This window comes from Puma concolor, chromosome C2, assembly GCF_028749965.1.
Source record: "Puma concolor isolate L17-30 chromosome C2, mPumCon1.1.hap2, whole genome shotgun sequence".
In the NCBI taxonomy this organism is placed as follows: domain Eukaryota; kingdom Metazoa; phylum Chordata; class Mammalia; order Carnivora; family Felidae; genus Puma; species Puma concolor.
This window is the reverse complement of record NC_141675.1, coordinates 145,643,876-145,715,964: the sequence shown is the minus strand read 5'-3', so window position 1 is coordinate 145,715,964 and position 72,089 is coordinate 145,643,876. Positions and strand designations below refer to the sequence as shown.

Here is a 72,089-nt window from a genome sequence, read left to right as displayed (position 1 = left end):
ATTCTCTCCCTCCCTCTCTCTCTGCCCTTCCCTGTCTCGCGTTCTGTCTCAAAATAAATAAATAAACATTTAAAAAGAAAAACAAGCAAACGAAAACTCTCAAATTCAGATATGACATAAATATTGAAATTATCAGACAGGAAATTAAAGTAATTCTCATTATTACTTTCAGAGCTCCAGTGGAAAAGTAGGCAACATTCAAGAACATATGGCTAATATAAGCAGAGATAGAGTTTGAAGAAAGAATAAAAAATGCTAGAAATCACAAACACTGTAACAAAAATGAAGAATGTCTTTGACCATTTCAACAGTAGACTGGACAAGGTCAAGCAAAGAATCCGTGAACTTGAAGATAGGTCAATAGAAACTTCCCAAACTGAAGTGCAAAGAGAAAAGAGAATGGAAAAAATAAATAAATAAATAACAGAGCTTGTAAGATCTGTGGGAAAATTTCAAAAGGTATGGCAGACTTTTGGCATGATTGGCATAATTAGAATACCAAAGGGAGAAGAAAGAAAGAAACGGAAAAAGAGATAATTCAGTTAATAATGGTTGAGAACTTGCAAATTTTAATGACAAACAGCAAACCACTGATTTTGGAAGCCAAACCCCAAGCAGCATTAAAACCAAAATGAAGCAAACAGAACATTATACCCCGTCACATCATAATCAATCTACAGGAAAACAAATCTTGGAAAAAAAGCCAGAGAAAAAACAACTTATTGAGAGGAAGTAAGATAAGAACTGTAGTGGACTTCTTGTCAGAAATCACCTAGGCAAGAGAGAGTGGAGTGAAATACTTAACACGTTGAAAGAAAAAAAAACAACACTAACCTAGAATCCTATATCCAATGAAATTATCCTTTAAAAGTGAAGGAGAGTAAAGATTTTTTCAGACAAACAAAACCTGGGGGATTCATTGCCAGCAGAAGTCCCCTGCAAAAAATTGTTGAAAGAAGTTCTTTGGGGAGAAGAAAAATTACATGTCAGAAACTCTGCTCCATATGAAGAAAGAAAGAAGAGTGGAGAAGAAATAAGCATATAAAATAACCTTTTTCATTTTTCCCATTGTTAATTGATCTGAAAAAAAACATATGCAGTGGTATGGCTACCTAGCTATTGTTATTTTCATCGTTTAGATCATTAAACGAGTCTTTTGCTATTTGGGGAGGAGGGTAGGTAGTAGGGAAGATAGTTCCTCTGAGATGATTGAGAAAATCTACTTAAATACTGTGCCTGCATGGCTCAGTCAGTTACGCTTCCGATTTCGGCTTAGGTCATGATCTCGTGGTTTGTGAGTTCCAGCCCCGTGTTGGGCTCTGTACTGCCAGCTCAGAGCCTGAAGCCTGCTTCAGATTCTGTGTCTCTCTCTCTCACTCTGTCCCTCCCCTGCTCATGCTCTGTCTCTGTCTCTGTCTCTGTCTCTCTCTCAAAAATAAATAGAAAGAGAGAAAGAAACAGAAAAAGAGATAATTGAAGTAATAATGGTTGAGAACTTGCAAATTTTAATGACAAACAGCAAACCACTGATTTAGGAAGCTCAAACCTAAGCTTAAATTAAACAATTTAAGAGTTGGTTCAGATTTACAAGTCAGTCAATATTTCATTGTATCATTTGATTAATATGTTAGAAGCACCCGGAAGTTATTTCAGTGGGCACCATTGTTTCGTACATATGTAAAGAATTCCTATCATGTGCCAAGTTCTCTTCTGGGTGCTGGGACGAGAGTGATAAACATGACCATGATAAACATGATACTATTGCTTCCCTTCTGGAGCTTACACTCAATCTGGGGGAGGGACAGAAATAGATTGTAAAGAGTGATCAGGAATAGGATGATGTTAGAGTGAACAAAGTGGTATAAAGGAAGTGAAAAGGGTATTTATAAACAGGGGGATATAGCTATTTCCAACATAGAGGCATTTGTCTTTTAAAAAATTACATATGCATTATAACTAATTGGATTAGAAAGAGAGTGCCTTGTGATGAACTGAGGGAGGTATGTTTCAGGCATGGAAGGCAAGATCAAAGACACACATTTGTGGAGTATTAGGAACAGAAGGAGGTGAGTAAGGCTGCGGGACGGCCAGTGAATCAAAGGCAGCACCAGAATTTGCCAATATATTCAATATATTAGACACTCTTGCTGATAACAGGGTCATCAACTCCATCAGGTGTAGCGAAACAAGATGTGTTTAACAAGCTTTGGTTGTTGGCCAAAAGTAAAGTGAACACAACCAGATGGGTGGCCAATTCACCTATATTAGCAATGAATCATAGCATCTTTTCGGGACAGTAAGACTCAGAGTGGTGCTTATCACATAAAAACAAGAACAAGAAGATCTTTAAAAAGAATTTTAAACTATAATTTTTAGCATTTGTTAGTCAGTCATTAACCTGGCGTTTTACTGGAGTAACCCTAGGTTCTAACCTAAGATTTTGTAAGGTAAAAGATGCTGAGGAAGAGGAGCAGAGGGCTGGTTAAGAATTTGTGCTGTATGGAATGTGTCAGCGACCATGCGGGAATAAGTGACAATATTCTTCTCCAGATGTTTTAACACCATATCTTCCTCTTATTCATATGTTTACTGAACTGGCTGAATGCAACTATGTACAACAAGGTTTGAGCTTTCAGATAGATCCGTCAGAGTTATTTTGTCACAGAACAATCCATCATGTGTGGGTAACTCTCAAAATGGTGGAAATGAGAAGCATAGTGAGCTTGAGATCGGAGGGGCACCATATGGAAGCGCCCTTCTTAGCCAGGTAAGAAAGTGTAATTACCTTTCTCCTACAGTGTCCAATACCTTCCAACACCCTTGGCTGTTGTGGTTCATAACCTTCAGTACAAAGCTACTCGAGTACGACCTTATAAACATCTTGCTCACTTTCTGAAGGTCAACATTCACAAAAAACATATACATCAAGATGTTACGGTAACCCTAATTTTAAGCTTCAAAAATTTTTCAAAGGAAATATTCTTAATTCTGTAACTTCTCTGACATATTTACCATGGCAACACTTAAATATTGTTATGAGCTTATATAAAGGTCCTAGGACTTTTCTTCTCTCAACTATTTTGATATTTGTGCTCCTTTTTATCAATTGCATTACCTTTTATTGTATGGGACGTTGCTCAGCATATTTTAATATACTTTCTTGGCCAAAAAAAACATGTGTCATTAATGAATATTCATTATTGCTAGTATGTTTGTCATGATCATTTTTGTATTTTTTTTATTGGGAAGACAGATGTTGAAAGTTTGGGCTGTGCACTGAAATGAAGGCAGGTTGTTCTTATCTCTGCCTACCTAATTTGTGCTGGGAAATATCTAACAAGGAAAACTAAAGATTTACTTACAAAATAAAACGTGAAGTTATTTATACTTTGGGCATCCAGCAATTGCCTTGATAAATACAGTTAATTAAGAAAAATCCTGTGGGTTAATGAAAGCACCCATGTCCTATGCATTCTCTGATAGTTTTATATTGTGGAACACAGCGACCTTTTCTAAGTGGGTGAGGTGCCCTTTATGTGACACCTGGGCCTTCAGGATCTTATGAGAAGGCAGTTTACTTAATTACATGAGGAACCTGCATGTTGTGTCAGTCATAAAACAAAACAAAACAAAAACACACACACAAACAACAACCCCCCCCCCCACCACCACCAACAAAAACTGTCAGTGAGAAGCTGTAGGATGAACTAACAGAAAATCTTCCCAGTTCATATTCCAACAAGGTGGACTTAAGAACAGCACTTTTGTAGATGGTGTTATGTCAAACTTGCCACTCTGATAAAGGTCCCTCACTTGAATCCAGAGAAACAATGCTACAAATTGGACATCTGATAGATAAATCTTTCAATCAGGTGTTAGAATTTTTCAGCATTAGAAAATTAATCCAAACATACTTTCTATAGCAATTTAATCACAATATTATTGAACTCTATGCCCCTTCAAAAATTGCATTTAATTCCACGTAGTAAATTCCTTAATGCCCTATGCTAAGTTAATATAAATGTGAAGTTAATAATAAGTGCTATATCATCATTTCATGCCTATGGCATTATATTATATTGCATTGCACTATATTGCAAAACAGCGTCGCGCCTTTTAAATTATACCTGTGAACGGAAGCAATATTAAAAACATTGTTCCTTGTTTTCTTAATCACAGCCCTGCTGACCAGCTCTGGCGCAATGCATTTGTCCAACTATTTAGCAAAATGTAACACGTCCTTTTTAAAACAGAAACCTTTACATTCAAATGATTCTAGAAAATGAGCCCAGGCAAAAATGTAAAGCAATAGAAATTCCAGTTATGGGAGGTCACACTTCCTTAGACACAAGTCTCTGTCATCATTTTTGATATGCATGTTGACTTCAATCAGCTGACTAGAGACATAATTGTAAAGTGTCCTCACTCAGAATGAGTACTGGATCATAGGTGTCTTAGCTTTGCATTTTCTCTACTGTTGTCTTATTTTCTTATCCAGAGGTAAAAGACACCATGATTCTTTAAAACAAATCTTAAAATGATAAATGTTATCCTTTGATTACTTGCCTCTTTGACAATTACTTAGAAGTTAAAGACAAGACTGTAAGGACTTCAATATAAGATGTACTTAGATGAGCAGACTAGGTTTTCTTCTGAACTCAAATCAGAGCTTTGCTGAAAATGTTAATTTTTTTTTTAATTTCTATGACCCAAGGAAATGGAGTTTACTCAATAAGGGATCATGTATAGAACCTTCAGAGGAGCAATTTAGCTTTGTTTAGACGCTTAAGGTCAATGGTTTCAGAGGTACATTGAGAGGACACACAAAAGCATTTTGCTGCCTCTCCGCATTTCTATTCTTTTTAATTCCATCTGCAAGCAAACCACTTGTGGTTGCTGATATAAATAGACCATTGTCAGATCTAACAACACAGTGGAAAAGAGAGAACACACAGGGAAATGTTATGTGGCCCACACGTAACACATTGCCTGTTCCTATTTGCGCCATCAGCAGTTGTATTGATGAACCTTCCTTCTCCATTAATACAGCAGCACTTTCCATTTTCTTTATGAAATTCTTATTGGTTGATAAATATCCAGTATTGTCAAGTCAGCATGCACTGCATCTCGGGAGATGATGATGGCCTGCAAGATATATCTATAATACAAATTTATGAATTGATTACAGAACTTTCTCGTCTGCAGGGTGAACAGAAGGCTATATTTTAAAGCATACTTGGCATCTTGTTTCTTGTAGAAGAACCCTATTCTCCATTACGCCATTTATTACTAGAAGGAAATAGCGCAGTAACACACAACATTTCTATTTCTTTTACAGTCATGTGGAAAGAGGGTGGAAAAGAAGAAAACAAAAAGGTGGGGAGAAGAGGTGAAAAGGGAAAGTGAGATCACCCAGGGGTGAATCTCAAACTGTTGCTGGAACTACAACAAAGATCTTTGTTTAAAATTGTATCTCCACGTGCATTCATTCAACATCATTTATTCAAGAAATATTTTTGAGTTGTTACCATAGACTGGGCATGGTTTATTTGCGTGGGTACCCATACTACTGGATCTTGTATGCCTCTAAACGAGCAGTTTCGTTACCATGTTCATGCTTCTGGAAGCAGAACTCTTAAAAAGCTTTAATCCAATGTGCTGTTCTATAACCTGTCCACCAAACATCAAAGCAATTTGATGTGTGGCGGATTGGGAGACATTTTCTGAAAAAGTTAAAAGTTGCAGAAAGTTCCATGAGAGCTTTCATCAACAATAAACTCTTTTAAATGGAAAAGAGTTTTCCTCTTAAACTCTGGAATGCAGTGGGTTTGTTTTTATTTTATGTAGGCATGGCTAATCAGAGACTTTGAGCATTGGTGAATGACAAAGGGATTTTCTTATCCAGCGGCTCCTTAACCAGGCTTTGTAGAGGTATCTGCAAAGTAAATCAGGTTCTTGGGGCCACTTATGACTCTGAATACAATCCTCTAAGTGATAGGTCCAGGAATCTACTTTATTTTTTCCCCCTAAAAACTCATCATGTTTTTCAAAGCAAAGTTGGGTGTGGCAATAAATAATCAATCTAAACTGCTCTTTCTAAATGCTTATTTTCTTCTGGGTTCTTAAGAGAATAAGAGAATCTCATCTTGAGAAATGTGTTTAACAAATGATGTTAAAAATGACAACCAAGATCCAAACACTAGAAAGCTAAACAATCAATACTAATATACCAAAATAGGAAAACCTCACCAGTCATCTAAAAATGTAAATTAGACCATTTACCATTTGGTAAATCTGATGCTCATCCACTGTGTTAGAAATGTGGATTTGGAAACATATCAAAAGCCTTTAAAATATAAGGGGGGCGCGGGGAGCACCTGGGTGGCACAGTTGACTAAGCATTCAACTTCTGCTCAGGTCATGATCTCTTGGTTTGTGGGTTCGAGCCACAAAACAGGCTCCATGCTGCTGGTGTAGAGCCTGCTTGAGATTCTCTCTCTCCCTCTCTCTCTCCCTGTCCCTTCTGCATGATCTCTCTCTTTCAAAATAAATAAATCAATTTATATAAATATATACATATATACGTATATATATAGTGATTTGGGTAGGTTAGAAAGTATTTTAAGAAATAATAAACTAAGGGATACCTGGGTGGCTCAGTCAGTTAAGTGTCCAACTTCGGCTCAGGTCATGATCTCATGGTTCGTGGGTTCTAGCCCTGCGTTGGGCTCTGTGCTAACAGCTCAGAGCCTGGAGCCTGCTTCAGATGCTGTGCCTCTCTTTCTCTGCCCCTCCACCACTTGTGCTCTTTCTGTCTCTCAAAAATAAATGATAAAATAATGAAAAAGAAAAAATAATAAACTAAACAGAAATAAAGCAGAAATGTGGGCAGCCTCCAAACAAATCCTCGTGAATTCACTGGTTGCCATGGTGATCTATGGAAACATTTGCAGTTTGTCAGGCCTTTCAAAGCCACTTCACCTCAGGTAGAGAGTGTTCTAATTATTTCGAATGTTACATGCCAGTATTTTTTTTGATGGGGGAACTTACATGTGGCTATAATCTGGATGTAATTTTAGAATAAATGCAATATTTTATCTTGAAGAGTTTTGTTTATAAAATTCCACCACATTGTGTGTACTTTTCTCATTTTGCTGACAACCAGAATTGTGAACCCTTTAAAGATGAGTAGTCATTCTTGTTTTGTGAGCCACCAGCCTATTCTTTGATATATAGTCTTACCACTTATGGATACAAATACTTACGTTCTCCCTTCTTATACTAGATTCTGGGGAAGGAATTCCCTTTCCACTAGTTATGCCCTTGCACTTGGCTGGGAGTAATAAGAATGATGGTAAATATGTTGGGACAAGAATATTTGAAAAATGCAAGTAAAACTTGTTGACAAGGTTGAAAGGTATTTTCATTTGTGTCTGGACAACTATCCTTGTAATGCTGTCAGGTAAAAGAATTCAGCAAGAGAGAAGTGCCAGGTAGCTCTGAGGACATACAGAAAATGTACCCAAAAGGAAACGATCACATTTGAGAGAGTCTCTATAACTCTTCTGAAACTCATTCAGATAACTTCAAGTCTTTCAACAACTTCTGCTCTGGAAACGGTAGCCCCTACCCTTTGGGAAGCCATCACTATATTACTTTTTTTTTGTTTCTAAATCTGTTGTCTTCTGTTCTAGAAGAGTGATCTGTGGAAGGGGCCTCAGATTAATCAGCAGTTGCCAACTTAGCTTCTGGACTACCGTCAAGAGCACTGTGGTGAGCCCACCAGCTGCCAACCAGCCAACTGTGAGCCCAGCAACTGTGAAAGCTCTTGATGTCCTTCTCCCCGTCATGTGTCCTTGAGAACATTGACTTTGTTTCTGCTACTTTCTGTGTCTCCAGAAACTCACTTGGTTTCTGCTACTTTCTGTGTCTCCAGTTCAGGCCATCCATCCTGTTGGATGAGGTCATCAAGATGATGTGACTGCTAGTTGACCACAAGCTGGATGGGGGCAATTGGAGGCTCCCCTCCCCGCCCCTGTCTTTTGAATGTACATTTCATATGACTTCATATCCAGAAGCTGCCCTAAGGATACAGCCTTGAGACAGAAATGTGATGTTGAGGCTGTCTGGACTGGGTATGTAACTGAACCCAGTTAAGGCTTCTAGATAAATTTTTAAGAGTTAGTGGGCAGGTGCAGAGAATCTATACGTCTTGCAGCAGGCCAGAACAAGCCTTACACAAAAGTTCTTCTGTTTATCAAATCTGCTACCTGACAATCTGGAGTCACCTGTTTCTTTCTTTAGCCTCTCCCTGCCCTTTGCTTTTGGGGGTCAGTTTAAAATTTTACCCAGGAAGCTCCCATGAAGGCTGGGAACCAACAACTGGTGAGCTAGCCAGGAGACAGAAGACATGGGCCTTGGGAAAGAGGCGTCAGTGAAAGATCTCTATGTGAGAAGGGTGGCCTATATGCTACATGCTTGTGGACCACGGCATGAGTATGCGGACACCCTTAAGATGCCAGCTAGCTCACCCAGGCTGTGGGCTCCAAAGGAAAATTTTAAATGACTTTTATCCCAAAAGGCCTAGAAGAAAACTTGCATTCTTTGTTTCTCCTTCGAAGCTGTAAATCTTATCATGTCTTTGAAATGTAAACACCCCAGGTAACCACACACTGTCCATGGAGACCAATGAAAAGGAAGAGGGAAAGAGGCACTTATTTCGAAGTTGTAAGGAAATGTATTTTCTTTTGCCTTTGTTTCCCATATTACTTATTATTTTTTTTTTTTAATCCAAGTTAGTTAACATATAGTGTAATAATGGTTTCAGGAGTAGAATTTGGTGATTCATCATTTACATGTAACATTCAGTGCTCATCCCTACAAGTGCCCTCCTTGAAATCCCCCCACCCATCACCCCTCCAGAAACCCTCAGTTTGTTCTCTATATTTAAGGGTCTCTTATGATTTGCTTCCCTCTGTGTTTTTATCTTATTTGTCCTTCCCTTCCCCATGTTCATTTATTGTGTTTCTTAAATTCCACATATCAGTGAAACCGTATATTTGTCTTTCTTTGCCTGACTTATTTCACTTAGCATAATACACTGTAGTTCCATATATATATATATATATATATATATATATATATATATATATATATATATATCCCCCACATCTTCTTTATCCATTCACCAGTTGGTGGACATTTGGGATCTTTCCAAAATTTGCCTACTAGTGATAGTGCTGCTATCAAACATTGGGGTGCCTGTGGCCTTCCAATCAGCATTTTTGTAGTCTTTGGATAAATACATAGTAGTGCATTACCTTGATCCCAAAACCTGGCAAAGATCCCACTAAAAAGGGGAATTACAGGACCAATTTCCCTGATGAACACGGATGCAAAAATTCTCAACAAGACACTAGCAAGTTGAATCTAAAAGTACATTAAAAAATTGTTCACCAGGATCAAATGGGATTTATCCTGGGGCTGCAGGGGTGGTTCAATATCCACAAGTCAATCGAAGTGATACATCACTTTAACAAAGGAAAGGATAAGAACCACATGATCCTTTTAATAGATGCAGAAAAAGCATTTGACAAAAGACAGCATGTTTTCTCGATAAAAATTCTCAAGAAAGTAGGGCTAGAAGGAACATATCTCAACCTCATAAAGGCCATATACGAAAGACCCACCGTTAATATCATCTTCAATAGGGAAGAACTGAGAGGCTTCTCCATAAGGTCAGGATGTCCACTCTCACCACTGTTTTTCAACTTAGTACTGGAAGTTCTTGCTTCAGCAATCAGATAACAAAACGAATTAAAAGGCACACAAATTGGCAAGGAAGAAGTCTAACTTTCACTCTTTGCAGATAACAGCAAACTCTACATGGAAAACCCCAAAGACTCCACCAAAAAACTGCTAGAACTGATAAATGAATTCAGCAAGGTCACAGGATATAAAATCAATGTACAGAAATCAAGAAAGAAGCTTTTTAAATAGACTGCAATAGAGGTTCTCTTGACCAAAAAGTCTAGCCCACAATCTCCATAAGACCACAAATATCAGTAAATAGCTTTCGTCATGTGACTGGGCACCTGATTCTTGGCTGAAGTTTGGAATGCACACTGTGGACTTCCTGTTTGTATTTGTATGTTATGTGCATCTGGGCACATGTATTGCGCATATGTAATGTTTTTATACCTCTGAGCATATTGCCAAAATTGATTGGTAAAAGAGCTAGGGTTTTTGTATAACTACTAGGAATGATAAGGGTGAAAGAAAAGGACAGTATATGAAAAGTAGATAAGAAAAATGGAAGGTGATTTTGGGTAAGGAAAGAGGAAGGAGATACAGGTTTTTTGGTAAAGGGAAAAGGAAAGTAATTTTGTTCTGAAGTAAAATGGTTGTTCCAGAATGGATAAAGAAAATAAGACAAAAACTGAATGGATGTATAAAGTTGCGGAAGGTTTATGGAAAAGGAATATTGAGAAATGAATTTTATGTGTAGCCCAGCTAAGATTGGAATATACTTATTTAAGTTAAAAAGAAAAAAACAGTATGGGGGGAGTTAATATCAAAAGTATACTGGTACAAAATAGAATTAGGTTTTCTCTTTGGAAAAAGGGCCAAGTTTTCTAAATTATTGGCCTGCTGTTAACAGGAAATTTTAATCAAAAGTTTTTCTTTACCTTTAATATAATCTGCCTAGAAAACAAAGATTCTGTGTTTTGTCTTTATCTGGTCTCTGATTACAGAGTTCTTTCTATTAAAAGAGCTAAGTTTTTACATGTAACTTTTTGTACATGTTAAATTTCCTGGAAAACAAAAAAGAAGTGATGTTGAACTTCTTTTAGAGTATATTTATATAAAATTTCTAAAAATCTGATATGTCCTGGTATAATAGTATCAATTATAATTTCAAAACGTATGTCACAGAAATAACCAAATTCTCTTGTCAATTGCATTATAATGAACTGTCACCAGATCTTTAACCATGGTCATTTTTAAGGCTCTTGTCCTTTGCAGACATTTATTGTTTATTTATTTAATGTCTGTCCAACATTTATTGTTTTACTTTGAGGCTTTGGCAAAAGTGTTCCTGCAAAAGCATTTCATCTTCGAGGAGATTCACGGAAACGACTCTGACAGGTTCCTGATAGCTAAGATCAACTTGCCTTCACATGGGAGGGACAATAATGACTGCTGGTCGACCTGTGAGCCAGATCTGGGCAATTGGAGGCTCCTCACTCTCTCCCCTGTTCTTGGAATGTGCATTCTGCTTGCCTTCCTTGCTCCCAGAAGCTGCCCTAAGGACATCCTTGAGATAGAAATGTGGTGTTGAGACTATCTAGATAGTATAGGTGACTGAACTCAATTAAGGCCTCTATGTAAACTTAAGTTTCTGTGGGCGGGTGCAGAGAATCTACTCATCTTGTGATTGCTCAACACAAGCCTGGTAAGTAAGTTCTCCTGCTTATTAAACCTGATACCTACCAATCTGGAGTGTTGTGCCTCTTTCTTCAGTCTCTTCTTGTCCTCTCAGTATGGAGCCCGGTTTCAGATTACACCAGGGAAGCTCTTGAGGACACTGTGATCCAACAGATCAACATACACCAGATGCCCAAGGTCCCAATTAATAGTGGCTGCCCGCTGACCTACCTCTCCTGTGTCTTCTAGGTCTCCAACTATGTATCTGGTGGTGTCTTCCCTTTGATCTAAGACTTCTGTTGTTGGAATCATTGATTTGGTGCATAGCAGTGGCCACCCACTAACTTTATTGTCCAGTAACTTTAGACCTCTGACCTAGGTATCTGGTAATTTCTAAAGCTTGTGTCCCATCTGAAGCACCTGGCATCACTTATCTTCCAGGAAGTTTGGTTGAACAGAATCAATATTAGGACTGGGATTTCTTGCTAAAAATGTCTTTCCCTCTATCACTTATAAAAATTCTTCTGAAGATAGACAGATAAAAGAAAGAAAGAAATGTAGATAGAGAGAGAGATGATAGATTTTTTGTTTTGTTTTGTTTTGTTTGTTTGATTGGTTTTTGTTGTTCTTTTTGGTAGCAGTTGTTTCAAGACACTCCGGACATTACAATCTCTAACTCAGTTTTTGTTTGCATGTCTTCCAACACGTGAGAAAAGACTTGTTTTAACTCCTACTAAATGTGCTTTCTCAGGTAATGCAAATATGGATTTTGCTAAGATTCATTTCTTGATTATAGTGAATTTTTAATGTTTTTAATTAATGAGAGGGTTCTGTCGGCTCAATAAAGAATGGCAAATGCAAGCTGAGTGATTTTCCTGGCTTATTCATTGTTTTATTCAGTAAGTACTCATTGGTTTTCAAAGTTGTGACAGGTACTATGTTGTATCCTTTTCTTAGGATCCTTTTAGATGATGGTCCTCCTAAGTTTGTTTGTTTGCTTGTTTGTTTGTTTTTAACATTTACGAACTAATCTGATTAAAGTCACTCTCAAACCCTAATTCTGAGGCTCTCGTGGTCGTAAGACCAGAAGGGATTAAACTTCATTCAGTGGTACTTCATAGGCTCTCCGTGAGGAGGACAGTATTTGGGGTTTATTCTATTTGATGATAGTTCTCAAAGATGACAGGTAATTAAAGTTGTGTAATCTTGTTGATGAGTCTCCATGTGGCCACTGTGATTAAAAGCATTAAAATTGCTAAAGAAACATGGTGTGGTGTAGGTGTGAAAGAACCCCCAGTGGTTATTGAATAAAATGTACATGTAAATCCCTCAGAATAAATTAGTATGTGTTGATATTCTATCAACTCTTCAGCAACCGGGGAAAATATGCTCAAGTTATTTACAAAGCGGTATTTTAGAATTAATTAATTTTACCTGTTACTGAAGATTATTCATTTGGGGAGTTTAAATAGAAATACAATTTGACAGAGGAGTATATACCGTGCACAGACGGTCACATTTTTCTCAGTATTTCATTCACTAGTAGGGATATATTAGTCACATGTGTTGGTAGAGAGATGTCACAAGAGTCCCATTTAGACTTTCTGGCGATGCATTGGTATTCTATAATCAGTGAAAAAGCAAGGAATCATGTGTTTTTTGAAGTAATAGTTTCTAAAACTCATGAAGACATTGAAATACACCTGCCAGTGTTTCCATCTACTATCCATTCATCACAAATAGAGGCATGAATTGTCATGAATGTTAAATTCTTCTTTGCTCAGATACAGCCAGGTGGTATGTTGGGAGATTAATAACAAGGTTTCTCACCATGAGGCTCATTGTGAGAATATATATTATTCCTGAGAAATAATATATAAGTAAAGCTACAGTAAGTTTCCATTTTTATTAATGGAGAGAGAGTAATATGAGGGGTGGTCATCTAGGAAAGTATATCATCATCATTGTTTTTCAGGCTAAAATGGTGCTATTTAACATTCAAAAACAGTATATTAACATATATTTTTTGCTCTCTGACCACAATCAAAGGGGAAAAAAATCATCTTTATCTACGGCTTAGTTGTTCTTGAGGGAAATACTAAGAAACTGCCATGTCAGAGTTCGCAAGAGCTGGCTTAGAGACTCAGTTCAGCCTTTTAATAACTCTGTGACTTGGGCAAATTGACTACATTTTTTAATTTATCTTCTCATCAGGAAACAAACCTGCCTTCCTGCCTATGAAAGCTGCCACAAAAATTAAATAACGCAAATAGGAGAAAGGGCTTTATTTTGGTATCTGAATGGTACCGCAATGTAAGTTATTAAATGGTAGCTTATTTGACAAAAGAAATCCCAAAGCCTATGGCATAAACTGATAAAGATAGGAAATAAATAAATCTCTTTGATTTTTCAGGAGTAAAGAATTTAGCCCGAAGTTTGCATTTTAAATAAATCTTTTTATTTTAGAATCACTTTACAATTACAGGAAAGTGCTAAAGTTAATACAGCAAGTTCCATATATTCCACACCTAGTCTCTCAAGTAATAACAGCTTACATTGATGTTTACATTAGTCACAATGAACTGATATTGACTTATTATTATGAAGTTAAATGCATACTTTGTTCAGACCTCCCTATTTAAAAAAAAATTAATGTTTTTATTTATTTTTGACACACACAGAGAGAGACAGAGCATGAGTCGGGGAGGGGCAGAGAAAGAGAGAGACACAGAATTTAAAGCAGGCTCCAGGCTCCAGGCTCCAAGCTGTCAGCACAGAGCCAGTCGCGGGGCTCAAACTCACGGACTGTGAGATCATGACCTGAGCCGAAGTTGGATGCTCAACCATCTGAGCCACCCAGGGGCCCCGAGACCTCGCTATTTTTACCTAATGTTCTTTTTATGTTCCAGGATCCCATTCAAGATATCACAATATATTTAACTGTCATGTCTTCTTAGGCTACTCTGGGCTGTGACAGTTTCTCAGAATTTTGTTATTTTTGATAGCCTTGAAAGTTTTGAGGAGTTCTGATCAGGAATTCTGTAGAATGTTCTCAATTTGGATTTGCCTGACACTTTTCTCAGGATTAGACTGGGATTATAGGCTTTAAGGAGAAAGACCACAATGGTAAATTTCTGTATCAAGAGTACATACAATCAACCTGATTTATCATTATCGATGTGACTTGATCACTTGGCTGAAGTAGTGTTTGTCAGGATTCTCCATTCTAAAGTATTTCCTTTCCCCCCTGTCTAAACTGTGCTCTGGGGCTCTGGTGGCTTAGTCGGTGAAGCGTCGGACTCTTGGTTTCAGCTCAGGTTACCATCTCACGGTTCATGAGTTCGCACCCGGATGGGGCTCCTCACTGACAGTGCAAATCCTGCTTAGGATTCTCTCTCCCTCTCTCTCTCTGCCCTTCCTGCTTTCTCTGTCTCTCTGTCTCTCTCTCTCAAAATAAATAAATAAACTTAAAATAAATAAACTGCTCTTTGAAAGGAAGTCATTAGGGGTAGTCTATGCTTAAGAGGAAGCGATCCTCCGCTCTTTTAAGGGAAAAGCATGTACATATGTTATTTGGAATCTTTCTGCATTGGAGATTTGTCTATTCTCCCCTACTTATTATTCATACGATGACTTGTTTATGTCAGCATGGACACACGCCTGTGCATTTTGTACTTTGGGATATAATCTAATGTAATTTATTTTGTTGTTTGAATTGCTCTAGTGTTGGGCATGAAGATCTCTCTCAGTCGGTTTTGTGTCTCGTTGACATATCCTTGCAGTTGTTTAGTTTACTCTTGTTTTTGAGCACTTCTTACTTTCTGGAAAGAGAAGATGTTCCAGTTTCATCTTGCATGTTACCTGTGGGAATACACATCTATATTCTACCTAAGCATGGCGCATTTTAACCTTTCACATTCATTGGGCATTTGGTCTGAGTTAGGTGTTGTTTAGGTAGGACCCATCCAGGAATTTAAAAAAAAATTTAACCTTTATTTATTATTGAGAGATAGAGAGATACAGAGCACGACAGGGGAGGAGCAGAGAGAGGAGGAGACACAGAATCTGAGGCAGGCTCCAGGTCTGTCAGCACAGAGCTGTCAGCACAGAGCCCAACGCGGGGCTCGAACTCACACACTGTGAGATCATGACCTGAATTGAAGTCGGATACTTGGCCAACTGAGCCACCCAGGCACCCCCAGGAATTCTTAATAGTAAACTTATACTTACATCATAATTGCTTTTTTTTTTTTATTTAGATTTTTTTAATGTTTATTTATTTTTGAGAGAGACAGAGACAGAATGCTAATGGGTTAGGGGCAGACAGAGAGAAGGAGACACAGAAGCAGAAGCAGGCTCCAGGCTCTGAGCTGTCAGCACCCAGCCTGATGCAGGGCTTGAACTCACGAGCTGTGAGATCATGACCCCAGCCAAAGTCAGAGGCTTAACCAATTGAGCCACCAGGAGCCCTGTTTATTGGTTTTTGATGCTTGATGTGATATCATGTTTCACATATTGAATAGGAACCTTTGTTAAAAAGCAGGGAAATCTCTTAAGGACATAGGAAACCACACAATGCATATATAGAAATTATACAGTGGCAACATCATCCTGGACTGTATTAACAGGAAATTAAATATTTGTTATCTGAAAAATTATATTCCTTTCAGATTCTGCCTTCCAAGATACCCTGGGTAGAGTATTGCTTCTTATTTTACTTGGTGGGCGAGGGGGGAAGAAACTGAGACTAATGTATATGTGTGTGTGTGTGTGTGTGTGTGTGTGCGCGCGTGTGTATGTGTGTGTGTATTTTAAAGTGTTTAAAAATATTAAAAATTATATATGTATGTATGTATATGATTTAAAAAGTGGGGCTTGGGGCACCTGGGTGACTAAATTGGTTGGGCATCTGACTTTGGCTCAGGTGATGATCTCGCGGTTCATGAGCTTCAGTCCCACATCCAGCCAGCTGTTGTCAGCACAGAGCCTGCTTTGGATCCTTTGTCCGCTCTCTCTTTGCCCCTCTCCCCATCTCTCTCTGTCTCTCCCAAAGTAAATGAATAAACTTTAAAACCTTTTGGGGCGCCTGGGTGGCGCAGTCGGTTAAGCGTCCGACTTCAGCCAGGTCACGATCTCGCGGTCTGTGAGTTTGAGCCCCGCGTCAGGCTCTGGGCTGATGGCTCAGAGCCTGGAGCCTGTTTCCGATTCTGTGTCTCCCTCTCTCTCTGACCCTCCCCCATTCATGCTCTGTCTCTCTCTGTCCCAAAAATAAATAAAGGTTGAAAAAAAAAATTAAAAAAAAAAAACAAAAAAACCTTTTAAAAAATGTGGCCCAGAACAAAGCTCAATAATATTTATAAAAACACAAAAATATGCAACACACAGAAAGTTAAATAATAATATCTGGCATCCAAGAACAAATTACCAGACATGCAAAGAAACAGGAAAATATGACCTATAATAAAGGAGAAAAATAAGTCAATCCAAATTCACCCAGAAATGGTAGAATTATTAGACACGAACGTTAAAGCAGTTAGTATACCTGTATTCCATATGGTCAAGAAGCTAGAGGAAAGATTGCTCTTGTTAAATAGAGAAATGGAAGATATAAAAAAAAAAAACCCAAATGAAATTTACAGAGATGAAAACTATAATGACTGAGGTAGAAAATACAGTGAATGCCATTAGCAGAACATTGGACACTGTAGAAATAAAACAGTAATAAACTGTAAGACATAGCAATAGAAACTATCCAGAATGAAACAGAGAGAAAACACACTAAATAAGATGAACAAGCAAGATGATGTCTGAGTTCTTTCCCAGCTTTACAAATTCTGAAACATAGACAGAGCTACGAGAGAAGACAGAATTGCACCCTGCCATATTTGGCTGTAACTGACTAATTCTTGCCACTTCTGTGATTTACGAAAATCATGGGCCATCCTGCTCTTTCTACGAATTCCCTGGGGATTGTTATTCTGTTTACTGCTTCGGCTGCCACCAGTTTGCTCAACATCCGCCCAGAAGCTAAACACAGCCCGTCACTACTTTCCAAAATGAATTAATAATATTCCTGTGAAGAATGGTCCAATGGTGGGTCATTTAACAGTATATACATCACATCTCTTTCTCAAACCAGATCCTTGGCACCCATTTACTCATTCTGTTCTTATTTGGATGGATGGAGAACTCCAATATCTTATTTTTTCTTGAAAAGAAATTTAACCCTCTCCAAATCTTAAATAAATTCATCTTAGAAGGCAGTTGGATGGGCTAGAAATAGTAATTTGTTTTTTTTTTCCTGATATATTTGTGTGGCCTCAGAGAACAATAACATTTCTATTCTTTTGTTACTTGTGATATTTTATCCATGCAGAAACATGTAAATATAGTATGTTAGAGTTAAGTCAACATTGTTTAATTCACTAAATATGGACTTGTGTACCAACTGAATAACAAAATGTAATGATAAAAATAAATGTAATAATGTAAATAACGCTATTTACAATGAAACCAAATTAATTGTGTTCCGGGTATCTGATGGCAGGGATCTAACGATAGAGAATAATAACCCAGAATATTTTCTATCCAGGAATACAACAACACAGTTCAATTGTTGGTTATTGATAAATCTGAAGGATAAATCCACCCGATGGCATTAATCATTGAGACACTGGAACTTTTGCATGTATTTTGGAACTTAATTGGTTTGAGGCTCACATATCATTAGAGAACATCACTTTCCAGGATTAGAAAAGATATGTTTCCTGTGGTACCCTTTTGCTAGATTAAATCGTCAATTGTCTTATCTTAAAAAATTTTTTTCCGAACGTTATTTAAGAAGGACAGAGTTATGTTGTTAGTTACAACAGACACTTCCCGATCCAATAAAGAGAATGACTCACTTCATTTTAAGTTTATCAAAAGATCATAAAATGTGATTATAGTGCTACCGATATTATAGGGATTCCATATAAATGTCACTTTTGAATATGAGTACACGGAAGAAGATGTGTACTTGAAGCCATTGTGGAAGTTTTTTGATGTTGCAAACAGGGAGAACACTTGTTTAATTCCTAAATTCACATAAATGAGCCATGAGTTTACTTTTTAACATTTTTAAATGTGTTTTTATTTTTGAGAGCATGCACGCACAAGCAGGGGAGGGGCAGAGAGAGACAGAGAGAGACAGAGAGAGAGACAGAATCCGAAGCAGGCTCCAGGCTCTGAGCTGTCGGCGCAGAGCCTGATGAGGGGCTCAAACTTCACAAGCCCCAAGATCATGACCTGAGCAAAAGCCAGACACTTAACTGACTGAGCCACCCAGGCGCCCTGCCATGAGAGGTTTTTAGAGCATCTGGATTGTTCAGCTATTTGTGTATTCTTTTTTCAATTGTTATTTATTTTTAATTTATATCCAAATTAGTTAGCATATAGTACAACAACGATTTCAGGAGTAGATTCTTTACTGCCCCTTACCCATTTGGCCCATCCCCCCTCCCACAATCCCTCCAGTAACCCTCAGTTTGTTCTCCACATTTGAGTCTCTTATGTTTTGTCCCCTTCCCTGTTTTTATATTATTCTTGTATGTGTATTCTTAACTGAGGACTGCCCCCTCTCTTGGGGAAGGTTTGCCTCTTTCACAAACTGCAGTTGAAAAAGCAGTGTGCTTTGGGGCGCCTGAGTGGCTCAGTCGGTTAAGTGTCCGACTTCAGCTCAGGTCATGATCTAGCGGTTCCTGGGTTCGGGCCCCGCGTTGGGTTCTGTGCTGACAGCTCAGAGCCTGGAACCTGCTTCGGATTCTGTTTTTCTCTCTGTACCTCCCCTGCTCACACTCTGTCTCTCTCTCTCAAAAATAAATAAAGCTTACAAAATTAAAAAAATAAAATAAAATAAAAAGCAGGGTGTTAGCAACGTACAAGCTGAAGCTGGCTCAATCAAATGTACCTTGACCATGATTGCTGTGCCTCATGTCTCAGAGTGTCCACAAACCTATTTCACTCACATTGCGCTAGGTAGGCAATGGTCAGGGCCCTTCACATACGTTTTCTTTTCACTAAATCCTGAAATACACTAGCGAGATAGCGTAAAATGAATGCACCCATTTGTGTGTGAGGAAAGAAAAGCTCAGAAAAGTTACACGTGAGGCTATTGGAATTAGATACTGCCAGACTCATGAGTTCTGGTTATTCGCTCTGACTCCGTATGCTAGCTCTTACTGCTTCACCATTCAAAAAGATGATCCTCATAGTTTTGAGAATTAGGGGCGAGAACACAATTCTACAAATCTATTATTTTCTCACTTAGTATGTACCACCAAAACCATACGTCCGGAGACACAACGATATAAGTAGTCTCCCTAAATGAAACTCCTCAAGGAACTTGTAAAGTCCGTTTACCCAAATGATGTGGTCGAGATTGAGCTATATAGTTCAGTAACATTACTAAGCTAAAACGTTTTTCTTTTTGGCAGTCTAGTCTAGGAATTTCCACATTCTTGCCATATAGAAAGACATTCTGAGTCCAAATAATTGGACAAAGAAAATTTGGAAAACAATTCAACCATAAATTCGATTTTCTTTCCTAATTAAGTCATCATAAAATATAAATTATTTCAAAAGGTTTTATATGTGGAAGACACTCATGGAAAAATACTAATATGGAAACAGGTTATAAATGTAAATTCTCCTTTTACATGTGGAATAATATGCTGAAATTCACTTACATAAGCATCCAAGGATATATGAGCTCTCTATTTAAGTAGCATCTATCAAAATATAGGTGTGCTAACACCTTCAGTTTCACGATAATATAAGATGGAATGTACAAGATACAGTCTTATTTATTGGGTGCGGATCTTCGCAAAGATTGTCAAAGCTTTCCAGGTCACTATTCCTCACTGGGGAAGATACACTTGAATATGACATCACATTTCCAGAAGATGAATTAGATTTTAAGTTTAGGTAGCATCTCCAAAGAAGGTGAAATAAAGTTCAATTCCCAAATTGGGAATTTTCAAGATTTATCACTTCTAAAAATATATTAATATTGTTGAGTATTTACATACATATATTTTAGTTTTATGAAAAAAAAAGAGCCGTGAATGAATACTCCCCCACACCCCACTTTGAGAGTTGTTTAACAGAAACTTCAAGGACTTATCAAGACTTATAAACAAACATGATTCCTAAAGAAGCAGTTGACTCACTGGGAAAGAGATTGAGCCAGGGAGATAAGATTGAGTTTGGAATGATAGTTATCTGAAGGCTGGGATTCAGATAATATATACGTTATAGCTTAATGGGAGGGCTGCTTGGAAAACAACGAAAACATATTCTGATGAGATACCATAGAGATGGTTCCGAAACATGAGCAGGAGGATAGGCTATAGAGGGAGCCAACACCTAACAGCCGAGATGTATAAACTGTAGGTCCAGAAAGGAACAATCATACCAACAACTGGCTGTTCCAGAAACTAAGCTTCTCATTCTTTTGGGAAGTCCTGTCAAGTTTCTATGACTTCACCCAGAGATCACGGCTCCACTGAGGTAAGCGTGGACATGCTCTCTCTTCTTCTAGAAGCAGCCTGGGTGGCAACACACTCCATGACAAATTGCCACAAGCCCTGCAGCCAACCCATGAGCGGCCAACTGACCAGTGGTGAGAACAGTGCCTGTAGCTCTTCTGGCTGCTCTTTGTTTCTCAAGTGTTCAGATCCGATCGAGGAACTAGTTGTCTTCCAATCACATCCATGATTCCAGTTCTTGCCATCTAGCATCCTGTAGATACCCTTTGAGCTGTCATCTTCCAAGTTACCAATCCTATGACCATCAACCCTGGAGCTACCTGACCTATGGTCATCAACCCCTGAGCTAGCTGACCTATAGCCGTCCACTCCTGAGCTACCTTTCCTATAATCGTCAACCCCTGAACTACCTGTCTTATCAATGCCAACCTCTTAGCTACATGTCCAACTGCTATAGACCCATAAACTATATATACAGCAATTTTCAACCATACTCCTCTTCCTTGAGGGACTGGCAGTATCCTTATTAAATGTCATCAGGAATAGATGGAAACAACCTCCTGCTTGCTGTCTTTGAAAGATTATTTAGCTTCACATCAATGGGTATGGATCTCTTTTAATTCTATACTAAGTATCTTTTTTTTATTCAAAATATTTCTTTTATTATGGAAGCCAAATGCATAGATGTTCACTGAAACACAATGGATATTTTATAGCTCTCATATAAGACCAGAATTTTATTTTTAATTTTTAAAAATTTTTTTAACGTTTATTTATTTTTGAGACAGAGAGACAGAGCATGAACGGGGGAGGGCCAAAGAGAGGGAGACACAGAATCCAAAACAGGCTCCAGGCTCTGAGCTGTCAGCACACAGCCCGACACGGGGCTTGAACTCACGGACCGCGAGATCATGACCTGAGCTGAAGTCAGTCGCTTAACCAACTGAGCCACCCAGGTGCCCCCAGAATTTTATTTAAAAAATTTTTTTTAATATAATTTATTGTCAAATTGGTTAACGTACAGTGTGTAAAGTGTGCTCTTGATTTTTGGGGTAGATTCCTGTGGTTCATCTCTTACATACAAAACCCAGTGTTATACTAAGTCTTTTTAATAAGGTATTTCTTTGCTTTGGGAGTTATCACTTACTTTTATGAATAAGAAGTTTGATCTTTTCCACCTATATGAAATTCCTTGTCTCTATTTTCTTCCTAATTAAAGTACAGCTTGGCATACAAATCATACTTTCCATGTGTCATCATTTATGTGTACCTTATTTTATGTCTAGTTATTTCCTTGGGTTATGTCACCTGCTTTAGGCAGTGATGATGATTTTTGTATTCCAGATTAATGATGGAGAGTATGGAAAGTGTCCAGAGTGTAAGAAAATGATTCATTAAAGTGACCTTGAGAAAATATTAAAGCATATGGACCAATATGACCTGGTGACTACCAAAGTATTTGTGTAATATATGGCTGTATTTGGAATTGGCTTTAGGATCCTTCAGGTGATAGTAAATTTAGTCTCGGAGGGACGCTACTGGTTAGAATAGCTTCAGTGTTGTAATAAATAAGGCCTCAAATACATAATGATTTAAACACATCCTTGTTTTTCTAATAATATTGAGCAAGGGAAGAGGTCAACAGAGAACTCCTTTTCCATGTAGTCTTTAGAGTTAGCTGACAGACTTGACTCGAAGATGTAACTACAAAGATGGTCCTAGGAATTATATTCCACTTTAGCTAAGTATGGAATTCAGTCCCTTGGTTTATATAACCCCAGGAAAGGCTGTTACATAAAAATATAATCATGTATTCATAAAGAAAAAGGGTCCATATAATTGGTAAAGCATCTAATATTTTCTGGAACAGGGACTAATTTGAGATAGATTTGGGTAGAAAAAGAAAATTCCCACCTACTGCCACATTATATCTAAAGTTCCAACCGTGAGGGCACCTGGGTGGCTCAGTCGGTTAAGCGTCGGCTTTGGCTCGGGTCACCATCTCGAGGTTTGTGAGCTCGAGCCCCACGTCAGGCTCTGTGCTGACAGCTCAGAGCCTGGAGCCTGCTTCGGATTCTGTGTCTCTCTCTCTCGCTCTCTGCCCTTCCCCCCACTCACACTCTGTCTCTCTCTGCTTCAAAAGAAACATTAAAAACATGTTTTCATAAAAAAATAAAGTTCTGACTGTGAAAAAAAATGGTTTGCAGAATTCAGATATTTGATGCTCCTGTTTCAGTGTGCCAAATCCTGTTGCATTCAATATTATTTTCAACTTGCACTGTAACTACAGGAATACTGTCTAGTTTCCTAAAATTACTGTGGAATTTAAAATTCCAGTTTCTCGGTTGCTCATCTCAACTTAAAGCTCTCATATCTCACTAATATGACCCTTTGCTAAATCAATTTGTAGTCCGTAATCAGGCATTATGGCCTGATTTTAATCAGCCCTGATATAGTGTGCACTATTCATGGGGGGCACAGAGAATGTCAGTCACTTCTTTATATTACCACATTAATCCTCATCACCACTCTCTTGTGCCAAAACTATGACTGTTTTTATAAGCAAGAAGACTTAGGTTCAGAAAAAGTTGCCTAACTGTATATATATAGATAGATAGATATGTGTGTGTGTGTGTGTGTGTGTGTGTGTGTAGTTTCAAGGAATAGTTGAAATTCAAATCCACATCTGTCTGTTGTAGAACTTACGTCTTGTTTTGCAATCGTTTGAGCTTCAAATGTTCCAGTTTTCCTGTACCTTATTTTATGTCTGGTTATTCCCTTGGGTTATGTCAAATGCCTTATGCAATGTTGATGATTTAGAGAAAAATTATAGAAGGAAGGAAAATTATAGAAAAAATATAATTTATTCCACATTTCTGTTGCCAGACATTTTATGAATATTAACCTTAATCTTTGTCACAAATTGAGAAGTCTTATCTTTGCCTTACTGATGAAGAAACAGGCTCAGTAAGATTAAAGTTCTAGCCTAATATCTCATTACTAATAAGTGAAAGAGTCCAAATTTGAATTCAAAACAATATTTTTCTTCCTACATGTAGCTGAATGCTAACAGTACCCTGTTGATGGTTTGATATATCATTGAATTTTGATTTTGTTGCTGGTTCCCAAAGAGAAAAAAAAAGAAGACAAATCAAATAGCAACAGTGCTGAGAATTGAAATTCAATATAATTGAATGGCTGAGTCTATAGGAATGATAAATTTGCTTTGTAAACATAGGAAATATGTCACTAATTCTATCAACTATCCATTTTGAAATGATTCTTTCCATTCTTACTTACAAAATATAAGCTGGTATGGGAAAATGTGATTAGCTAATAAATATAAAAAGCATATTTCGGCTGTGAAGTACCTTTCAATTTACTGGAAGCCTCTGTCTTGGCATGCTGTAGTCAACCCCAAGAACATTCAGACCACTTTGCTATGTCCATACTTAACAGTATCTGAATCAATTACTCATATAATTTTTTTTCAATTCTATAGGTGCATAAAGTAAATTACGGAAATTTTTTAAAGAAGAGATGACTTTCTCCATTCATTGCTATATTCAAAACATATCTATTAGATAAAACTATGAGACGTGCACTATTCTATTTTTGTAATACACCAGTGAACAAATAGGACTGATTCCTGTTCTCACGGACCTTGACATCTAGTAAAGTTGATGATCAAAGAACTTATAAATAAGTAATTGAATATATAATTAGAACTCATAATAGTTATTATGAAAGAAATTAATTAAGTTCAGCCATAGAGAATATAAAAGTTGGATAGAGGGGTTGCAAGTGAGATTGGATGGGCTGTGGGATCCTCTCTGAGTAGTGAAGTCCTAAGACCTGGACGATGAAAAGAAAGCAGCTGTACAAAGAGCAAAGGAAACACAGCTCAGAAATCGGAAACGACGTGTGCCGGAACCAATGGTCACATGCGTTTGGTAAGCTTGGTAAGAAAGTGACAGGAAATCGGTGTGGCTAGTGTGTTGAGGAGCAAGAGGAAAGAAGAATGAAATGAGATTCTGGAGGCAGACAAGGTCTTGGAATGCGCATCTTTCATTTTATTCTCAGACATGGAAAGATTGCTAAAATTTTAAATCAGAGAATGACACTTGTTCTAAATATATTATTCTGGACTTCCAATTTCTAGTCTGGCATATGATGAGCTTGGAAGCTGTTGTTGTGGAGCAATTATAAAAAAGTGTAACATTCGTGTAAGGTGAATGCCAGGAAAAGAAAAAGAGAAAGGAATAGAAGAAATATGTGAAGCAAGAAGGACTGAGAATTCTCCCAAAATTAATGATAAACACGAAAGCACAGATAAAGGAAGCTCAGAGAATACAGTGCAGATAATGTCAAAATATCTACAACTTAGGCATATAGTACTCAACCTGCCAAACTATGCAAGGGGGAAAACTATGCAACTATGCATAACTATGCATACCTGCCAAACTATGCAAGGGGGAAAAAAGTGGAGTAGGGGCGCCTGGTGGCTAGGTCGGTTAAGTGTCCAACTCTGGATTTCGGCTCAGGTCATGATCTCATGGTTCATGAGATCAAGCCCCGCATTGGGCTCTGTGCTGACAGCACGGAACCTGCTTGAGGTTCTCCCTCTCCCTCTCTCTCTGCCCCTCACCTGGTCATGTTCTATTTCTCTCTCAAAATAAATAAACTTACAAAAAGAAAAGAAAAGGAAAAGATGGAATGCAATATCTAAGGTGCTGAAAGAAACAATGCACCAACCTAGAATTCTGGATGTAGCAAGAATATCTTTCAAACTGAAGGAGAAAGAGAGATTTTTGTCAGACAAAAATTGACGGAATTTATCATCAGCAGGATTCCCTTGCAAGAAATAAAAGAAATCCTTCACAATGAAAGAAGATTATATAGGTCAGATATGTAGATCTACATAAAGAGAGGGAGAGTCTTAGGGAATGAATGAATGAATGAATGAATAAATAACTATCACTCTGCCCAAGTGTAAGGAACGAGTTAGAAGGATGAGGGGTGGAAGCAGGTAAGGCAGTTGTAGAGTTGCAAGAATAATGACAGCTTGGAGAAACTGAAATGCAGAAGCATAAGCGGATCGAAGCAGACACAGTTGAGTTATACCTAGAAGAAAAAATCTCCGCACTTGCTTATTGTTGGTAAATCGTAAGGGAAAGGAAAGAATCAAGGCTGATATGGTGATCTTTGGCTTAAGACACCAGGTAACTAATTTTTCAATTACTAAGATGGGAAAGTATATGAGAGGAAATTTTGAGGAATGAAATCACGATCTCCACTGAGGGTTCTAAATCTGGCTGACAAAGAAAAGTCATCAAATGAGCATCTGATATTAACAACAAATCTTAATATAAAAAATAAGTGATTTATTCAGCATTCAGAAGTGTTTATTGATCCTCTACTGTGTCCAAGAAACTGGCAGCTGGTGATGTTGATAAAAATAAGACATAGTTTCAGGGTGCCTGGGTGGCTCAGTCAGTTAAGTGTTCCACTCTTGATTTGGGCTCAGGTCATGATCTCATGGTTCATGACATCAAGCCCCATGTCAGGCGCTGTGCACTGACAGTGTGGAGCCTGCATGGGATTCTGTCTCTCTCTCTTTCTGCCCCTCCCGTGCACACTTTCTTTCTCTCTCTCTCTCTCAAAATAAATAAGCATTAAAAAATTCTCTGACCCTGACCTCAAGCAAGTCAAAGTTTTACAGGATAGAGAGGCTTTAAGCAAATAGATACAATATCATAAGTGCATTAATTATTTTGCAAATTAAGTTCCATAGAGGAAGGAAAAAGAAAGCAAAATGAAGAAGATGGCCTTAGGGAGCATTCATTTCCTGGTATGACTCATAGTTCGTATTATTTGCCTACTGTATACATTAGAATTGTTAGATTATTTCACTAAAATGTGGCAATGACGTCCTGGATACAGCTACTAAATCCTTGAGCCCGGATTGTTTGTTCTGGGCCAAGTTGATATACATATGACATGAACAAAGAAATTGAAAATTTCCATGTTGGGGTCATATGAAGAAAATCACAGTATTTCTAAGAATAAGTCATGGTTGAAAAAGCAGACTCTTTCCCTATCTGTACACAACCAGGACAATTAGGCCAATATGAAAATGATTTCCAAGTCTTATGTTAACATGGGGGAAATCAAATGGAATGTTTAAGACATCATGCCTGGAAGTGAATAAAGAGAGGCAGAAATACAGTGGGATAGTGATTCCGGATCTGCTGTAAAAATGCACTATTGGGTCACCTGGGTGGCTCAGTCAGTTAAGTGTACGACTTCGGCTCAGGTCATGATCTTGCAGTTTGTGAGTTCAAGCCCCATGTTGGGCTCTGTGCTGACAACTCAGAGCCTGGAGCCTGCTTCGGATTCCGTGCCTCCCTCTCTCTCTGCCCCTGCCATGCTCGTGCTCTCTCTCTCTCAAAAATAAGAATAAACATTAAAAAAAAAAAAAAAAAAAAAAAAAAGAATGCACTATTATTCCCAGGAGGCACAATAAAGAAGAGTGTTCCAGAGAGGAGAAGCTTGTGCAAGTCTCGGGGATTCAAAAAGCAGAGTTTAGGGTATTTTGAATATTTACATAAAATCAAAATATGGGGGTTCTGGAATAGAATAATGAACTCTAATGAAACCCTAATGAACATAGTTCACTCTAATGACATCCAAAGTAAGTATGGAGAATGTATTAGACTTACAGACTCTAAATAAAAATTAATTAATTAATTGAAAGTGTTAATTAACTATTATGTGAGAATGAAAATATCACACATTCTCAGATGTGATTTTCATTATGTTGGTTACTTCATCGTATCTCCAAGCAATCATCTCTAACAAATATAGAATTTTTCAGTTTTTTTTTTTTTTCCATTTCAGGCTCTTGAGACCACACAGAAGTGTAACAAACATAGCAAAACCCTCTGTAGACATTGACAGGAATTACAAATAATAAATTAAGACACATGTCTGCTAGGTGTATTATACTCTCCTGCATTTGTCATAAAGGTGTGATAACTAGTTGGTGACACTGGGCTTCCCTCAGGTACATGTCCTGCATCTAACTTACATTTTAATTACTGACGACGATTAATGATGGGATCACATTCAGTCTGATAACTGTAACCTCAACAGTGTCCCAGTTATCAAACACATTTCAATAGCAGCTCTATGAAGACCAAGTCTATTTTTACTGTGGACTAAAAAGAAAGATTTTAGTTACCTTTTTGAAACCCACATGCTGAGGAAGAGATATTATAGAATAGGGGGTTATTACTTGTTTTTGAACTTGGCAAGGAATAGAAGAAGTAAAGAGAATCTTGAATTAAACCGTGAAGAACTTAGGTGTGATGCACACACACACACACACACACACACACACACACACACACACATTTGTTGGTTGGGAGGTATCAGGGTGAGAGGAGAAACCTCTTTGGGGAGCAAATAAGAGTTTAAGAGATTTCATTTATCTATAAGGGTTTAAAGCTCTTAGAAGAGATAAGCAACTTATCAAATAGAGTTCTCAGACTCTCAACCTTTGATGACTTCAATATTCTCTGTTATTGTCTACCAGGAACAAGCCTCACGCTGATGGGAAGTCATCTGAGACTTTCTTTGTGGAAGAATGTGGTAAACCGACTTGGACCACATGAGAGGTCAAATATTTCTTCTTCCACTACCTGAAACAAAAAAGGTTGAAATTCAGGGGAATAACTGTAGCATTTCATTGGCACCAAATGTCGTGTCTTCTGTGATGTTTTTAAAAAATAAAATATTTAGAAAATGTATATCCCAAAGGTGGTCATCCCACCCCCTCCCCCTGTGCATGCTTGCATGGGTATATGAAATCTCCTTACTTTTACTTGGAAAGCTCTACAAGCATTCTAAAATATATTTCCTCAGGGAAACAAATTCATCAGTCCTCTAGACTCTTCAATAGATAATACAGGGACAATGGGCATTGGTGGGAAAAAAGGGTTATGCAGAGTGGAAGTGACTTCATGACCTCTGATGTCACCATGCCTCACTAAGGCCATGTTCCCCAAAGGAATGGGGACGATAGTGTGATAGGAAAGCATCTACCAAAAGGATCATCAAGTTACTGCTTGGAATGTTTATCTTTCTACACTTATTCTCAACTACAACATCTTTGACCTCCTGAGTAGCAGCTTGAAAGAAGATATTTCTGGTTCTGAATGACTACTGACCCAAGGAAAAAGGTATCTATAGGGATTAACTCACATTTAGGGGGAATAGTCCAAAATAAGGCCCAGAGTTTGTTCCTTACATGGTGTCCAAGTAAGAACTATTCAAACATCTTTCTTCAGGTGACATTAAAATATTTCTTAACCTTCATTCACTTTACATCTATGAAGCCTGAGGTGTCTTAGTAAATTTTCTCAGGTGAAGATGTGCATTAATTCTGGAATGCAGGCACACAAGCTGATGACTTTTTATATAGTGTTTATCTTCTTAGTTGAAGGCCACCAACAGACCTGGATGACATTGTTACTAGTAAAAGTAAGTATGTCATCAGTGTTACCATGGAGAAATATTACACACATTCTCTCCAGGTTTTGGAAATCAAACCCAACTTTAAACATGAAGAATACCAAGTTGTCAGGGTGGAGCTCTTTAAAATGTACTCTAAGATTTTACCTAAATCTGGCTGTCAGGACAAATACACAGAGAAAAATACCACATAATTAAATTCTCAGCTGAGTGTTAAAAATAGGGAATAGTATGAGGTTTTTCATATGCAATATCCAATAAGTTTTGATATGTAGGGTCTACTTCAGTACATTACATAATTCCTCCCAGTGTTGTAACATTAGGTCTCTTCTTCAAAGATGGAGACTATATGCCTTCCTAACCATGTTTCTTCTCGTGGGTAATGACTGGGGTAAACATCTATTCAACTGGACTCCTTTTAATCAAGCATTATTGAGGAGTGGGGACAGAAGCAAAACAGGTCAAGTACACAGGTGATTGTATCATACATTCTCAAGCCTGATAACAGGGGAAAGATTAGGATTGTAGGTATATAGGACAGGCAAACTGGACTTATTTTATGGAGGAGTGGGAAGTCGTCGTCACAGGCAGCACAACAATGAACTAATGAGTTGTTATGATGCTAACTGATCTAAAATATGAGTAGGAGGAGAGTCTTGGCATGTACCACCAAGGTATATAAGCAAACCGGTCTAGTTTCATGCAGACCTAGACAAGGTACTCTTCACTGCTTATCTGGACTCTTTACTTCAGATTCACCATGCCATCCAACATTCGCTCTTCTGGAAACTGTGGTTCCCCCTATCTTGGGAGTCACTGCCGTGTTCCTGTTACCTCATCCACTACTCTCTATGCTGCTGGTATGAACTGTGGTGATGCTCTCTCCTTGCCCAGTCAAAACAGAACATGGCTACTGGACAACTTCTCAGAGACATGTGGTCAACCTTCCAGCTACCAACCATCCAGCTGTGTGCCCAGAGACTATAAAATTTCTTGCTACCCCTCTACTACGTACTGTACCTTCAGGTCCTGCAGAGGAACCAGTTTTTTTCCCATCAGCTCTTATCTTTCCAGTTCCCGTCAACCGTCAATGCATAATAGACCTCAGAACTGTTTGTCTAGGCATTCCCGCTCCCAGAACCACCTCTCTTATGGCTATCAGCCACAGAACTTCATCTCCTGTGGATATCGACCCCTGAATTTTGTTTCTGGCACCTGTAATCCTGTGAGATATCTCTCCTATGGCTGTCAACCTTTCGGTTATGCTTCCAGCAGCTTCAGACCCCTGAACTACGTGTCTAATAGATTTCAACCTGTTCGCTACATACAGAACAGTTTCCAACCAGCTTGTTCTTCCTTTGGGACTCGGCCATCTCCATTTATTAGAAGATCATGCTGAATTGTCATTCTAGCATCTTGCTAGAGAGCTTTGCAAAGACGTATCATCTTCAGGTTGATAGATTGTTCTTAGGTTGATGGCCTTTGTGCTTTTAGTTCAGTTATTGTTTTAACCCGTACTCTCACTTGATCAAATTCTAAGTGATTTTAGTTGTTTGTTTATTCACTAGAATACTCTTGTTATCAGGTTTCTTGATTTCTATGCCATTAACATGTTCTTATGTAAAAAAAAAAGTTTTCATGGTTATCTCTAAATAAACTTGCTTCAAATAATTCAGAAAACAGTATTTTTTAATTCTTTATTATCCTTCGTGAAGTTAAAGCCTTTTAGTTTCACTAAACCAAGTATATTTAAAGAAAAAAAGAGTGCCTAAAAAAAAAAAAAGCAAGCAAGATAGATATTTTTGAGGTCATGAAGATTCTTTAGTCAGGACACACGGTGTTTTACCACAGTAACTAAGAACTTCAAAATTCCAGACACTTAAAACTCCAGTGGTTTATTTATCATTCATGAACACACTCATTGTTCCATATCCAAAATCATTCTCATTCTGGGATCTAGGAGTAGAGAGCCTACACAATAGTAAATATTGCCAGTAGAGTCAAGGATAACATAGAGAATCACCCCTGACTCTCTCTATATATCCTTTAATATATCACGGACAGAGTAAGTTACAGTGTTCGCTTTTGCCTTCTGGGATTAACCACCAAAGTGTTGCATAAATTTTAATTCTGAACGATGGAGAACACCCTCTTGAATTAAGAATCTATTTTTATTTTATGAAGAGGGAATCTATTTTTCCCTCTTGAATTAAACCTAATAAGTCCTTCCACCAGACCCTCATGGATTTTTACATAGGGAACATTGTTACTTTGAACTTCTTTCTCTCTTTTATATATGTATTAACTAATTAATTCAGTTCTTCCATGTGATCAGTGAGAACTTGCTCGTCTTAAGAGCAACTTCTCGTATCTACCATACTGATACTTCCAATATGCCACCATACCACTACAGAGTCAGTAATCACCAATGAACACAACTATCAAAACATTATTTTCCCTAGTTTTACACATAAAAAAGCCAAGTAGGGCAAGCAATTTTCCCAAAGACCCCGTTAAGTAGGATTCCAGACTTTCCTATATTCTCCATATTATCTATAGAATTTTTCATTTAGGAAATGACCAATCTGGAAACTTCTAAGTTGTCAATAACTTGACAACCGCGATCTGCAACTCTACAACTGCCAAGCCTAAACTGCACACAAAACTATTTCTCTGCTTCAGCTACAGCCCCACCCTTCTCTCTGGGATGCTGACTCATTTTAATGGCATTCTAGTGACATATTCACTTACATCCTCTCTGGGGGTCTTCTTTCTTATATAGATGTGAGGAAATGTCTTCAACTTATTCAGTTTCTCTAAATTGAATTGTGTGTAGTTTGTGTGTGTGTGTGTGTGTGTGTTCAATATACAACTTATATAGATGGTAACCTACTCTAGTACTTTCCCCCTTTTCTTCCTCTCTTCCTTCCTTCCTCCTTCCCTCCCACCACCCTCTCGTTCCTTCTCTTCTTTCTTTCTTTCTTTCCTTCTTTCTTTCTTTCTTTCCTTCTTTCTTTCTTCCTCTCTGATGGGCTCTTAGAAAATACAGTAGGTTTTAGAAGAGATCCAATGATAATAATAATGAAGGTAATAATATTTAATAATAATACTAATAGAGATTATAAGCTGATGATAATGATAAAAGTTAACATCAACTACATATGAACTATATTTCATAACCTTTGCCCGACTAACTCATTTAATCCTCATACTTATCTATGGAGAAAATACTATTATTATTAACTCCACTTTGAAGGTGTGGACATTGAGTTATGGAAACATTTGGTAGTTAATTGATATTCTAAGTGAGCATCAGAGATAGGAATCTGAGTATTGAGCCTTTATTCTTTTTTTTTTTAATTTTTTAATGTTTATTTATTTTTGAGACAGAGAGAGACAGAGCATGAACAGGGGAGGGTCAGAAAGAGGGAGACACAGAATCTGAAACAGGCTCCAGGCTCTGAGCTGTCAGCACAGAGCCTGACGCGGGGCTCGAACTCACAGTCTGCGAGATCATGACCTGAGCCAAAGTCGGCCACTTAACTGACTGAGCCACCCAGGCACCCCTATTCTTTTTTTTTTGTTAATTTTTTTTAATGTTTATTTATTTTTGAGAGAGACAGAGACAGAATGCGAGTGGGTTAGGGGCAGACAGAGAGAGAGGGAGACACAGAATCCGAAGCAGGCTCCAGGCTCTGAGCCGTCAGCACAGAGCCCGAAGCGGGGCTCGAACTCACGAGCTGTGAGATCATGACCTGAGCCGAAGTTGGACGCTCAACCGACTGAACCACCCAGAAGCCCCGAGCCTTTATTCTTCACTGCATATGCAGTCTTCTAGGAATTAATTCATAACCGTGGCATAGAAGAATATAGTTTAAATGAGAGGAGCCATTAGTGATCTCTTCTGAAGCAAAGCGTTTGTCATAACTACATGGGGTAGGACTGTTCACTTATGGCATTACCTTTTCAAAAAGACAGGATTATTGCAGGCGTCCATTTGCAACATCAAAGTAAATTAACAATAATAATATTTTTCTTAAGTCTAATGGGTGACTGGAATTTTTTTAAATTATAGCTTTAGAAAATTAGAAGGAAAAGTAACATTTGATTTGCATCTTCTGTGTGCCAAGCGCTGTCTTCAGTATTTTCACACTTTTTATCTCATTCTATTCTCACCACCGTCCTGCAAAGCAGGTGCTATTAGCTCTGGTTTTATGTAAGAAGGTCCTGAGGTACCGAGGGAGAACCATTTTCTAAGGTTACACGGTAATAAATATGTTTCCAGAGTACTTAGTAAGAGGGTGACTCATAACTCATGAAGACACAGTCTTGACAGCTCCGTCCCAAAATGTTTAACTGCCACTCACCAGCATCTCATTATATTCTTACAATGTTTTCCTGAAAAAGGAAGCACAAATCAGACTCAGGTTTCTATCTTGCCACTCGCTTGTGTCATCATTTCAAAAGTGCTTCATCATTTACTCCTATTTCCTAAATTTTTAATTTTGCTCATCTGCCCTTCAGCTACTGAAACACTTAATGATCTGTGAAACCAACACGGTACATGTAGCTACAGTCTTCACCATTTTAGGCTACTACTGCTAAATTTAGGGATCGTTTGAACTCAGCAGTTACAATTGAATTACTGCATAAGGGTGGGTTGGCGTACGTTTTGCTTTTTTTTTTTTTTTAAATCCTGGCACAGCTGTTGCATCATTTAATAGCACTGGGGCAAGTGGAATTAGAACACAAATATATACGTGGTGGCAAAAAGAGAAGATAAAAATTCTATCATGACTTAAAAGGCTAGAAGGTGACCTCCATTATTTTCTTTAAGGGCCATTTACTGGAAAATTTAGCTTTCTTTGATCTTCTGTGTTTACCCTAAAGGATTTTTAACCTTTGGAAAAAATTGGGAAAGAGTTCCATAACTCTTTTTTAATGAGTTCCAAGGAATCTGCTGCCTCATTAGATAAAGGGATTTTGTTGCTTATTCTTCAGAAGGCAAAGGAATTTCTCTGAATTATCTGATGGCCAGAAAGCTTATTCCTCCTATCTTAAACTTGCCTTGGATACAAAGCCCAAACTCTACACGAAGACTACCTAATAGAGTTATCTATGCTCCTGGACGTAATGTATTAGTTTCCTGCGGCTACTGGGAATTAATGGAGGAAAGATCTTTTTAGTAATTCAGTGGAAACAGAGTAAGCTGCATGCCTCTCCAAAGGACATGCTGCCCTCAGAGGACAATGGCATCCACAGGACTAATGGTTTTTACTTTCTATGAAAACTAACCATTATGATGAGCTTACTTGCTCTGCTACTGGTACTATCCTTACCATGTCTTGCCAAGATGAAGACTAAAATAGAAGACAATTCTATAGAGGCATCATGTGCACAGCATGGGGGGTAAATGGGTTGCACTGGCTACCTACGGCTGCGATGGGTATGTAAGAAAGTAAAACAGAAATGCAAACGAAACAAGTTGATCCAACATGGATGGACCTAGAGGGTATTTTGCTAAGTGAAGTAAGTCACACGGGGAAAGACAAATACCACATGATTTTACTTAGGTGTGGACTCTGAATACCAAAACAAATGAATGAACAAACAAACAAAGACAGACTCATAAATACAGAGAACAAACTAGCGATCGCCAGAGGGGAGGGTTCTGGGGGAGGTGAGTGCAATAGGTGAAGGCAATTAAGAAGCACAAACTTCTAGCTGTAAAATAAATATGTCAGGGGGTGAAAAGTACAACATAGGAAATAGAGCCAGTAGTATTGTAATAAGCCCGTATGGTAACAGATGATAGCTACACTTATCCTGGTGAGCGGAGTGTAACAAATAGCATTGTCGAATCACTATGGAGCATACCACACCCGGAACTAATTTAACACTGTATGTCAAACTATACCTCAGTTTTAAAAAATGAGAGGACCTGAGCTAACTCTGCTTTTGCAAATGTCCACATTCCATTGTGTAGAAGCTTATTGTACCCACATAAATGTAAAGATGTTGTAAAGTCTCCTGCTCTGAATATTGGTTATGCTATGTGATGTTCTACATGTTTTCTGTTGGATTTACACTAGTGTGAATGATATTAATTTAAAATACCATCGAATGCTAGGTTGGAAGGGAAGGATGCAAGCTTTACAGCTGACTGACTTATTATGTTTTCATTCCCTCAAATCTGCCTCAAGGAAGCCTGAAAATAAGACTAGAGGTGCCACAGAAAAATCCAGAAATAAAGCTCCATCGACCTCTGGACTTTTCTATACACCACTAGGATTCAGTAACTCAGTGGGAAGTTGGCCATCAACTGCCTTATATATTTTATTTCCTCTTCGGCCTGCCTCAGGACTTAACATTTCTGCACAAAATCCCAGGACACTCTGTAGCCGAACGATTTGCCGAAAATATGGTCCCCTGACCTTGACCCTTTTCACAAGACAGCAAAACATGTTTATTAAAGAGTTGTTTACAGAATAAACCCATCACCTTACAAAATAAGTACTGAGAGAAACATGGAGAAAACTCAGGCTGAGAAAAATGTTTGGAGAATATCTGCATGCTTAAACCGGTGTGCATTTAAAAATTTAGCTGAGAAGCAGAGAACAGGAGGAGAAATCTAATTGTCTTCTGTAAGGATCGTGTCTTTTAAAAACTATCCCTATACTTATCTTACTTCAATAAGTTGGTTCTGTCCTCTGCCCGAACTCATCACTGTTAATAAATGCATTCCTGTTTCCAATTCAATGTAAGCTCTAAGTTTGAATTGTAGTTTATGTTTTCAAGAACAAAATGTCAATTCTTTAGTTTGAATTAAAATCTTAAAAATTGTCCATCATCTTTCACCATAAGGAGTGAAAGTGTTATCTAAGTACAGTAACTATAGGGAATATATAACTTATTCAAATAAGTTTTTTAAACATAAGTTATTCTGGGGCGCCTGGGTGGCGCAGTCGGTTAAGCGTCCGACTTCAGCCAGGTCACGATCTCGCGTTCCGTGAGTTCGAGCCCCGCGTCGGGCTCTGGGCTGATGGCTCAGAGCCTGGAGCCTGTTTCCGATTCTGTGTCTCCCTCTCTCTCTGCCCCTCGCCCGTTCATGCTCTGTCTCTCTCTGTCCCAAAAATAAATAAACGTTGAAAAAAAAAATTTTAAACATAAGTTATTCTCTTTTGTGGGTATGGACGAAGAATAACTCTTCAACATAAAAATAAAATAAAGTCTATGTGCAAAAAAAAAAAGCAAATCGAGAATAAATAAAACTTTTTTTTGCAAGAAATGTAGAAAAATGTTATACATCTGGCAGGAATTGAGCTTTACAGCAGACCAAGAGATGTATGATGTATAGTCTTAGTCAATTAGGAAGGCATAATCCTGAGAAACTGGTCTTCTTTGATACTACATATTGCAGACGTTCTTTAAGAAAGAAATCTTGGGACACCTGGGTGGCTTAGTCAGTTACACATCTGACTCGACTCTTGTTTTAGGCTCAGGTCATAATCCCAAGGTTGTGGGATCGAGCCCCACGTTGGGCTCTGCACTGAGCATGGAGCCTGCTTAAGATTCTCTCTCTCTCCTTCTGCCCTTCTGCCCTGCTCATGCACTCTGTCTCTCTAAAATAAGAAAGAAGAAGAAGAAGAAGAAGAAGAAGAAGAAGAAGGAAAGGAAGGAAGGAAGGAAGGAAGGAAGGAAGGAAGGAAGGAAGGAAGGAAAAGGAAGAAAGAAAGAAAGAAAGAAAGAAAGAAAGAAAGAAAGAAAGAAAGAAAGAAAAGCATCTCATAGAAGTCTTGGTTACTTAGCAACCACTGATCCATAAATACAAATTAGGTCACTAAGTCTCACTTGGATTGCTGTGAGTCTTACAGGTGAAATTCTCCAAATACATCAGATGAGAAATCATCACCAATGCATGGCTTGGCACAGTTAAGAATATAGTACATATTTTGGGGAAACAATTCTTTCTCTTAACAGTTCAGTGCCTTACTCTTTCTTTTAAGCAACAGTAGTGAGACAGCCCAAGTATTCAGCTAAGCTCACAAGATAGGATTAAGTCCTGCACTATTTTGCAGTAGTCAAAAGAATGGAAAAGCACAGGTTGCTTGTTTTGCTTGAATCCTTGTTCACCCTTTAATAACCGTGCTGCAGAAGCCCATACACATGTGAACTCTTGTTAAACACCTATTGGCAGATGAGAGTTTGCTTATGAACATTAAAACCACTATTCACTGAAGCTGTGGTCTAAAGACAATGAGTATTGGGTGATGATCAAAGTGACGATGATAAATACCTTGAAGGATCAAAATAAACTTATTTTTATAAGAGGGCAAAGACATCAGCAGATGTAGTGAAACAACACACATAATAAGATGTTGATGTGTTCTTCCAGGCAGTGAGGAGGAAGAGAGTCTGGAGAGGTTGCAGACAAGCTCCAGGAAGGATATAAAAAGTCCGCAGGCCATAGCAGCAGCATACCTTCACAGCCATCACTGAGCATGCAGTCAGGCTCCATGTCTCTCCTGGGCTATCCTGGGGATTGCAATGGAACATCCTACAGAACTCACTGTTACATCCCAGTGACTCCTTCTGTTGCTCTTTGCTCCAGTGATGTAAGCCCTACCTTTGGGCTCTGCTTACCCAGCAGCTACCAAGGAAATCTCTGGCTCCTGGATAACTGCCAAGAAACCTATAATGAAACACCAAGCTGTGAATCTCCCAGCTGTGAGCTCAAGACCTGTACTGCAAGTTGTACAAACTCCTGTGTGCCCTGCAACTCTCCGACAGTGGGCAACGTTGGCAGTGCCTGTGAAACTACCAACATTGGCTCTGACCCCAGCTGCAGCCCACGCACTCAGACCAATGGGTACGTATCTGATTGCTACGCACCCAGCCAATGTGCATCTAAAGCCTGCCAGACCCTCAGCAATGGCTTCAAATGCTTTGGGCAACTCAATTGCTTGTCCAACAGTCTCAGGCCCCTAAACTACTGCAGACTGGGTAGCTCGGGGTATAGAAGCTATCAAAATCTTGGCTTCATACGCAGTGGCTTCTCACCATCGTGTTATATCCCCAGAAGCTGCCAATTCCAAAGCTATTTGATGAGAAGTTCCCGATATCCAAGTTATGGACCTATGAGCTGCCAACCACTGAGATATTTTTCTAGAAACTTCCAGTCTCTGAGCTACATACCAAGTACCTTTCCTCCTCTGAGGTATTTATGCAGTAGTTGCAGACCTCTGAGTTGCTATTGATCAACCAATTGCATTTGTGACTACTGGAAATTGTCCAGTGGGGCATATTCTACCAAGTGGTCATCTTCTCTAATATTCTGCTGAATTACTTCATGCGTCCTAAGAATCTTATTATGTTACCTCAAATACAACTCTAGGACTGTTAAACCACAATCATCATCACTTGCTAGCTTTTTTTTTTCTGTTGCTTTGTTAACGTCTCTTGTGTTGGGACCTGACCCTGAAGGTAGTATTGTTCTGCGATTGACTATGATGGATGCACTGAAGAGATTCCACATGAAATACAACCATTGCCAGCTTTCTTATTGTGACTGTTGCTCTCAATTGTCTGCCAGTGGGAGTATCCCCTACCTTCTTGATAAAGAAGGGTCTTTTTGGTTTGACTAATGATTTCAGCATGTTCTTTTAGATTGTTTTGCTTTTCATCAATAGTTTTGTGGACTGCTTAACTAGCATCCTGCTAATGAGCTAAGAGAGAGCATTGCTTTAGATAAGCTATGCTGAGCTATTTCACCCATCCCCTACTGACTGATTATAAGGATGTGCAAGCAGCAATGTCCAACTACAGCTCAGAATCGGAAGACCTTCAGCAAATCTTCTCTTCCAAAGAAGGCCTGGAGTCCTCAATTGGCCAGCATTTGGCTTTTGTTCTCAGTGCCGAGAAGAGAGACTCAGGAGTAGCAGCACAAGAATTGTTTGTTGAAAGAATGACAAAATACTCTTACAGACTGTTCATGGTTAGTGATAATCTATGTTCATGATTCTGCTATAATCCTCCCCTGCTGAATTATTGCTTTCTGATTTTAGAAAAGGTCCTGGTTCGTAGTTAATAAACAAACTTCTATTGGGAAATAATGATTTTGCATTATGTTTTATTTCACATTCACTAAAGTGTTATCAATGTTCTGGGCAATATGCATAGCTTTGTAGAAACACTAGTTTCCTGTCATTTGGTTTAATAGCCTGATTAAACACATAAAAAAGATAGAATATGAAATCCTAGGACTTTTACTTGTTTTGTTCTGTTAGATTTTTAACACATTAAGTGGCATTTCTCTTAGAGTGTCTGTGATTGATATGTATATAGAAAAATTGGGAGAAAACATTTATAAAATAAATCAATTTAATACAAATTATATAAAGCATTCAATGTATATATATATTTCCCTGTGCAATATGTGTATTTATTGGTTTTGAAGATAAAGTTTGGGCTTTGGAATATATTTAATATTGAACCCAGAGAGAAATGATTTAACCTCTTAAACATTCTCCAAAAAGTGAAAATAAAAGCACCCAGCTCAGTGGTAAAATTTAATATCTATCCTAAGATTTTTGTAAGTAAAAAGCAAATCATGTTTAAAGTCAATAAAATGGCCCGTGGAAATGGGAAGAATGGAAGGTCATCAATATCAGTAGTCTAAAATTAAAGCTCTTGAAGCATACAAAAGGGGCTACCATTTTATTTCCTCATTCAGTAGGCCTACTCTGTACAAGAAAGAATTACAGGAGGAATCTTACTGCATTACTTCTGCTTGAATATGTCTGTGGACAATCAAATCGCTCCTGTGAGAGTTCATTTCATTTTCAGAGAATTCTATTTGTTGACAATTTCTTCTTTATATTGACACAAATCAAATTGTTCTTAGCAGCCATCCATTGGCCATATAGGACCAGTTTAATTCCTTCAACATTGGACAGGGGTTCAAGTGTTTGAAAATAATTATTGTGTGTCCCCGCTGAGTATTCAGGTGTCCAAACTAAACATACAGTCTCTCTCTTTACAAAATGTAATAGAAAGCCTATTCTTTGAGGCATCGAATGAGATTCTTCAGGGATACAAAGATTTATAGATCCTGTTCTCCATAACTATTCAGAGGAATAACATACTGAAACACTCATAATACTGCCTCAACCATTTGGAGTACAATGTGAAATAAATCCGAGGGAGGACTCGAATAGGAGAATCAGAGAATTCTTGGTGGAAGAAAAGGAACTGAAATGATACCTGAATGGTGAGCTGACTGGCATATGGGCATGCAATGAGGGCAAAGGGTGGTGGCGGTAATAGACACATTTAAAAAAGAGACACACGGGGCGCCAGGGTGGCGCAGTCGGTTAAGCGTCCGACTTCAGCCAGGTCACGATCTTGCCGTCCGCGAGTTCGAGCCCCGCGTCAGGCTCTGGGCTGATGGCTCAGAGCCTGGAGCCTGTTTCCGATTCTGTGTCTCCCTCTCTCTCTGCCCCTCCCCCGTTCATGCTCTGTCTCTCTCTGTCGCAAAAATAAATAAAAACGTTGAAAAAAAAATTTAAAAAAAAATAAAAATAAAAAAGAGACACAGATTGCTTTGATCCAAGGGAAGGCAACTTAAGCTCACCAGTGGAAAAAAAAAATTGAGAGAAAATATAAGACATTGAATTAAATAAACATCTTGGACAGTGAAGACTTACTTAAATAAGAACGGGCAATTCATGGTTATAAAATAAAAGATTTACACATGCGGTGACATCAAGATCAAAAGCTCTTGACAAGAGGAGACATAAAGAAATTTAAAATAAAGCAAAAGTGGGGCACCTGGGTGACTTAGTGGGTTGAATGTCCTGCTTCCGCTCAGGTCCTGATCTCACAGTCTGTGAATTCGAGCCCCGCGTCGGGCTCTGTGCTGACGGCTCAGAGCCTGCTTCGGATCCCATGCCTCCCTCTCTCTGCTCATCCCCTGTTCACACATTGTTTCCCTCTCTCTCCAAAATAAATAAACATGAACAACTTTTTTTTCTTTTAAATAAGGCAAAAGTATGTGTGCGGGGTGAGGTGTATGAGAACTTTCTGTACTTTCCACTCAAACTTTCTGTAAACCTACAACCTAACAAGTAGTCCCAGTGAGAAATCGTCACGCCTGAAACTATTAAGTTATATGTCAATGATAACCAAATAATAAAAAGCCTAATAAGCAAACAAAAAAAGCAGGATTGAGAGAAAATAGGTGGTACAACATGCACCATAAAATTACTGTTCAAAATATTTAAGACTGCACAAAAGGAAAAAAAAAAGTGACTTAAGAGAAAATAAAGAATATGAGCAATTACTCGTAAAGGAAATACACGTAGCCAAAAAACATTGGAAAATGTTCCACCAAGTAGGAATTAGTAATTATAAATACAAGACGTTATTTTTCACCATCCACTTGGCAAACACTGAAAACATTTTTTTAAACTTTTTTTTTAAAATTTATTTTTGAGAGAAAGAGCATAAGTGGAGGAGGGACAGAAAGAAAGGGGGACAGAAAATCCGAAGTGGGCCACGCCCTGAGAGCAGCAAGCCCCACGCGGGGCTGGAACCCAGGAACTGAGAGATCATGACCTGAACTGGAGTTGGACGCTCAACCAACTGAACCACCCAGGTGCCCTGGCAAGGATTTTAAAGTTACTTATGTCACTTAACAACATATTATTTTCTTCTTTGTTTCTTTTTTATTTAACATTTATTTATTTTTGAGAAACAGACACAGAGTGCAAGCGAGACAGGGGCAGAGAGAGAAGGAGATGCAGAATCCAAAGCAGGCTCCAGGCTTTGAGCTGAGCAAGCTGTCAGCACAGAGCCTAACATGGGGCTTGAACCCACGAACCGTGAGATCATGACCTGAGCTGAAGTTGGATGCTCGACCGACTGAGCCACCCAGGTGCCCCTAAAAACATATTCTTACACATTTGGGCTGGTAGCAGGATTTGAAAAAGCTGCTATAGATGTTAATATTTAAAATGCACACATTGTATGGCCAGATGCTTCTACTTCTTAATATCTCCCCTACAGAAACATTCTTTCAAGTCTGAAAATATTTATTTTAGCTCCGCCTGGATACTGAAAAAATTCAAAACATTGGAAAAGTCCATCAAGGTGAGACTATGAAATAAAATATAATGCAGTTATACTAACATATATTTTACAAGATTAAAACAGTGATCCATACAGACAAGATCCATACAGACATATAAACATATAGATCCATATGAATTGTATGATGAAAAACAGATTACAAAATTAATAACATTACAAAAGTATGATAAATGAACTGTGACATTTTATGTATAAACACACATATCAATGAACACTTCTCAAAGTTATTAATCATCTACGATCTATCTATCTATGTATCTTTCTATCTATCTATCTACCTATCTGAATAAAATCAAAAACTCTAGAAAAACACAATCTAAGTTGTATTACTTTGGGGAGTTTTAGAAATGGTAGTTGGTGATTTTCAAATTGATTTTTAGATTTAACTATACTGCTTTGATTCCCTAAGTAATTAAGAAAAATAAAAGCAAACCAAAAGAACAATACTGACAAATAAAGTTGGTTCCATTCTATGACTTCGTAGAGTACATAATCAACAACCTCTCCTATGCTACTGTTAGTAAAAATATTGAATAGCAAAGTGAAGTAGGCATCAGTTCCTCTATCACACATTTCTTTCTAGAAAACCACAGAATGTAAAGATTTATACATGTCTGTTTAATTTCACTTAGGCACAACATATGATTAATAAATAACACACTGTGCCCATAGCTCCAATGGCAGCTAATTTGTAGAATCCAGCTGAGGTCTTCTTAAATTTGCACTTAAAAAATACACAGATGAATTACTTCTTTTCCCACACATTTCACTGCACAGTTGACCAACACTTTCCACTCCCCAAATAAAAGGAGACTTATTTTTTTGTTAAAAAAAAAACAAACTACTTACAGATTTAAAATACTACTTTCTACTGTTGTAAACATTTTACAAATCTAAATATAAGAATTTGAGTCTTTTTTTACTCCTTATCTCTCTCATAAACGGCACAGAAAGAAATACAATGACTTTGCATGTACATCTACTATCCTAAATTCTATAAATCAAACAAAATTCTACCCTAGAATTTATTTAATGCTTTGTTGACTTAATAGATGATTGAAGTCTCTGGTTTAATTTATATACTTAAAAGTTTATGTTTAGATAACTAACAACTTACTTTATAACAAAGTTTTAAAGAGTTGATAAAGCTACTGCATTGAGGATGCTATCAAAGGTCTGAGTATAATTGAATGCTTTTACTGTTTGTTTCTCTCTGTTATCTTGAAACTGTAGGATTAGCCAATATCTTTTTGAATCCCTCTTTCACATACCATATTTTCTTTTCTTTTTATTTTTATTTGAGAGAGAGAGAGAGAGAGACAGAGAGAATCCCAAGCAGGCTCTGAACTGTCAACACAGAACAATGCCGGACTTGAACTCACAACCCGTGAGATCATGACCTGAGCTGAAATCAAGAGCCAGTCGCTTAACTGACTAAGTCACCCAGGTGCCCAAAGGGAGAGAATCTTAAGCAGCTTGGAGCCTGATGTGAGGCTCGATCCCCAAACCCTGGGACCATGACCTGATCCAACATTAATTGTTGGACGCACAACTGACTAAGCCATCGAAGCGCCCATCATCTACGATATTTTCTAATGGTTAAGAAATAAATCTGCATCATTTCTAAGCCCAGTGTAAACACTAAGAGATTTGTAAACTTCTGTTGCATTGAGGTTCTCAATTGTGTCTTTTTCTTTGAGTTCTACACAAAATGCCTATCAACATTCTCAACATACAATGGGTGTCGTACACATGATTTGTTTAAGAAAAACAGATCTCATCCACCCGGAGGCCCTTGATGAATTAGAAGTCTCACCTGACAGTTCAATTAACCATATTGTCACTCCAAATATCATAAAGAATATCTCAAAACTATGTAACTCTGTTTTATTCATAACCACCAACACTGTGCTGCCCATGCTAAAATCTCCACCTACAACAGAACCTACTGAAATTACAGTTTCTAGATTCACTTCAGAAGTGAATCAGCAATGAGGTGAATCCTTGATCAGATATGCGTACCTGTTGTCTCAGAGCTAATAAAATCATGTCTTCAACGACTCACTATGCTCAGTGTGCGTGTTCTTTTTGTCTGTTTTTTAAATCCGACTCAGTAAATGACCACGTTGTGCATCTATAATCAGGTCATTGACAGATGGGAAGAGAATGGAATCTCAGCCCCCACCACTGTTTTCGGTGCCTTACAGTCTAGGGTCCTGAAAATTTTAGGTGCTTCTTTTTTGACTGTTCTCATTCTAAGGTCTTAATACTTAAGAGAAATGTGATTCAAAAACACAAAATACTTACCTTTTTAATTTATTTATTTTTTATTTTTTTAATTTATTTTTTATTTTTTATTTTTTGAAGCTCTGTGACTCCACTCAAGAGGGGGCATGAGCCCACCCACAACCCTGAGATCAAGACCTGAGCTGAGATCAAGAATCAGAAGCTTAACTGACTGAGCCACCCAGGGGCCCCCAAAGTAATTCTCTTAATTAATATATACCTCTAAGTTTACATTTAGATTCTAATCTAAAAGAACGATGTTAAGATTTCTTGAAAGATGGGGCGCCTGGGTGGCTCAGTCGGTTAAGCGTCCGACTTCAGCTTGGGTCATGATCTCACAGTCCGTGAGTTCGAGCCCTGCATCGGGCTCTGTGCCGACCACTCAGAGCCTGGAGCCTGCTTCAGATTCTGTGTCTCCCTCTCTCTCTGACCCTCCCCTGTTCATGCTCTGTCTCTCCCTGTCTCAAAAATAAATAAACATTAAAAAAAATTTCTTGAAAGAATAAAAATTCTAAAATCAGGATGACTTTTTTCAAAAAAAGAGAGAATAAAGATTTTTAAGTCCCAAATCCTTTCTTCCAAGAAACAGTTATGACAATGATAATTACTATTGTCATTACATTACTTTTTACTGTGAACCATTTCTCGCCTGAAGTGTGGGCACCAAGAACGGTGGATTAAAAATCATGCTGCCCCAGAATCTGTTCTTCCTTATAAATATGCATCTTCTCTCAGGTATCTCTAATAAGTAACTGGCTTTTTTTTGGGCCTCTTTGCTTCAGGAGTGGGGAATACATTGGATCTCTGCTTTATACTATAAGAACTGGGGGACCATATGAATCTTGAGTCAATTTGAGGAATATATTTTTGGCCAAAAAACTCAAAGCTATATACACAGTGCTTCTTTGGTCGTGTATTTATTGTGTGTGACATCATGAGTCACATATCATGAGTGCAGCACAGCGATTAGCAAAAGAACTTGAGTTTTAATCTTGAATCTGCCACTTCCAGATTGTAAAACTTAAGCTGTCTCTTAACCCTCCAGGCCTTTACAAAGAAAGGGGCTTTCTGAGAGCTAAGTGGAAAAGTTTATAAAACACCCTGATCCAGCACCTAGCAAAAATGCTCAACAAATGGCAGGCATTTTTATTACGTAACTAAGCAAAGAGACCCTCAAACTTATCAGAACTGCAGGCTTTCTCTGTAGATGACGTGACTGAAAACCAGAATCCAACACTCTAGAGCTAGCTAGTTAGTTGGGAAGCTACAATCAGAATCTAGATTCCTGTTGTACTATTCCAGTGTATCAGCAGGAGAGTCTGTTCCTCATTAGGTCCTGTGAGGAATTAATTTTCCCTCAATACTCTGACTACTCTTTAAATCCTTTTTCTGGAGAGGTGGACTAATATTTGTGATTGATAAACATGGGACGAATACCTGGGCACGTGCCTTTCAGCCTTGACCTTTTCCACTTGAAAGTTCTTCCAGATTCCTGCTTTCTCCACTGTAGGAAAATTCTCCCAGACCCGTGCTGCCCTGATGTAAATAAATTCTAGGGTTCAGGGTTAGCAAGGCCATTTGTTTTAACAGACCTAATTCTACAACTTGACCTCTGTCAGTAATAAAGGTGATAAATATAGGTGATTTCTGCCTGCAATTTATTTCACTTTTAATTTTTAAGTGTTCAGAACCCACTTAGTAGTAAGAAGTAGTCTCTTAGAACCCTAGTAGTGCTTTCTAAAAAAGTCACACAGCTTATCACTTAAGGGAAGATTATTTACACCGTAAGAAACAACTCGTTAATGAAGATATGTGCTGTAGAATATAACCAGTATGCAATTATTTTAAACAGAGTTCATTGTGTAAAGTAAATCAGGTAATAGTGCTGAACTCCTTTATTGCTTTTTTTTTTTCCACTATGGTTATCATACTTAGGAAGTGAAATGTACTTGAAATTGGGAAATATTTATTTCTAGAATACAAACATGACCTTATATTATGGGCAGAAGCATAGCAGTTGTAATGGAAAGTGTAAAGGGAAAGTATAAAACTTTTAGACCCACCAAAATTATTATAAACCACTCAACATTGTCACTCCAAGATCAGAGTGTTCAATTTCCACTTCATTTGGTGCCTTGAAGTGAGAAAACTAAAGGAAAGATGCCAAGAACAACAAGTTTCCAGTGGTATGTAATCTTTCATTCTAGGCTAGGACATTGTTCTGAGTTACTGACTAATATACATTTACAATCTATAACACACAGAGCAAGATACTACATGGAAATAAATCAAATGGGGTTATACAGAAGAAAAGTATTTAAACAATTTAAACATTGGATTTCAAACAGTAAAATTTTTGGAGAACAGTATAGAACTTAGAACTTAGTTTCCTGATCTTGTATAAATTTGAGGAAACTGAGAGTCTAGGAAGGGAATAAACATATTCTCAGAGGAAGGAACTTAACTTGAATCAGTAGAGTCTTAATATCTGGCTTGGAACACACAGCATGAGTTGTCACCACCAACAATAAGAATAGGAGGTGAGGAAGGTAGAGAGGGAGGAATTGTCAGAGGGGAAAAGAGTGGGGTGGAAAGAGGGAGAGAGGGCAAAGGATAGGAACAGAAGGAGAGGGGAAGGGGATTGCTTAATTATTTTCCAGAAACCCTCCTTCCTGTGCTTATATGAAATTTATTAACTTAAGTATCCCAAAAGCTAGAGACGTCTTCTAATTCATGACCTATCAATCTCATCTTGACCTGGGCCTCCTTGCCATGGTGGGCCACATCTGACCCCTAGAATCCCATTTCCTGCAACCTTATTTCTTTAAATACGTTTTTCATGTTCATTTATTTATTTTGAGAGAGAGAGTGTGCAAGCAGGGGAGGCATAGAGAACGAGGGAGAGAGAATCCCAAGCAGGCTCTGCACTGTTGGTGCAGAGCCCAATGTGGGGCTTGAACTCATGAGCTACAAAATCAAGACTTGGACTGAAATCAAGAGTTGAGTGCTTAACTGAGCCACCCAGGCACCCCTCATCTCCTGCAAGCTGATTAATGTAGGTCACAAATGAAGTTCGAATTCTTGCTAAAGCTGATGGACTCTTTGGCGATCACCCTGGAATCAGATAAAGACAATAATTACGCTAAGTTATGATGATTGTGGATGATTATGTATCTTTGTAGATATGTGGGTATACATACGCCTCTATTCCTTTCTATCCAGATTCTTTCTTCTCCTTTTCTTTAATATTTATTTATTTTTGAGAGACACATGAGCAAGGGAGGGACAGATAGAGTAGGAGAGAGAGAATCCAAGGCAGGCTCTGGGCTGTCAGCACAGAGCCTGATGTGGGGCTTGATCTCACAAACCATGAGATCATGACCTGAGCCAAAAGCAGCCGAGTCAGATGTTCAACTGATTGGGCCACCCCGACAGCCGCCCTCCCCCCCAATTTCTACCAGGATTCATAAACAGATTCTTAAATCTGGAAGTCATAGTTCTACATATTTGGTAACAGATATTTTGATGTTCCGTATTTACCACTTCTGTTTTAATTATCTGTTTTCCACTTGGGCATGTTAGTCACAACAAGTGTGTTTTCTCTATAGTTTAGAAACCTGTTGATAAAGAAGAGAGGACTTAGCCAAGATACATTTTTCCTTTTCTTCTTGTCTCTCTTGAAATATGGGTAATGGAAATTTTAAGCATAAGAGTACAATCCAGCCTGAGGCTTTAGAACATCTATATTTCTTGCTGCTTTCAGGTAAGATAGAGCACTATTATAAAATATTAATAGAAACATAATATAAGAGCACAAGTATTCTACTGAACTGGTATGATATCTCTATTTGACAGAAATCACTGGGCTGGTTTTCAAGGGAGCTATCTCTGCTCGTTGTAGAAGCGTGAACTCATTAGTCTAAAAAGCTCCCGGCCCTCTTGAATGCGAAGGTGCACTAAAGACTACAACTACAGCCGAGCAATAAAAGGAAATTTATATACACAATATCTGGGAGGAAATAATTCCCAGGAAACACCTCTGGGGGGAAAAAAAGTATTTCAGTTAATGACAGTTAAATATCAGACACAAAACGAGCCCAAACCCTTCTTCTCTGATGTCAATATGGGACTCAGTTTCATTCTCTTGATTCCAACGTAATCCATGTTCTATGCTAATCAAGAGCAGCAAGGAGACCTCAAGTCCAGAGTCCCAGGCCCTACAGATATCTTATTTTCGTGGTTGTAAAACATGACTTCATGCCATCAACGTCTGGTTACCGGGTTTTGTAATCTCATTCCGTCCGTGAAAATCGACCGATATTTGTCATTATTAACTTGTCAGAAGCTTTAGAAATGTCAAGGCAACGAGTTCTAAACTAAGCTGTGAAAGGCAGAGGGTTTTTGTGGTTACTACTCGAAGGGGAGTGAGTGTCATTGAACAAGGGCTTTAGCGGCAGTGTGCTGACTTGAAAACGGATGCATTTGAGCACGTGATGGTCTCTATCCATTACGTTGAGCCAAAAAGCAATTACAACCAAGTCACATATGTCTACGTTGTATGTGTGTGTGTGTGTGTGTGTGTGTGTGTGTGTGTGTGTGTATGCATGCGAGTGTATGTGTGCGTGTGTTTGTGTGTGTGTGTGTGTCTATGTCTTTAAAACACAAACACAATGAATTTTGTTAGGTCAACAATCTTCCAACTTCTCTGTATAAAAACTAAAGATCATTTAGATGGTTGCCTAGGAAAGCTTGCATTGTTGTGGGAAGTGGATATAGTCTGGCCTGTCACTGCAGCAGAGTTGGACAGATGGCTTGGGACAAGGGAAGCAGCCCATGGTCATACACGGGAGCTGGGCTTGGAGTCAGAAGACCATTCTTCAGCGTGGATTTTGCCACTAAATAGCAGTGTAACTAAGATAAAAACACATTTTCTCAGTTTCCTTCCCAGTAAAATGAAGAGGTTGAATTTAATGAGCCCCTCCACCTGTAAAAGATGGTGATTCTATCACTCTAGATATAATCTGTGTTAAAAAAATTTTATGGTGTTTGACTATGACTTCCTTCCCTCTGTTCCTTTCCCAAAGTGCTGATCAGGACCCACCCAAGCCTAGCCAATGTGTGTTAATGATACAGGCATATTTTAATTACATGTGGCAAATAAACCATTAACTCATGAGAGATGCTTTTAGTTCTGGTACACTCTAATTATTACATTGCCAAGAGTTACCGATGGAAGCTTTCCATCCAACCTACCGATTTCCTTGAGACACTGCACTTCAGTTCATGCTAGTTTGTGTTGGAAGGGGAGGAAAACAAAGGAAATACCCATAGGAGATCTGAATCTCCTCCGTGAGCCAATTTTCTGAGAAGAAGCTGCAAACTGCAATCATTTTAATGCAGATATACCACCCCCCTTGTAAAACATGCCCACCTAGGTACACTAGTAAGACCTGCCCCAGCCTTCAGGCCAGATTGTTATAGCTTTTCACTGGACGCCAGATCCGGACGTCTGATGAGTCACATTTCACAACCGAAAACACTAATGTCATAATAAGGTAATAATAAGGTACACACTAATATTGACCATTTAAACTCTACAACTTATTAACCTTTTAAGAGTAAAATAATAAAAAGTCTGACACATGTTTTCAAGCAACATATTAACTCAGGCTTGGCTGGGCTGGAACCTGGCCTTTTCCAACAGCGGGTGAAAAAGATTCCTAATTCGTATATTCTTTGCTCATGTGAAGATCTGGAGACACCATCTGCTTCTTTTTGAAAGCATAAAATAAAAAGAAAACACAACGAAAGGGTAGGCATGCGAACCGATGCAATCATCATGCAGAGAAACTCAAGGAACACCCAGGACGAAGCGTTTATTGCCACCAGACATCAGAATCTAACCTGATCCCAGGAGCAGATAGGGGGGCAGAGAAGCCACCGGGATAGATTACCCTCAAATAGTGCAATCTTTTACAGGCTAAGAAGCAGCGGGGAGAATTTTTACTTAGTTTCTTAAACTGTTCAGTGAGTTTTGGCTGCTAAATCACTCTCCGTAAGCATATTTCAGCGTAAGATAGGAACATGTAGTTTGTTTTGTCTTGTGTTTTTTTCCCCTCCCTTTTTCTGCTTGGGATTTACTCTTGCCTGGAGGCAACATCAGTTGTAAAATAATGTACCTGAGAAACAAGTTTTAATAGCGTATGATTGCTGTAAGCTAATTCCTCAGTGACCAGGTCATAGTGCCAAGAGTCCTGCTTTTGACCTTTGCCCTAATTACAGATGTAGGCACCGCACAAGGAGGAGGCTTGTGTTGCTCAAGCATTTTACCTCTAGAATTGTTACCGCGCACCACGCTGATCAGATGATTAACTGATTTGATGCAGGGACAACGCTGACGTGTTCTGGCTCTCAGGTGGACATTGAATTCATTGTGATCTATCAACTATGAACCCAGAATGGTTGCATAATGGCTATTTGGGAGGTTAACTTGGGATGGCTATTTGGGAGAACGACTGCCATTTTGGTGGCTGCTCGGGTCCGTGCAGGGAAACGGAAACCATGATAAGAGAATATAAAGAATTGGTAAAACAAGTATTAGGTAGCTGAACAGGCAAAGGGAAATGTTAAACCCACGAAGTGAGTAACAGTATCTGCCAGGGGCAACCCTAGGATCGGGGAACGAAAAGAAGTTGAGGTTGTTGGAACCCAGTAGCTGTAGGCGACTCATGAGATTCAGGTCTCTGAAGAAGGGCACTGGTCCCCTAGTAGAACTTGGGGGACCCTGGAGCCCAGAGCCAGACCTCTCAGGAGGGGGCCCTGGGGCTCAGCAGAGCTGGTCTCTTTGGAGGAATGGGGAGGTGGGGTTCAGTGGGGGTACTCTTCAATTCAGAGGGCGGGAGAAGAAGACTGGAACCACCTGCCTTTGCCACGGTGAGGTTAACAGGAATGAAAAGACAAAACAGGCAGGAGCCTCCCCTTTTTCCTTCGCCAGCCTTGTTTTCCTCCAGCGCCCCCTATTGATAGACCCCAACAGGGAACCGTTCACAGAGGAGTAACGTGGTTTTCAGAATCTCAGCCAGAGCGTCCCAAAGTGGAGACAAGACTGGTGTCTTTAAAACTAAGAGAAATAGCTTAATAACCATCATAGACTGACTCTACACTTTTCTAAGTAAACTCTAAGTGCCTATGCTACATTTTTGTCATTTTAGACTGTCTGTAAAGGGCATGTAATATTGCATGGCTGGAAGATTTTTTTTTCATTAAAAAAATATTTTAGGCCTTTCCCATAACTCTGCCACCACCCCATAGCTATGTCAGCAAAGAAACTCTTTTATGAATATCAGGATAGACACATATTATAATGAGTGCCTCTCTAATGAATTATGATATCATTTCCATGCAAAAGAAGCTTGTTTCTAGAGCAAGACTGGCCAATTATTAAAAACAAACAAATAGGGGCACCTGGGTGGCTCAGTCAGTTGAGCATCTGACTTCGGCTCAGGTCATGATCTCGCGGCTCATGGGTTTGAGCCCTGTGTGGGGCTCTGTGCTGACAGCTCAGAGCCTGGAGCCTGCTTCGGATTCTGTGTCTCCCACTCTCTCCGCCCCTCCCCTGCTCATGCTCTGTCTGTCTCTGTCTCTCAACAATAAATAAATGTTAAAAAACAAAAAAAACAAATAACACATAGGCAGTAAATCAAAACTGTATGACCTAAGATTAGTTATCTTGTACACGGTTCATACCTTCTGAATCCCTCATGCATAAGGGATCCCTCCATAGGGCCTTAGACTTTTGTTATCAGAGTAAACCGATCTGGCTTTGTTTGTTAGGGTTTAATAGCGGTCCAAATGATAGCATGCCTGTTCTCAGTAACTTCTGAATCAATAGAAAAATAAGACAAAAGGATAAGCAAATAAAAGTAAACTGCCACGTTCACTGCTAAAACGATTACCCTTGGAGAAGGGGCCTTCTAGTTGAAGGTAAGCAGCATTCCTGACATTAAGTCCGGAATTAAACAGATTGATGCTCCAATAACAGAAGGCACTGACTCACTGGAGGCAGGCCAAATCATATTTAGGAGAGAAGCAGGGGAGAACTGAAGCCCCCTGACAAGAAGGAAAGAAGGAAAAGTCTGGAAAGAAGGAAAGTGTGCCCATTTCTGTATCCAAAGTCAGTAATCACAAGAAAATTTCCCTCTATCAGCTCGAAGGGCAGATAGAACCCAGAAGCTCTGCCCCAATGGAACTGCCACCATATGGAGGTAAACACCAAGAACTGAGGGAAAGGCATTTTCCACATCGTCTAACCACACTGGACAGTAAATTCCGCGGAGACAGGGACAATATTTGTCTTGCTATCAAAGCTTCAGTGCCTAGGGCGATATTTGACAATTAATAATAACTTAATAAACATCGGTTGATTGAGCTGAGGGGATTAATCCTTAGATGGAAATTTATACTTAGAAAACTGAACTGCATATTCTGGTCTGATACTAATTGCAGTGTTTCTTTTGACAAGTCATTTGACGTCTCTAGACCTCAGTAACTCATCTGTCAGATGAAGTTATAAGCCTAACCCTAAATGGGTTCTGGGATCCGTTCCAATTCCACAATTCATGAGTCTTCTCCATGCTTCTCTAGTGCTGTGGAGAATCTATGATTCTGTAACCATGGAGGCCGTAGCATAAACAATACTAAAATAAACATGTTTAGTGAACAGCCAGAAACACATGAGCTGATTCTCTGGGTAGGGTTGTCCTACCTTTTCCATTCTCTATGTATTTTATTATTCCTGAAGAGAGTACCACAGGTTAGAAGACAGCACCATTATCCTAATTCCTGCTTTTCATGGGTCTTCTTTGTACTTAATAAAGCATGGGAAGCCCAGTGCAGTATTTTGATACAGTTATATGATAATCAACATAGAATCCTATAAATCTGTATGATTACCAAGGGGGATTGTTAGAGAAGGCAGTAAGGAGTCACAGAAATGGCATAAAAAAGAGAGAACATCTGAGCTCCACCCAAACCTTGTAACCAACTCTCTGTGGGAATTTCTGGAAGTCACATAAACTCACAGACTCAAGTTTCTCATTTAAAAAGTAACAGGCTGGAGTATAATCCCGATATTCTCTTTCAAGTTCGACAGTCAACAATTCAGGCTAATGCTCTGAAGAATTCTTTTTTTTTTTTTTTTTTTTTTTTTTAAATTTTTTTTTTCAACGTTTATTTATTTTTGGGACAGAGAGAGACAGAGCACGAATGGGGGAGGGGCAGAGAGAGAGGGAGACACAGAATCGGAAACAGGCTCCAGGCTCTGAGCCATCAGCCCAGAGCCTGATGCGGGGCTCGAACTCCCGGACCGCGAGATCGTGACCTGGCTGAAGTCGGACGCCCAACCGACTGCGCCACCCAGGCGCCCCTGCTCTGAAGAATTCAACGCATTTGTATACTTAACGATTTGCCAGCAGAAATACACATTTTCAGTCTTGAGATTTTTTTTTTTTTTTTTTTTTTTTTTTTTTTTTCTGATCAGATAGGCAAGAACAAAAGGCTGAGAGCACCACTGTTTTCAGGCTTCGCTGAGAGTTAAATTTATAGAGAGCTATTTTAATTTTTTTAATGTTTATTTACTTGTTTTTGAGAAAGAGTGTGAGTGGGGGAAGGGCTGAGAGAGAGAATCCCAAGCAAGCTCTGCGCTGTCAGTGCTGAGCCCAAGGCTGGGCTCAAACTCACCGACCATGAGATCATGACCTGAGCCAAAATCAAGAGTTGGAGGCTTAACCAACTGAGCCACCCAGGTACCTCTATAAAGGGCCATTTTAAGGGCAGTTTGACATTAGCTGTTAAAATTTAGACTGTGTAAATTCTTCAGATCAGATACAGTACAGCATGGTAAGACCAAGCAAAGTCTTTGGAATCAAATACACGGGGTTTTGTAGTTTTTCCTATATGGCCTTGGACAATTTTTTTCACCTCTCCATGGTCAGTTTATTGGTCTATAATGGGAATATAACAATAGAGATCATGGTGATATCTTCTCCATCAAGTGACTGAAAGAGCTAAATGGGCCAATACACATGTTTTTAAAACCTCTTAAGTGCACAAGGCATAAAGTAGCCACTTAGTAAATGTTAGCTGTTACTATTATTTCTGTTATTATAAGTACTGTTATTGATGAATATGAGAACATGTTCATGGAATACATCTTTAAGGACTTTCATTCAATAAAGCCTTAAGGCAAATAGTAAGAAATCAGATATTAGTGATTAATTTGCATTAATAGTGGAATTAAAATAGGAAAGTAAGAAAGGATAAATAAAAAGATGTGATGTTAACTCTTTGAAAGCCAGCCAGGGGGCATAACTGGAGAGAGGACGAGATTTAGATGCCACTGAGAAAATTATGTAGAAACTCTGAGAGACACTTGGGAAATAGGAAGATAATTTTGTCCACATGGAGGAAAATGACAAGTTAGAGCAGAATGTTGGATGCCAAAAATAGAGAGAAAGGTCAGGGGATATTGATTTATTTGTGCAGTGTTCGTCCTCCTAAATGTCCTGGAAAGATCATCTCCTAGCCCATGACAAGAAGGATCCAGCAACACTTGGCCAGTGTCTTCACAGAAATCAGGATGGAAGGTAGATTAGTCAATCCCAACAAGAAAGAGTCCTGAAAACGTCAGTGATAGTTATATACGATGAACTAAGAAATACAACTTTTTTTCAACCCCCTGCTCCATAACAGAATAAACAGGGAGGGGCGCCTATGTGGCTCAGTCAGTTAAGCATCCGACTCTTGGGGAGCCTGAGTGGCTCAGTTGGTTAAGTGTCCAACTTCGGCTAAGGTCATGATCTCACCGTTTGTGAGTTCGAGACCCACGTTGGGCTCTGTGCTGACAGATTGCTCAGAGCCTGGAGCCTGCTCCGGATTCTGTCTCCCTTTCTCTCCTGCCCCTGCCCCGCTCACACTCGGTCTCTGTCTCTCTCAAAAATAAATAAATATTAAAAAAAATTAAACAAAAAAAGCATCCGACTCTTGATTTCAGCTCAGGTCATGATTGAGCCCCACGTTGAGCTCTGTACCGACAGCACAAAGCCTGCCTGGGATTCTCTCTCTCTCTCTCTCTCTCTCTCTCTCTCTGCCCCTCCCCTGTTCATGCTGCTCTCTCTCTCTCAAAATAAATAAACTTAAAAAAAAAAGAATAAAGAGGTAAACAATTAATTTATAATACATCCATCTTATATCGTAACAGGTCACAGGGATGAAGATGTGTGAGGTCCATGCATACTGACACGTCATGGTTTTTAAGACATACTGTAATAGAAAACAAAAACAAAAGGCAGAAAAGTGCAGTTAACACACATTATAGGAAGAAGGAGGATGTGAAAAATTCAAACATTTTTAAATTTCTAAATATTCATAAATATGCATGAAAATGCATAAAGTTCTGGAGGGATACCCAGCAAACCAGAATGGTGTTTGCATCTGAGAAGTGAGAGATTTGAGAAGTAAATGTATTTGAGGGGGGGGGGGCAGTGGGAGGCAAGGGTATTAATTTACCTGTCTTTGCCAGTATGTGTGAATTTATTTCAATGCAAACACTTTTATGAATTATTTATAAAATAAAAATACATTATTAAGGAATGATTTGAAATAAGAATTTCAGTTGCCTATGGAATTGAGCTTACATTGGTGTATTTATCCTCCTTTTAGATGGTAGTTGATGAGGGAGTTGATTTCATGACAGACTTTCCTGGAGCCCACTGCAAGTTTCAGCAGATTGTGTGACTAGGTCACATTCTATGGATGGCCCCATGGACACTGTCTTTTTTCTTAAAAAAAAAAAATTGCCTCTTAAATTTTCAGATTGCAAATAGGAATTCTAGCATCATTATTATAAAGTATTAAATAAAGCCTGAAAGAACTTGTAAATTGTGTTCATCACTGCTATGTCTATGTAGAACTTTCATGGTGGTGATTTTTCTATAGAAAAATCTATCATCCCAAATTGGATTCGTGTGTCTACTCAACCTTCCATCCCTTCATCTTTAATAAGTGCTCAGTAGACAGAATATGACATATTCTGCCATGGAAGGGATAATGCCTTCATTAACATATCGACCCAGTATCTGACATCTTAAAACACTGCCTATATCCTGGCTGTCCTTGATCCTCATTGTGGATATTGGCTGAGATCTCTGGGGTCATTTAATTTCTAACAATATTTTCTCCCTCTCTGCCAGTGCTCCAACCTAAGGCAGAGTGTCCAAAGCAGAGCGAGTAGGCACTGAACTTTATTTAAGAAGTTAAATATCTGGGGCAAAACGCATTGACCACCAAGTTTTAAGGACCTTGGTTACCTATTTCTAAAGAGAAGGGCAACTCTAGCTATAAGAAATCTCTTGTTTATGCTGAGTGTTGATTTACTGATCAGAAACTGTGGCACTAAATTATGCAAATATTTTTTTTTTTCCTGGCAAATGGCAGGAAGGGAATTGATGAGTCTTTTCCTTGTTAAATCAGTTGCTTTTTAAAGAGCCTACAGATTCTCAAGTTTTTCACTGCAGAAGTTAATAAGATGGAATTGCCTTCTGAAAACTCAATAGATAATTTCATAAAATACCTGTTAGTCATGGTTGTGTCTTAAGCATGAGTGTAAAGGAATAATTGGAAGATAGCAGAAGTAGGTGGGCATCAGATGTAAAGAGTCAATGAGGAGACTTATTATAAGCGACAAGTAATGCCCAGATTAAACCTGAGACCACAAAGCATTAGAAATTATTTATTGTTTGGGGTGCATGGGTGGCTCAGTCGGTAGAGTGTCTGACTCATGATTTCAGCTCCGATCGTGATCCCAGGGTCATGGAATCGAGACCCATCTGGGGCTCTGCACTGAACATGAAGCCTGCTTAAGATTCTTTCCTCTCTCTCTTTGCCCCTGTGCTTCCCCCCTCTCTCCCTTAAATTAAAAACAAACAAAAAAACAAACAAACAAAAACAACCATATTGCTTGCTTGTGCATTTGATTGTTTTCTTTTGTATTTCTAGAATTTGGGGAGAAAAGATATTTGTTCTAGAAAACTTTGTTTGAAAATCCAAAGCCTTTCAATCTGTCCCTAGATTTCTGTTTCTTCGGTTTTTCTCTCTCAATGAACAAGTATTTATTGCACATATTTATCATATCAGACACAGAAATATGTGGGGTGAGCAAGGAAAAAAGCGTGTCATAACTGAAGATGTATTGTCACATCATCTCTTTCCATGATACCCAACAGTTTAGAGTAGATATTAAGAAAACAGTATTATGGTCCTCATGTTAGTTCAAGACTATGAACATAAAAAAATACATAGACAAAGGTCAAATTCTTGTGATATGAAGGCCTCCAAAATGCTAACGAGCCTTCAAATATTTTTTTTCAGACAGAGATGCAAAGCCTTTAAAAAATGTGAAAAAAAAACCCAACAACCCTATTGTTTTGATTTGATATTGATTGAACATTTGTCTGTTAAGGATCTACCTTGCACATGAGTCTCTGTGGCTTTAAAGGATTATTTGGACCCAATTTTTGCTTTCTGGGAGCAATCTGAGCCAATTGAAACACATATGTGTGATTCTTCTATGCAAAACATAGAAAATCATTCATTTTGGAGGGTATGAAACTTGCAAGAATCCTTTGCCTTTCTTTGTTTTTTTGTCCCTAATAATCTTGTAGAACATTCTTTTTTTCCTAAGATTCTCTTAGAAAGTCCTTGAGAGTTTTCGTGGGATGCTTAGAGTTTGGACTGAAATAGGACAAATTAAAACATAAAGAAAATGTATCTTCTCTTGTCACATCCCTCTGTCTCTATTTGTTCACGCAGCTTTCTCAGAATGGTTTTTCACTGTGTGTGTGTGTGTGTGTGTGTGTGTGTGTGTGTGTGTGTTTAATGTTTATTTATTTATTTTGAGAGAGAGGGAGAAAGGGTGAGTGGAGGAGGGGCAGAAAGAAAGGAAATGTGGGAATCCCAAGCAGGCTCAGTGCTGCCATTGCAGAGCCTGATGCTGGGCTCGAACCTATGAAGCACAAGATCATGACCTGAGCTGAAATCAAGAGTTGGATGTTTAACCGACTGAGTCACCCAGGTGCCTTCAGAACAGTTTTTCAGTCCACTTTTCTTACTCTAGGTTCTTTCTATCTTTTAAATGTTGTCTGTTGTCCAAAGACCATCAGAATAAGTTCTTTCTTTCTGTATGTTCCCATGTATGGAGGCCTTGCAATGAGAAGCACCCAGGTGACAATATTAACTCTGAACTGTGAGCCTCAGCATGTTCCGTAAGCTTTCTAAGCTTTAGCTAATTTTTATGAAAAATGTACTTAATAATACCTACCTGAAAGAGATCTTATAAGAATTAGAAATTGAATGCCCAAGGCAGATCTTCCATTCAAAATCAGTGGTTGGGGGGCCTGGGTGGCTCAATCTGTTAAGCATCAGACTTTGGCTCAGTCCATGACCTCACTACTTGTGAATTTGAGCCCCACATCAGGCTCTGTGCTAACAATTCAGAGCCTGGTGTCTCCTTCAGATTCTGTGTCGTTCTTCTCTTTGCCCCTCTCCCTCTCATGCTCTCTCTCTCTCTCTCTCTGTCTCAAAAATAAATAAACATAATTTTTTTTCAATTAGTGATTATCTGTACCTAGATTTTTATCTTTACCCTCATAGCATTCTACCTTGTATTCTAGTTCTTTGTGGACCACTCCCCCCACCCCAGCACTGCTGGAATGTCCTTGAGATTAGGGATCATTTCTTCACTTGTTTAATCTTCAGACTTATGAAAATCCATGCTTTACAAGTTCAAAAATACTTGTGGATGGGTCATGATGGGTATCATCGAATTTTATCTTTAACAAGCGAGACTAGGTAACAAACATACAAACAAGTAAACTTCATTACAGATTAAAATTTTCAAATGTTTATTGAATTTGTGCTATCTCCAAAGTATGTCTAAATATGTAATCAGGATAGGGGCACGTAGGTGGCTTAGTTGGTTAAGGCTCCAACTCTTCAAATTAGGTCATGATCGCATGATTTGTGGGTTCGAGGCCCGCATCAGGCTCTGTGCTGACTGCACAGAGCTTGCCTGGGATTCTCTCTCCTTCTCTCTCTGCCTTTCCCCCATTTGCACATTTTCTATTTCTCTGTCTCTCTCAAAATAAATAAGTAAATAAACTTAAAAAATAAAAGCATAATCAGGATCTATCACTAGCTCAGATATGGATCATACACATGGATTCTGAGTTGAATTTTGAAAGATCTAGACACTTGCATAAAGTAGTCCAATAAAAAGAAAGTGATCAACAGTCTGGTAGAGGATCTTGCTAATTAAGTACTGGGGAAAGAAAGGAAAAATGTTAACTCCAAGCTGGGAAATTTAGGTGACTGCTTTGAAAAACAAAAAAATATATGTATTTACTAAATGTCTACTTATGCCAAATACTAGAATCGCCATAAATTGAGCATGCACTGTAAACCCAGAAACTTTTTATTTACTAACTAACTAATTCCACACAATAACCTTATGAGGTAGGTATCATGATCTCTGTTTTATGAATGAAGACATTGAAGTTAATTACTTAAGGTTATATTCTTTTCAATGGCCATGTGCCGAATTCTTGCAGACCAAGAATAGAACAAAGACTTAGAAAAAAGGGGCCTAAGAAGCCGTAGGATCCAGGAACTTGGGTGGCTCAGTAGGTTAAGCGTCGGACTCTTGATTTTGGTTCAAGTCGTGGCCTCAGTTTCTGAGATTGAGTGCCCTGATCTGGGCTGATGGTGCAGAACCTGCTTGAGATTCTGTCTCTCTCTGCCTCTCCCTCTCATGCTGTCTGTCTCTGTCTCTCACAAAATAGATACATAAACGTAAGAAAAAAAGAAGCTTTAGGATCTATTTGTGTTCTGTGCTGCTTAGCCCAAGCTGACCCAGTTTAGAGGAGTCCACACAGCATCCTGGGCTCCAGCCAGCTCTCTAAGCTGTAAGGATTCTAAATATGAGTTTGGACGTAACTTGACATTATTATTATCTTTCACCTATGTTGCCTTTGTATGTTCCTCAAAAACAAAGAGTAGTTGAGAATTTAGTGGTTTTAGTATATGGGAATAATCTCCATCAGGTTCCACTGGAGATACTACTAATGTTTGGAGATGTGATCAGGGTAGGGTACCAAAGCAATTGGAAGCCCATTATTCATTCTGCCATGACGATTGTCATTGATAAATAATACTGAAGAAGGGAATAGCCTCTGTAACTGAAAAGAGTTCACATAATTTCCCCAAGTCTACAAGGGAGTCAAGAATATCAGTGTTCTTTTCACTTTTTCTCCATGGCTTCTCTGACCTTACTTTTATATACTATCTGTAATTAGCAATACATACATTTATATCTCTCTCCAAACAGCTTAACATCTATATAAATTCTTCATGTTTGAAGTACACCATCAACTTCCACATTTGACTTAAGTCATGGTTTAAAAGAACCCCACAATTTATGCTCTCATATGTATGACTCAAAAGCATGTTTGGACATGAATCAGAAAAATTTACTTATTTCTATGTGTCAAAATCTACTTTACTCAGCTGGTCTGAGTCTGGGAATACTTTCTTTCAGGCAAGCAAGATCCTTGGTCTTAAAAAGATGATTTTTTAAAATGTTTATTTATTTTTGAGAGACAGAAAGACAGCGTGGAAATGGGGGAGGGGCAGATAGAGACAGAGACACAGAATCTGAAGCAGGCTCTGGGCTCTGAACTGATAGCACAGAGCCAGACTTGGGGCTGGAACTCATGGGGCTTGAGATCATGACATGAGCCAAAGTCAGACACTTAACCGACTAAGCCACCCAGGTGCCCCTCAAAAAGATGATTTTTAAACAATTTATTTATATTTACTGTTTATTAATAACCATTCTAATACTTAAAAAATTTCCCCATTCTTGTCTCTCACCACAATAAAGTCATAACAAATCATTTCTTATTCTCATAGCTCCCTTTTGCCAGGCCTATACCCCAAAGCTAAACCAATGAACCAGGCAACTTGGCCACAAATGTTGGAACACGACGTCAAACTGTTGCTAAGAATTAGCTCATTTAAAAAGAAAGTATTAGCTAATTTAGAAAGAATATAGAAGTATGAGCACATGAGTGTGTGTGTGTGTGTGTGTGTGTGTGTGTGTGTGCATACACATATATATACATTACATACCCTCTTAATCACCAAATGACCAATTGTATTTTCTCTAAATGTTTGTGTTCATCAAGGTGAAATTAGTTACAGGGAACAGAATCCCCTTGAGCTGCTTAAAAAGATTGAAACGTAGACTTTATTGTAGAGATACAGCAGGCACAGCTGAACCTCATGGGGCCAATGGAACCAGAAATATCAGAAATGGTCTCTCTCATAGTCTCTCTGCCTCTCCCCCTCCTTCCCCCTCATGATTTCTTCTATGCTTTGATACATGTTTTCTTCACTTTCCCCCCTATCAACAAGTAGAGTTTTTCTTCTCTTGTTACATGATACAATCCCACCCACTCGTCTTATACCTGAAATGTTGGAATCTTTTTTTTTTCCTTCCCCATCCACACTCACAACCTCATATGCTAAATTCTGCTTTGCTTCTAGGTCTGGTTCAGTCGCTATCTTCCCCATAGAGTTTCATCTGATTGCCCGGTTGAAAGTATCCTTAAACTCATGAATTTTCAGTGCACTTGATCTTTCATCTTCTATAGCTGACATCATTTTTATATTAAATGTGCATCCTGGCTCTCTTACTAGAACTCAGGCATAGATGCTGTCTGATACATGTTTGGATCTCACCAAATCAAAACTGACCACCGATCTGCTTTGTTGGAATTGTTCTTTGTGACCTCAGCAGACCTCCCTAGACCCAATGAGTGGAGGTCAAAGGGAGATAAATTTCAGCTCAGTAAGCAGGAAAAAATAAAGCCCCGAACTATGTACAAGTAAAACTTCCCTCCAAGTGCCCTCTTCCAAACGAGGAGGAGCCTTAAAATAAGAAGGCATATTAATTAGGGCATTTATGTCTACAAATAATAGAATTGCTAATTAAAGGTGGGTTAAAGCAGTGAGTTTGTTATTTTACTGAAAATGAATTCCTGTGGTAGTGATTTGCCAGGGTTAGTTTTTTTAAGAGATTTTTTTTTTTAATGTTTATTTATTTTTGAGAAAAGAGATTGTATGTGAGTAGGGGAGGGGCAGAAAGTGAGGGAGACACAGGATCCGAAGTAGGCTTCTTTCCTGCGCTGACAGCAAAGAGCCCCATGAGGGGCTCGAACTAACAAACTTGGAGATCATGACCTGAGCCAGAGTCAGTCATTTAACCAACGGCACCACCCAGGCGCCCCTGCCAGGATTAATTCGACAGCACCGTGATATCATGAAGGATGAAGATGTTTGCTTTTTGCATCACCTTTGATACATCACCTGACTGTCTGGTTTATCCCCTTCTAACTTCAAGACGGTTTCCGTAGTGTCAAATATCACATACAAGTAAAAACAGCTGATCAAAATGGAAACCAAACTCACAGCGGCTCTATGCTTCAGTCCCCCTGTCTAGCCCTGGGTTACGGGCCCATGCCCCGCTCAAGCACTGGCAGGGACACTGAGACATCCAAAGTCCACTCACTGGACCTGGAGAGGAGGTCCCTGGAAAATCAGAACTCCACCAGCAGACAGAAGGTAGGGAGCAGATGACTTTTGGATATTTGACTGAATGTGTCTTTTCCAGAGTGATTTGAAAACAGCGGCTGGATATCCCCTCTGCCTGTGGCTGAGGGTCTTTAACTGTTGGATGATAGAGGGTGGAAGATACTACCTTTCAGACCTTCTTTTAAAAAACGTTTATTTATTTTTGAGGGCGAGCCAGAGTGTGAGCGAGGAAGGGGCATAGAGAGAGGGAGACACAGAATCTGAAGCAGGCTCCAGGCTCTGAGCTGTTCGCACAGAGCCCCCCTGTGGGGTTCGAACTCATCACCTGTGAGATCATGACCTGAACTGAAGTCAGATGTTCAACTGACTGAGCCTCCCAGAAGCTCCCCTTTAAGACCTTTTGTTAAACTTAAGTTTTGATGACTAAATGAGCAGGTAGGTGCTTACATTAATGAGCTAGATGGTACGTGTTTATGACTCAGTTTCTCTTTAATTCTGTTTTCACGGTCCACATCTTAGACCTCTGTCTTATGTAAGCCAGTTTAATGTGGAGTAGGATATTACTGCCAGCCTATCAAAAGTGAGGACAACACACAAAATTTATATGTGTGTTCTGAATGAATGCTGTACATAACACAATGTTCTAGCTAATAAGACTCTGACATTGGGTGGGGTGGATGAAGGGGAGAGAGAGAAAGAGGAAAGAAATCAGAGTCAATTTTCTATCCTCAGACACAAAGACTTTACCATGATTTGGGGACAGTCTGTGTCTTTATATTAAATAAATCAGAAATCCTTTGGACATACAAATATAAAACAAGTTTCTGTTACCTTATGAGTAGTCCATCATGAACATATCAAGTTCTTTGCCTTTTGAGAATATAAATTCTTCCACTTAATCAAACATCTCAAGAGTTATTGTTTTAGGATGAAGTTGCAAAGGATAGAGGTTTTTTTTAAGGGGTGTAGGCACAGAGTTGTGTCTGAATTCTCTCCTGCTACCGTGAAAAGGAACTTTTTTCAAGTACATACGAAGTTGCTTATAGGAAATGAGGACTACAGAGAATAAAGGAATCACTTTCATGACAGGCTTTGTGAGACACCGGCTGCCCGTGACAAAAAGTGGCCCAGTACTGGGAAAAGGACTTTGTCATGTTCTGCACTCTTAGCCACTGATGACTTTGTGAGCACGTAAAGATAGCAAGTTATGCACAGCCATAAGATATCTCAAAAAAGGCATAATCTGTATCCACAATGCAGAAAGTTATTCTTTTTTTTTTTATTTTTTTTTAACATTTATTTATTTTTGAGACAGAGAGAGACAGAGCATGAACAGGGGAGGGGCAGAGAGAGAGGGAGACACAGAATCGGAAGCAGGCTCCAGGCTCTGAGCCATCAGCCCAGAGCCCGACGCGGGGCTCGAACTTACGGACCGCAAGATCGTGACCTGAGCTGAAGTCGGACGCTTAACTGACTGCGCCACCCAGGCGCCCCACAGAAAGTTATTCTAATAGCTCCAAGGATACTGACTCTTGACCGGGTAAAGCTGGAATAGGACAGAACCATATATGCTAATCCTTGGTAACTATTTAAGTTTTTTTATGTTTATTTATTTTTGAGAGAGAGAGAGAGAGAGAGAGAGAAAATAAGCAGGGGAGGGGCAGAGAGAGAGGGAGACACAGAATCTGAAGCAGGCTCCAGGCTTCGAGCTGTCAGCACAGAGCCCGACATGGGGTTGGAACCCACAATGGTGAGATCATGACCTAAACCTGAGTTGGACGCCCCTTTGACTGAGCCACCCAGGTGCCCCTCTTGGTACCTATTTTAAAGTGGACGGTCTGCAAATACACTGAGTCATTCTTGCTATAACTTGGTTTATGTATACAATGGAATACTACTTGGCAATGAGGAAGAATGAAATCTGGCCATTTGCAGCAACATGGATGGAACTGGAGGGTATTATGCTAAGTGAAATAAGCCAGGCAGAGAAAGACAGATACCCTATGTTTTCACTCATATGTAGATCTTGAGAAAGATTAACAGAAGACCATGGGGAGGGGGAGGGGGAAAAAGTTACAGAGAGGGAAGGAGGCAAACCATAAGAGACTCTTAAGGACTGAGAACAAACTGAGGGTTGATGGGGGTGGGGGAGAGGGGAAAGTGGGTGATGGGCAGGGAAGAGGGCACTTGTTGGGATGAGCACTGGGTGTTGTATGGAAGCCAATTTGACAATAAATTATATTAAAAAAAAAAAGAAATACTTGAGGGACCACTTTCCAGGTATAATGAGTGGCAATATAAAAAAGATCCCGCTTCTAATGCAGGACAATTAAAATTGTACCTAAACTTTTTTCATACATAAGCTTTTTTGTGTATAAGCGTATCTTTCTTAGCATTCCTAAATATATGTTCCTCTCATTGTAACCTGAAAAAGGTCTTTATTCCTCTTCAATTGAAATCTGGCAATAAAAAGAGCAATCGTAATAACATATATAGAGAATGCCTATTCTGGGGCCACCGTGGCAAGGGCCTTGTCTGGATTGTCTTGTTTAGCTATCACATCACCCTAATATGTGACTTCTTATTATTCTTTTTTTATACGTGAATGCACTTAGGCTTTAAAGAACCTGAGAACAGAGTTAGGATGTGTGACTGACTCCAGAATCTCTGATCCTCTACGCCAATGTCTCCCAACCTTGGAACTCATGATGTTCTAGACTGAATCATTTGTTTGGGGCTGGAGGGGGGGGGGTGCTTTCCCGTGTATTATAAGGTGCTTCACAAGGTCCCCACTCTCTGCTCACCGGACCCCAGTGACGCCAGCACCACTCCAGCTCCTAAAAGATGTGAAAATAAAAAAAAAATATCTCCTGATTTTACCAAGTGTCCCCTGGTTGGGAATTCCCTCTTGATACTCTACTTCTCGCGAATTCATCATCTCAGAAAGGAAAACATTGAAGCCATTTGAAAAGAAGTTTTAAGTCGTCCCTGGAAGTTTTCGATGGCAGGGTCCCTAACGTAACTTGGGAATTCTTGGGAACAGCTGTTTAAGCAGATAATTGGAATAACCGAGTTAGAATGAAAGCAGAGAGAGTGAATGAGAGGACAAAACATCAGGGGGACCCATTGAGGAATTGTATCTAACTTTGGGTAGTGGCCGTGACCTTTTGGGGAAGAAATGAAAGGTGTTTCTTACTTCCCCTAGAAAGGTAGGAAGCCTCTGATTTCCTAAAGGCATGTGCATTTTGCCACCAGGGGGCAGTTACTAGCCTTCTGAGTTAGAGATGGACGGCCCTGAAAAGAACTCCTAAGGAAGTGCTTTTCTTTCTAAGAGCTGGGCCCAGGATACTATGGGCAAAGAAAAACTATTGTTTGATCAAGGTCACCATGACGGTTTGCAGTGGGGATGAGGGAGGTGGCCATTGAACAGCCCCGTTGTTACTACCTGGAAATTAGAAAGGGCAGAATTTTCAGATGTTAGGAGTGTGGAGACGTAGGCCCCGTTTTGAGTCACTGGAGGTAAATAACCTACCGGGGAAATGTTGATGAGGTCTGAATAGCGTTATTAGATTTACCTCTGATTCTCTACCCTAAACCCGCTTCAGAAAGATTAAAGAATAAATTGTAATCAAATTTTGGACAATAAAATAAAACATAATTAAGTTACCACACGTAGGTAATTAATTTACACAAATTCAACACTCAGACTTCAGCAAAAAACAACTAGGAGAATTTTAAAAACCAATTGTACATTTGCTAATGTTCTACCATATCATGGATATTACTACATACATTATGTATTTATAAATACCTATCACTGTCCAAGTTGTATGCACACAAACCAATGGATTGTGAATAGTTACTCATAAATTAGGTTTGTCACATAATAATGCTATTATAGATATTAGTTGTTACTGTTTTTAATAATAATATTTTATGGAGGATTCAAGAGGGTTTTTTAAAATATTTTTAATGTTTATTTGAGAGAGAAAGAGACAGAATGGGGGAGAGGCAGGGAGAGAGAGGGAGACACAGGGTCTGAAGCAGGCTCCAGGCTCTGAGCTGTCAGGGCAGAGCCTGACACGGGGCTTGAACTCACAAACTGTGAGATCATGACCTGAGCCGAAGTTGGACGCTTAACTGACTGAGCCACCCAGGTGCCCCAGATTCAAGAGGCTTTTAACAGCCATCCCTTATGTTATGAAATTGGATTCTATCTTCTGCATTAAAAAAAAAAAAAAAGCCCCCTTATAACACAAAGTCTCCTGCTGCAGAAAATTCAGACTTTTTGGAAGCGCAAATACGTTAACAAATAATTACACCATAATGAGTAAATATAATTAAAGACCTGATGGGGGCACAGAGAAAGGAAGGAAGGAAGGCAGGGAGGAAGGAGGGGAGAGAGAGGGAAGGGGAAGGGAGAGCACCCTTCTACCACCAGGTAGCAGATCTGTATTCTAGACAGAACGAGGAAGAAAGGAAGGATAAACAGCAAAAGAGAGATGCCAGCTAAATGCAGCCCCTTTTAAAGTGCTCTTCAGGTGCCCTACCTATTGACTTCTGTTTACATCTCATTAGCCAGAATGTGGTCACATCTCTGTTCCTACTGCAGAGAAGTATGGGGAGCTTAGGACTTAAAACTTAGCATGTTGCTTCCCAGAACAAAAGAGGGATTATGTACCTTTAGAAACTGGCACGCTTCCAACTTTGACATACATTTTGAAAACTGGTATCGAATGGACAGCTAGAAATAGCTTTCCTTCTCTCTTTTTCCCAATAGATAGATAAACAGATACAGAGACTAATAATATCTGTGCCTATATATACACATATGTATGTTGATAGGTACACATAAATACATACATTTATACATGAGTATACATATATGTTATTTTGAATGAATTACATAAATTTTACAAAAGTATGAGAATCACAATAAAAGGAATATTTAGGAATTCCCTTGCAATAGCTGGAAAAAAACCTTTTGGTCCCATACTAAATACCGTTCTCTAAAAGAGACTGTGGATGGTCTTGAAACATTTTTTTTAAGGGGTGCCTGGGTGGCTCAGTTGGTTGAGCGTCCGACTCCGGCTCAGGTCATGATCTCACAGTTTGTGGGTTCAAGCCCCGCATCAGGCTCTGTGCTGACTGCTTGCTCAGAGCCTGGAGCCTGCTTCAGATTCTGTCTCCTTCTCTCTCTGCCCCTCCCCCGCTCACGCTTTGTCTCACTCTGTTTCTCAAAAATAAATAAAATGTAAAAAAAAAAAAATTTTTTTTTAAAGTATACTTACAGTAGCCAAAAATAAGACAGAATGCTTATCAGATGTATAAAGGAATAGGTTTTGAAACAATAGAAGAAATTATTAAAGGTACGATTGACAGATTTGAAAATATTCAACGTGATTAAAATACATGAAACTAAAAGGAAAACATCCAAGTGTCAAGTGCTTATATTTGACGTGATAAAGGTATAAAGAGGTTAACATCTTCACTACATTTTTAAAAAGCTTATTCGAATGTATCAGGAAAAATGTAAGATTTCAACACATGAGTGGATAAGTAGTATGAATACACAATTTGTTCAAGGAGAAGGAAAAAAAAAAAAAAAAAAAAACACCTGAGGAAATTTTTTTCCTCACAGGGTTTCCAATAAATGAAAACAATCTGGCGTTTCATTGTATACCTGGTAGAGAAATGAGGACATTTAAAAGGCAGTGATAACATCGCAAATTTCTATTTGGAGCACATGCATCGCTGATAGCATGGTAAACAGACATGCGTGTTTTGGATGTATGAATGGGAGGGATCACTGAAACTCCAAGTGCCTGCCTCAGGAAAGCAGCCTCCTCTCTGCCTGGTTTGTCACGGTTCATGAGCATCTAGAAGAACCGCACCTCGTTCTTTGTTCACAAAGGTACCAGGGATCAGTGCAAAGATCAAAGGTAAATGATATACAGTGGAGTTGAAAGAAGCCAACAGCCTCTAACACCTTGGGGAAAAACTTTCCCCAGGGCAGTGCTCCATATTAGAAAGTGGCAATCTGACCGAATCAAGATTCATTTTATTGAGAAGTATGAATGTTAGCATGCTGGTTAACGTTATAGCAACTTCCCTAGGCCATATTTCCCAGTTATGTAGTCAAACATCCGTCTAAGTGTGGCAGTGAATGTCTTTTTTTTAGATGAGATAAACATTTCTTTTTTTTTTTTTTTGTTAAATATTTTTCTTTATTTTCTTTTTTTTATTTATTTATATATGAAATTTATTGTCAAATTGGTTTCCATACAACACCCAGTGCTCATCCCAAAAGGTGCCCTCCTCAATACCCATCACCCACCCTCCCCTCCCTCCCACCCCCCATCAACCCTCAGTTTGCTCTCAGTTCTCAACAGTCTCTTATGCTTTGGCTCTCTCCCACTCTAACCTCTTTTCTTTTTTTTTTCCTTCCCCTCCCCCATGGGTTCCTGTTAAGTTTCTCAGGATCCACATAAGAGTGAAACCATATGGTATCTGTCTTTCTCTGTATGGCTTATTTCACTTAGCATCACACTCTCCAGTTCCATCCACGTTGCTACAAAAGGCCATATTTCATTTTTTCTCATTGCCACGTAGTATTCTATTGTGTATATAAACCACAATTTCTTTACCCATTCTTCAGTTGATGGACATTTAGGCTCTTTCCATAATTTGGCTATTGTTGAGAGTGCTGCTATGAACATTGGGGTACAAGTGCCCCTATGCATCAGTACTCCTGTGTCCCTTGGATAAATTCCTAGCAGTGCTATTGCTGGGTCATAGGGTAGGTCTATTTTTAATTTTCTGAGGAATCTCCACACTGCTTTCCAGAGCGGCTGCACCAATTTGCATTCCCACCAACAGTGCAACAGGGTTCCCGTTTCTCCACATCCTCTCCAGCATCTATAGTCTCCTGATTTGTTCATTTTGGCCACTCTGACTGGCGTGAGGTGATACCTGAGTGTGGTTTTGATTTGTATTTCCCTGATGAGGAGCGACGTTGAACATCTTTTCATGTGCCTGTTGGCCATCTGGATGTCTTCTTTAGAGAAGTGTCTATTCATGTTTTCTTACTGTTTCTTCTCTGGATTATTTGTTTTTCGGGTGTGGAGTTTGGTGAGCTCTTTATAGATTTTGGATCCTAGCCCTTTGTCTGATATGTCATTTGCAAATATCTTTTCCCATTCCATTGGTTGCCTTTTAGTTTTGTTGAGTGTTTCCCTTGCAGTGCAGAAGCTTCTTATCTTCATGAGGTCCCAATAGTTCATTTTTGCTTTTAATTCCCTTGCCTTTGGAGATGTATCAAGTAAGAAATTACTACGGCTGAGGTCAGAGAGGTCTTTTCCTGCTTTCTCCTCTAGGGTTTTGATGGTTTCCTGTCTCACATTCAGGTCCTTTATCCATTTTGAGTTTATTTTTGTGAATGGTGTGAGAAAGTGGTCTAGTTTCAACCTTCTGCGTGTTGCTGTCCAGTTCTCCCAGCACCATTTGTTAAAGAGACTGTCTTTTTTCCATTGGATGTTCTTTCCTGCTTTGTCAAAGATTAGTTGGCCATACGTTTGTGGGTCTAGTTCTGGGGTTTCTATTCTATTCCATTGGTCTATGTCTGTTTTTGTGCCAATACCATGCTGTCTTGATGATGACAGCTTTGTAGTAGAGGCTAAAGTCTGGGATTGTGATGCCTCCTGCTTTGGTCTTCTTCTTCAGAATTACTTTGGCTGTTCGGGGCCTTTTGTGGTTCCATATGAATTTTAGGATTTCTTGTTCTAGTTTCGAGAAGAATGCTGGTGCAATTTTGATTGGGATTGCATTGAATGTGTAGATAGCTTTGGGTAGTATTGACATTTTGACAATATTTATTCTTCCAATCCATGAGCAGGGAATGTCTTTCCATTTCTTTAAATCTTCTTCAATTACCTTCATAAGCTTTCTATAGTTTTCAGCATACAGATCCTTTACATCTTTGGTTAGATTTATTCCTAGGTATTTTATGCTTCTTGGTGCAATTGTGAATGGGATCAGTTTCTTTATTTGTCTTTCTGTTGCTTCATTGTTAGTGTATAAGAATGCAACTGATTTCTGTACATTGATTTTGTATTCTGCAACTTTGCTGAATTCATGTATCAGTTCTAGCAGACTTTTGGTGGAGTCTATCGGATTTTCCATGTATAATATCATGTCATCTGCAAAAAGCGAAAGCTTGACTTCATCTTTGCCAATTTTGATGCCTTTGATTTCCTTTTGTTGTCTGATTGCTGATGCTAGAACTTCCAGCACTATGTTAAACAACAGTGGTGAGAGTGGGCATCCCTGTCGTGTTCCTGATCTCAGGGAAAAAGCTCTCAGTTTTTCCCCGTTGAGGATGATGTTAGCTGTGGGCTTTTCATAAATGGCTTTTATGATCTTTAAGTATGTTCCTTCTATCCCAACTTTCTCAAGGGTTTT

The 72,089-nt window shown here is 38.9% G+C and overlaps 2 protein-coding genes across 2 annotated transcripts; both read left to right on the top strand.

The window, feature by feature from the left end:
- The first annotated feature begins 30,210 nt into the window (after positions 1-30,210).
- Positions 30,211-31,169, top strand: KRTAP25-1 (keratin associated protein 25-1). Its single transcript, XM_025914122.2, has one exon. The coding sequence runs from the start codon at positions 30,250-30,252 to the stop codon at positions 30,886-30,888; it is 639 nt and encodes a 212-aa protein (XP_025769907.1). The 5' UTR covers positions 30,211-30,249; the 3' UTR covers positions 30,889-31,169.
- A 6,793-nt stretch (positions 31,170-37,962) lies between these two features.
- Positions 37,963-39,604, top strand: KRTAP24-1 (keratin associated protein 24-1). Its single transcript, XM_025914104.2, has one exon. The coding sequence runs from the start codon at positions 37,991-37,993 to the stop codon at positions 38,744-38,746; it is 756 nt and encodes a 251-aa protein (XP_025769889.1). The 5' UTR covers positions 37,963-37,990; the 3' UTR covers positions 38,747-39,604.
- The last annotated feature ends 32,485 nt before the right edge of the window (positions 39,605-72,089 follow it).

What these genes read in the sequence shown, in the direction of transcription:
- KRTAP25-1 (XM_025914122.2), top strand. Translation starts at nt 30,250, where the DNA reads ATGCCATCCAACATTCGCTCTTCTGGAAACTGTGGTTCCCCCTATCTT.
- KRTAP24-1 (XM_025914104.2), top strand. Translation starts at nt 37,991, where the DNA reads ATGCAGTCAGGCTCCATGTCTCTCCTGGGCTATCCTGGGGATTGCAAT.